This window comes from Silene latifolia, chromosome 2 (genome assembly GCF_048544455.1).
Source record: "Silene latifolia isolate original U9 population chromosome 2, ASM4854445v1, whole genome shotgun sequence".
In the NCBI taxonomy this organism is placed as follows: Eukaryota; Viridiplantae; Streptophyta; class Magnoliopsida; order Caryophyllales; family Caryophyllaceae; genus Silene; species Silene latifolia.
In genome coordinates, this window is record NC_133527.1 from 153,660,506 (window position 1) to 153,732,594 (window position 72,089).

At 35.6% G+C, this 72,089-nt stretch overlaps 2 protein-coding genes across 2 annotated transcripts; both read right to left on the reverse strand.

The window, feature by feature from the left end:
• Window positions 1-5,138: 5,138 nt before the first annotated feature.
• On the reverse strand, window positions 5,139-5,970 carry LOC141641481 (protein FAR1-RELATED SEQUENCE 9-like). The gene is made up of 2 exons (XM_074450140.1): window positions 5,538-5,970; window positions 5,139-5,461 (listed from the first exon to the last, which is right to left on the reverse strand). The coding sequence occupies exons 1-2, from the start codon at window positions 5,968-5,970 to the stop codon at window positions 5,139-5,141; spliced, it is 756 nt and encodes a 251-aa protein (XP_074306241.1).
• Window positions 5,971-33,514: 27,544 nt separating this feature from the next.
• On the reverse strand, window positions 33,515-44,243 carry LOC141641482 (protein FAR1-RELATED SEQUENCE 5-like). The gene is made up of 2 exons (XM_074450141.1): window positions 42,641-44,243; window positions 33,515-33,771 (listed from the first exon to the last, which is right to left on the reverse strand). The coding sequence occupies exons 1-2, from the start codon at window positions 44,241-44,243 to the stop codon at window positions 33,515-33,517; spliced, it is 1,860 nt and encodes a 619-aa protein (XP_074306242.1).
• Between the last annotated feature and the right edge of the window lie 27,846 nt (window positions 44,244-72,089).

Here is a 72,089-nt window from a genome sequence, read left to right on the forward strand (position 1 = left end):
TATGAGTTGTTGTCTTTTGCTGGTAATCAAGACTTCCAAAATCTAAGAAAGAATCCCGGAGGTGCCACCAAGGATACCCGTCAATGTCGGTTGTTAGACACGAAATATTGGCTCGGGTAATCAATGCCCGCAAGGATGACAAGTAATTTCTAAACTTTTATTACATATTTTTTTGATTTTTGTTTTAGAAGTTGTGCTAATTGTATTGGTTTGTAGGTATTTGGATGAAATTATCGTGGCCTTTGAATGGATGAATGTCGCATTAAAAGCAATGAAAAGTTTGCAAAATCGTCAATGGATAAGGGATACGGTTAGTATATAAACATTTTTCATTTAATCGACCAGATAGGTGATCAAAATTTTGTAACAATATTTACATTTGTAGGTGATTGACATGTTTGGTGTGATGTGTACATATAATCGACCGGATATTCGTACTTGCCTTCAACGGTGAGGGTATGTATCTAAGTAGTACATTTTGAATTTACTTTTTACTTTTCCCTTTTTTACTTCATTTTTGTGAGGAATAATATGTCATCTCAACTATGTTCCAAAAGAAAAAACAGATGTCATATATTTGTTAGTATAGTTTATTAACTTATTTTTTTAATTTGTCGGTATGCTAAGCCACAATTAAAGGTTAACGAGGTAAACTTTGTTTGGTGCCCTCATCTTAAGATGCACTACACGCCAAAAGATGGAGCTACTATTGAGAAGGTAAAGTTACTAATGTCCAAACTGTGATAATATATGCATAAAATACTAATTACCATGCATATCCTAGTTACTTACCTATGTAAATCATTTTGCTTTTATGTAGGTTTTTTTCACAATCGGCAAAGATGGTAACCATTGGTTAGCTTGTGTGTCTGATCTCAAGGAGGAGAAGAACTACATTTTGGACTCTCTCAAGAAATATAAGAAAAATGATAAGAAAGCTGTGGAGGAATATAATACTTATGTGGAGGATATTGTATGGTCGCCATTTTTTATTTTAATTCAGTCTAGAAGTCACAATCTAAGATATTCATACAAGTATTTTTGTTGATTGTTTGTTGTTCACAGATAGTCAATGTTGCAAATCAGATACCGAGCACCAATGGTTACAAGTGCGTCAAGGCCATCGTTTGTTTCCTCTTTGAAGTGAAGGATGTCCTCAAAGCAACCAAACATGTTAGTTTGTTATATATTTTTGTGTTATTTTTTTGCTTAATGTTAATTATTTTAATATCATTTTCAATATCATATGTTGCTTGAATAGTTTTGATCGGAGTATATGTCATGAAGTTTCGGAAGGTGCAATGTTCAATCTGATTTGTGGACGGACAAGAAACATTACAAAGTGAGTTTAATGGACTTGATAATTCATATATGTTTTATCTTAAATTTTTCTGCCATTTTATCTTAAAATTCTGTCATTTATGTCCCATGTTTTAAGAGATTCGACCAGCTTTACATTACCTGTTGTAGACGGACTGTAATGATACCCTAAATGCACCCATGCTAAACCGTTATGTGGGAAATGCACCCTGTCTTTAAGAAAAGCACATTAGCGTTAATACACTCAGGGAAGAATTATGGGAACAACTTGAATATCCCTAGTCCAGTCAACAGAATCACTAACAATGAAGACTGCTTGGACCCTGGTGGAGGATATGTACTTCTTTCGGGCTGCCATTTTATCTTAATTTTCTGCCTTTTTTTTTGTTTTGCAGGACTTGATTGCTTATCGTCGACAAATTATGTTGCGGTGATAAAATGGGAGAAAAACACTTCTCGGGTATCCTTTTTTCGTATTTTTATATGTTTGATTTGTCATCTTAGGAGTCGTTCAGGTTGGTACAGTTTTTTTAATTGCTAGATACACTCCTTCAGGTTGCTACATACACTTTTTTAAATTGTTAGATACACTTTTTAAACTAAAAAAAAAAAACAAAAACTTGAACAAGGGGTAGTTTAGTCATATTAGGTGCGAAAGAGAGAATTAGGATTTCGTAGTCAATATTTTTTCATTGTTCGGAGAGATGATCTCCCATGATAGTCTCTCGTTTCGCGTTATCTTTGCTTGTAAGTTATAAGTCTTAATTCCGTTAGTCTCTTGAAAGACGTATCACGTTTGAATTATTGTGTCGGAATGTCTGTAATTAATTTAATGGTCAATCGAAAGGAAGAAACAAGTAGGAAGGAAAAGACTAAAACTTCAATCATGAGGTGATGAGAAAAAGAGGGAAGAGTGTGAACCTTGCGGTTTTCTCGAGATGCCTGTCGGCCCAAAGAATTGCGATTACGTTTTTGAGTTGTAATCTTTATAAATTAAATATGAAGTTCCGTTAGTCTCCTGAAAGACGTATCACTTTTTTCAGGTTGGCTACATTATGTTTTTTGAACCGCTAGATACACTCGTTAATATGGTCGCATACACTATAGTCTGTCACTACATACACCTTACACTTCCATATGTTGCTTTAAAATAATTCAACCTCATGTCATTCTTTTTTTAATCTCCAGGCGATTTTTCACAATGGTTGATGATGAAGATTATTGGATTATTTTTTTTAATCAAGCCTCATTTCAAAGGATTCGGCATCAGTTCAAGTTTTTATTTTTCTTGCAAGAGTGGTTGTACTTTGAAGAGGTTGATTAAGTCGGGGTGACTTTTGTCTAGTATTTCACATTTTTTAGTTTCCTTGTCTTTGTTTGTATCCTTTCAAAGGAAATAACTTGGAACATCGTGGTCAACTAGATACACTTGTTTAGACCTAGCTAGCTACACTTGTTCGTCATCGCTAGATACACTCCTTCATTATTTTTAGAAAAGGATGTTCGATAGAAACGCCATCTTTGTAGGAGAATTCAGAACTTTTTGTCCATTTTTCCATCTAAGAATATGAAAAATTTAAGACTAAATTTATATAAAAGAGATGATGTGTTTTCCTAGTTTATATAAACAAGTATACAATGACGCATTGTGACCATACACTTTTTCGGACTGGTAGTTACATTCCACGAGTCCATAATAAAGAAAAAAAATGATTTGGTTGGAGTAATTTGATATTCAAGAGTTCATTGTGACCATACACTTTTCCGGCTAATTGAAATTCTGTTATTAGTATTAAATTATCATACTTGACACTTTTGATCAAGTTGTCTATAAAATCAGAGTAACAGAATGAGGAAAACTTACTATAATGCTTGACACTTAATAACAAATAAACAACACAAAAATTGAAGAAATTTGAAATGTAGTACTCCGTAATAGTTTTGCATAACATGCGACAAACAAAGGATAATTACTAATTACCGATCAAAATGTGGATTGTAGCCCATCTTTGAAGTTATAAAATATAACCAACATTATAAAAAGTGCAGTACAAATTAATAATCCGGAAAATAATTGCGGATTTCAAAACGAATATCACTGAAAACATCATTATCACCTTCAACCCAATCCACCGGGTCGTTTTCCCATGCAAGCGGAACTGTCCCGAACTCAAAGGAAGGCCCCTGAGCATACAAATATGCCACCAGTCCCAAATCATCTCTATTAACAACCCATAAATATGGTCCTGACGGAGGTTTAACGTTTTCAAACCACCACCTCGAAGCTTCATTATTAGAAAAAGCGCGCTCCAGTTTGCGTGCTTGACGGAAGCATTCGCGCTCATCTCCCGATCCAAACTCAATCATTGCATGCCCCTTGAACGACCCATTGGAAGAAATAGCCGGGTGGATAGCTTGAACTAAATTTAATCCAGCACCCCGAATAACTTCTACTAATCTGTCAAGATCATATGAGAGAGTTTCCTTTCCAAACCCATCTCTTGTGCTTGGCAAATTATAAAGAATACACATCACAGGTTTGACGTACAATATTTCGGAATGGCGTCCGAAACTTTCTATTTTATCATAGGATGCATCAGATTCATAGGATGCATCAGACATAATTAGGGGATGATTGAGTATGCAGTTATGGAAAGTTATTTGGTGTAGTTTCAGTATAGATTAAGTTTGAAGTTTTTTGAAACAAACACATGAAAACCTATTTATATAGAAATAATTAAAGTAGATGCAATGCATCCGATGAATCTGATGCATAGAAACGTTTGGTGCATTCTATGAATCTGATGCACAGAAATAATCTGATTCATAGGATGAATGTTTGGTGTGAACGAATTAAGTTTGAATTTTTTTGAACGAATGAATGTTTTTTTGAACGAATGAATGTTCTTTTATAAAGGTCAACCAAAAAGAATCCAAAAAGAATTGACACAAACTCTTACTTAAGACGGGCACTATCCGTCTTAAGTTGTAGACGGATACCATTTTGTGAGACAAAATGCCCAAATAGAGGATAGTGGGAGGCACATGGGGGTGCCCCCACTTGTCCCCCATATTCGTTTTGTGAGTGTAACTACCCGCCTTAAGATTCTACCCGTCTTAAGCAAGACCTACTCATTTTTAAAATAAAGAACTTAATCTTCAATTTGTATTTATATTTTATTTTTAATTATGTGTGTCACACCTCGACTTTTGAGGGTACACAATAAAAGTTTGTATAATAATAGAGAAGCAAAGTGTTTGAACAGTAAACGTGAAACATTAGACAACGAAATAACACTTCGCAACTTGGGCAATTTCTAATATCATGATGCGTTAATTAAACATACTTCTTAGAAGTCTTTACTTACTTTAATTTGATGTTCAAGAGTTCATTGAAATGATGTTGCATCTTAAATTTTTGCTTTTTCAATTTTTCGGAATCCTATTTTTTTTAACTGCTAGTTTCACTTGTTCAGTTGGCTACATACACTTTGTTTGCCTCCTAGTTACACTCCTTCCGCAGCTACAAACACTCTAGTCAGGCCACCTCCCCTATTTGAATACAATGTATACACTAACCCCCTCTATACTCCGTCAATCCATAGTCAGTATAAAAACAGTAAAAAAACAACAAGTAAAAAAACGTATAAAAAAAAAAGTTGGAAGTTAATACAAAACCAATCTTTCCAAAAACTACATAAACCAAAAACCCATTGAAATCGGTTTTTAAGTGAGTACATAACATTACAAAACATAACAGACTTTTTTGAGTGACATCTACAAATGCCACATATACCACAAACCCACTGAATTCAGTTTCAAGGCAGTCGACTCGGGCAATTTCTACTATCATGGTTACTCATTTCACCGCAAGCACGGCATTTTCTCAGAGGCTTTGCATTTTCCAAGACTGCCTTTTCCTTGTTTGATGTTATCCTCTTTCCCGATCCCTTATTCTTGCACTTCTCTGGTGGTAAAACAGTAACTTCAGTTGGAATTTTTGACCCAAGAAGCATCTCAATCTCAGCTTTCTTATCTTTTGACTTTCCCGACTTAATTGAAATAATCAACTTTTCATTGAAACTCCGGAGCAATTGAAATAGCGCATCAGAATGTTCCTCACTATCCTCAACAAGTGAGACTGCACTAAATACCTCTGACCATAATTCACTTATATTGTTCTGGCGACTTTCGATTGACACACAATCGCCTAGTACAGCTTTTTCCAACAACAGTAGAAAGAGGGTGGGAAGTTGCAGATTTGCTCCATCTCAGTGCTAAATACTCTTTAGGTATATGATCAAACCCCATATCTTTCAACACCCATAAAATGTGCCTACAGAGTATCCCAATTCTTTCAAACATCTTACAAGAACAAGAGAACTTATTATCACTTAAATCAACTTTGTATTCCTTGTCTTTCTCACGATCAATTATTGAAATATTATCATTCGCACCACTTGCATTTGGTGATGGTAAATGGCCACAAGTATAACATGCTGCTTGGACTTCTACTTGGAAAATATAAAATATAATGATTGTGTAAAACTCAGAAGCTTGCTTTTCTAAAAGGAGAGGGGTTGTCAATTTTGGATAACAATTCTTATCATCAGCCATTACCTTAGAATATTTCCATCTCTGAGCATCCATTGCTGTTTGGAAACGCATCCAAAACTCGACAAGTGTGACATGTGGGTTGGTGAAGTTTCCAAAGAAGCTATTTTCGACTCGATCTTGATGTTGTGCGCAAAATCCCACCCAAATATGTGTCTCTAATGTAAGCATGAATCCAAAGAGCACGGTGCTTAAACATTTTCTTCAACCACTTGTTATCACAAAGCTCATATGAGGAAATTATCGAATTCCATTTCGATTCAAAATCTTCTGGAGTGATTTCTACATCCCAAACAACTGAGTTAATTTCCTTCAAAAAAGTTGTGTCTTGGGAAATCGATGGACCAACCTTGTCAGGCAACTTCTTCATTATATGCCACATACACAATCGGTGGCGTGTTTTGTCACCAAACACACCCTTAACAGCTTTTTTGATGCCTCTACATTGATCAGTTATTATAGTAATAGGATAGCGATCACCTATAGCCGTTACAAAATTTTGAAACAACCACGAAAATGATTACGCATTTTCGTTTCGTATCAAACCCGCCGCAAAAGTAATGCAACCCTTATGGTTATCAACACTGTGAAAGGGACAAACACCATTTTATATTGGTTGAAGTTATAAGTGGCATCAACGAAACAAGATCACCAAAAAGGGCATAATTTTTAATTGATATTGGATCTCGCTTGAGGAAAAGCTTAGTTATTCGCTTTGATCGTCCACATCAAAGTCAAAATAGAAAGATGGAGACATAGCCTTTTTCTGCATGAAGTTCTCTATTAACATCTGGGCATCATATTCTTTGATGTATTTCTTTACATCCCTTGAAAAATTTTTGAAATCTTGTAAAGAAGCACCCACATTTTTGTATCCCTTCACATACTGTTTGAATATCCTAAATGTTTGCACAGGACCATGGTTTACATGAGCATTATCCATTATCATTTTTTTGTGAACCAAGTTTAAATCCCTACATGGTTTCAAATGTATCATAGTTGTTGGTGTATTCATAGCATGTGAGTGAACCTCAACAAAATCATAAATCTCGTATTCACCCGTTTGAATTCTTCTAAAACTAACCTTAGCCTGAAAACCAATTCGCGTAAGGGTCCTCTTTCTTTTTGTACCCTTGTGATTACTTTTGCCTTGTTTATTACACACGCACCACTTGTGTGTAACTATCCCGTCAACTAATTTTGTTGAGTCTAATCTAGTAAGGAACCCACAAACCTTGGCATATTCCTCATAAAAATGTATGCCTTCTTCCAAAGTTGCAAATTTCATCCACAATGCTGGTTTTAATTCTGCTGAGCATCTTGGCAATCCTACTATTTGATTATCGAAATCAACTTCTGGGGTGGCTACAACATAAAAAAAAAACAAAAGGAAATGATTTTAATTTTATCTGTTACCACCTACACAAGCTTCTTAGACAATACATTACTTAATTAGAAGCTACAATTTAATACCTGGTACATTAGTGACAAGCAATTGATTTTCTTTTGAATTACTTGAAGACGCTTGCACATTAGTAACTTCTACAATGTCTGCACAGAAAATCAAAGAAAAGAACTGAATTCTGGAATCAAACATAATCCCAAAATCCTAGGTAGTGGAACACGTAATTTTAATTTGTCAAGTTACATACAATCGTCTACGTAGTTATATACACTCATTTGTGAAGCTATATACACTTTGCTACCTTTTATTTATTGCACTATTTTCATCCCATTCCCTCTATTCTATCTAAGGGTAGCTAGATACAGTTTTAAGTCCTTCTACAAACACACCTTCAGGTGGCTGTATACACATTTTAGACCATAATTGATAGTCGTTGCTTACAAACGAAACCAGTGCACGAAATCAACTACGACAGTTTATCCAAACAGAATCTCTAAATCCAAACAGGGCCTTAATATCTAAGTCGATCAAAGTAATACTCCCTGCAAATTTACAATCATACATTTTTTAATATTGACAGAAACACATCCACAACTACCTAGATACACACAGCCAAGAAAGCAACTTATTTTGGGTCACAATTAGCAGCAATAATAAAATAATGTATCACAATAATTCCCTTCTTCAAATTATATGTAAACAACAAGATTTGAAGACACATTCATACATCTACATACATACACATCTTTAACTTGCTGGATACAAAGAACATGCAACAAAGAGTTACCTATGACTTCGCCATTACCGAATCTTCTTCTTCAATTATTACCATCTGAAATAAAAATTCGTTCTTGTTAGATTATTACCCAAATTAGATGGTTTTATCATCAAAGAAACTCTAATTTTTCGATCACAATAATTTTAATCAACTAATGAACCAACAAATCAAGAATCAAAACCACAAAATACCATCTTAAACCAAAAAACTAATCAAGTTAAATTTTTAAGCAAACCCTAAGTTTTTAAATTGGATTTGTTTCAAAATCTTAATTAAAACTTACCTTGAATTTGTATTCCGAGGTGCAATAATGGAGTTTGATTGATGCGCAGCAATGGTGTCGGAAAGAGAAACGAAGAAATCAAGTTGAGAATTTGTTATCGCATTAATGGAGTTTGAAAGAGGAACGAAGAACTGAGAATTTAAATGCATTATATAGGGGGTCGGTTAAATGCAGTTCGCACTGAACTTTAGTTCGCACGACCCGACCCTATATATATATATATATATATATATATATATATATATATATATATATATATATATATATGGGCGGGTTCAGTCGAACCGAGTTAACGTACGAACTAGCTTCAAACCAGATTTTTTTTTTTTTTTTTTTTTCAGATACACTTTTATTTTTACCACATACACCTCTTATGCAGAAACATTTTATAACATATGTAGATACACTTTTTCGACACTAAAATTCTAAATGCACTTTTACACTTTTTTAACACTAACTTTTCGGGGAGTTTTAAAATAACTCCGAGATACATTTTATACTATTTGCGGATACATTTTTTATTATTATCGGATACACTTTGTGGAAATTGTTACAACTTTTAACACTAACTCTCGGATACGTTTTATATTTTTTGCGGATACATTTTATATTTTTTGTGGACACATATGACATTAAAGCCAGATACACATTATAATACTTCTGGATACACAAGTTTATACTTCCGGATACACATGGTTATACTGCCGGATACACATATATCCCGTATTAGTACCATGTACTACTAGATACACATGTATCCCGTACTAATGCCATGTGTATCCGGGGAAGTAGTTTGTGTATCCACGGCCCCACCTCCACCACGACCCCCACCACCACCAGCGACACCGCCACCACCACTACCTCAACCACCACTAATCACTCCGGCGACCTTCTGATGACAGCACCAGCGACACCCTAGATACACAATACCTGCGAACAACACCGTCACCACTGCCCCACCGCCATTGCGGCCACCACTATCACTCACTGCCACATACACATACACATAACAGTACTGCGATGACACCGTGTAGATACCCGTATCCGTCGATATTGGAATTTATAGAGAACCCAACAAACACCCGATGATGATGGGACACATGTATTTATTAGTTATCATTGTCATTATTTGGGTTCGTTTTACGAGGTAGAATGAGCATTGTCGATGGAGTATTTTATTAATTTAAATGATATTTAAATTAAATTTTTTTTTAAGTGAATTCATTTTATTGCTTTATTTTGAATTTATTTTCTCAAGTTTATTTTATTGAAAATAAAATAAATATTTGATTTGAAAAATCCTTTTATGAGTATATTTGATTTGAAAAATCATTTATTTTAATGTGTTAATCGATTTGAAAAATCGATTTAAAAATCGAAAAAACACGTTTCAAACACGTGTTTTGGAGCTCGATTATAGCTCTGTTTTTGAGCCCGTTTTCTTTACGAATTGGCACGAATCTCGAGTACACTAACCAACCTAAGCCTCTACCCATCCAAACCCAGTTCGAACCCCATAACCACGGCCCAAATCCCATCCCAAACACCCCCCAACAGCCCGCAAAAACACGAGCAGCCCCCCTGTTTTGCGTGCCAAATCCCGAGCCCAAAACCCGCTCCAAACACCACCAAAACCCGTGCCCATTAACCCTAACCCATACCCTAGTATCCTACCCATATTAGCTTACCTTAACCACCAAGAAAAACCCTCAAAAACCCTCTCAAACCCTCACAAAAGCTGCTGGACAGCAGCTATGTGCAAACCGAGCCCGTCTGCCTCTCCCCCCTTTTAACCTACTTTAACTCCTTATAAATACCCCCCCTTCACCATACATTCATTCCTCTAAGTTCTCCATACATACAACCTTCATTCACAAGCTTTAAACTTCAGAAATAAACCCTATTAGCCTCTCAAAAACCCTCGACAAAACCGACTTACAAACTGAGAATCAGTTTGTGTGTCCTCTTTGAAACCCTTCGTTCTCCCTTCAAACCTCCATCAAAATTCGAGTTTCTTGTTCCAAATTGACCATACAACATCCATCTACACATTAGACAAAGATTTACGAGACAAATTGCCCTTGAGAGTACACGAATTCCCTCGAAAAACAGAGTGTTATACACTCTGTTTTCGCGGCTTTTCCTGTCTGTCCAGTTCTGTTTGTGCTCGTTTTTCGTGCCCAATAATTCAAAACGATTAGGGATTGTTTTAAGATCTATGTTCTCCTCTCTTTCTAGTTTTCAAAACATCTTTTAAATTGAATTTTCACCGTGAAACGAGAGAGAAATCGCAGTTTGAAAGTTGCTGTCCAGATTTGCAAAAAACGTGTTGTTTGCTTTGTTTCTTCGTCGACGACGGCCTCTCGAGATAAAATCTACCATCGATTACGACCTAAGACGGTGTCAACGATACATGTAGGTTGAGGGTGCATCAAATCCTCCTCTTTCTCCCTTTTATTTCGTTTTTTATGTTTGTTTTCTTATAGTTCGTTTTTGTTTGTTTATCGTTTTTGTTTATCGATTGTTGTCATTAACCATGAAACTAGTTTAGTCCGAGTATGAGTTAAAGTACCACCATGAACACCCGCGTTGACTTGAGATGGGAAAGAAACCGCTACATTAGTCGGTCGTACACCCCCGTCTCATTTACATATCCTCGTGTTCAAGGTAGGGCATTAATAAGACGATTTCTGACTTCGTTCTTCACTTTTGACCCCTCTCTTCTCTCGTGTGATTCGACCTACCCCTGGACCATTTACATGTTAATATGAACTCTGATTGTTAACATATAACTCGTTTAGATGATATTAGATCAGTTTAATAACCTAATTAGACACTTTAGGGTACATCGACATGGCTTTTAAAACCAATTAACAATTCTGTAACTTAATTGAATACATCTCTCTCTTTCACATAATTTCTCGCTAGTATAAGAGTGCGTGATTAGCACCGTCTTATTAAGACTCGATGAGTTAAATTAATTAGCGAACTTAACTTAATTTGACCCCTTTAGGCCGTGTAGAATACGCGTTTACAAGACATCTTTTCGATCGATCAACGTCGTTTCTAACTTGTTTTCTAGCCCGCTTTCGAACTTGTTTCGCAATCAATTGATCTAACTAATGAACCTGACCTAGGACCTAGGGTTGGACGTGGCTTTAGGCCGTGAGGCTTGGCCGTGTCCTTTGGTCTTTCTTGTTTCGTTTGTTTTACATCGTTTGTTCTTTATTGTTTTGTCGCTTGTAATTTATCGTTTGTTCATCGAGTTGTATTTTTTTCAAGTTAGCTTTCTTTTATCGAGTCAAAACCTCTTCCAAAAACCTTAGTCTTGTTTGGTTAGATGGTTGTGCCCCAATGCATGTAAGAGCGTAGTAAATCGCATGTTGTTTAAAGCAACATGACCCGATTTATGCTAATGCATGCTTTGGTGCGTAGCCCTATGTCTAATTCGATGAGATTAAGTGAAAGCACACATTACGAGGAGTGACCCAAGGCCGTGAGTCATGTAAGCCGTGGGCCACCCCCCTTGTGCACGTTTTCCTAGGCCGAATGGCCGTGTAATGCGTCGTGTATGGTTTTGTGTATAGCATTGTATTTTAGATCGAGTTGTATCTTTAATTTATCGTTGTCTCGGCATGAAATGCCTGGGTTGTAATAGGATAGATCCCAACGCCTCCCCCATTCCCCCTAAGCCTTGTTTGTTTCGTTTTATGTGTTGTTAGATCAATCAACCCACATGCTAAATTACAACTTTGACAAAGTTAGCTTAGTTGCATCTAAAACGACATAGAAATTGTTGTCACATGTTAGGGTTTTAAAAAGATGTTTGCATATCATATATCGCAGTAGCTACGACCTTGTTTGAAATCCGATACTTGACTTAGTAGAGGCCGTTATCGACGGGCGGGGTTAGGTGTCCTTATGGGCTTCCTAACACGTACCCTCACCCCTTACTCAAGATCTATGGTTTGTGGATCCGTCTAAATACCATTGGATTACGAGAGTCATTCAAATCGAGTGATATAGGGTACAAGTCTTTATCTTTAATCACTCGTAGTCGATTGGCTTTATGCTTTTCGATGAAAGGTGTAAAGTTGACTTGAACGGTTCCAAGTTCCCAAAAAACTTGGTGGCGACTCTAATTTGTCTTAATTCGATTCGAAAGAACCTCGAGTCGATTATGCCTAGTGTGGATCCCGGACGCAGATTCCCGAGGGCCTTGTCCTGATTTGGCGACTCACTGGGAAAAGAGGACTAGTTACACTTTGTTTCTAGGGTCTTTTCCTCCGAGGTGAAACTTGAAAAGAAAGTATTGGAAAGTAAAACATTACTCATAGTGCTACGATTCATGCATAAACCCTTAAGGACTTTCCCGGGCCGTCCCAGCGTTTCTTTGTGATGCGTGGGGGGCGACGTCCCACTATGCCAGGAACTTGCACATTGCTTGCTTCCGCTCCTCCTCGTCGTGGTTCTTGATGGTGGGGATGCTCTTCTAGGTACTCTACCTAAAGGCCCTTGCTCTATAAGACCCAAAAAGGATGGAGGGCATAGACCTTCCTGTAGAAGACTTGCCGAGACTTAGAGATGTCTAGGAGCATACATCCTTATAACATGTGAATGACAATGTGCGAAATGAATTTCCCGAGTCTTTTCAAAATTTTCCATATCAATTTCAAAACCGAATTTTTGAACAACTTACTTTCAAAATAGCATGGTTTTAAAAACGCGGAATGCTGCCCAAATAGGACTAGAATTTTCGGCCAAAAATAAGCTTTTATAGCCGGCATGCTGCCCATTTCAAATCTCATTTTCAAATCAATTATTCGTTTTTTTCAAATTCAATCCAAAATGTTTCTCGAACCTCAACCGAGCATGAAATGCATCAAGTCGTGTCCAGGTCCTGGCCGTGTTTCGTTCCAAGAGTCTAGAACACGACCTTGTTGGGTCACCCAAGCTCACCTCTTGGGATTCGAGTCATGTTGGTCCACCTTTTTGTCTAGGATAGTCCACAAAAACGTCCAAGCTAGGCCATTGTGGACGTTTCGTACGAACCTATGGGCTATGTTAGTCCAATCACGGGTTTAGTCAAACCGAGTCCGGTTTAGAACCGAATTATGATGATTCGGGTCGTGTCGTTTTGTCGAGTCCAAATGAATTGAGGTCTAAATCCAACCGTGAGTCGAACCTTTGGTTAGTCAGTCTCAAGTCGAGTCTTTGCTTGAGTCAAGTTGGTGTCGTGTCCTTAAGTGTGCAGGGGCTCTTACTTTAAATATTGACTCGGTTCGGGGTTTTCTTGTAGAAAGGCCGCCAAAAACCCGACGTCAAGCAATAGAAGATGCTGTTAACAAGCTCACCGAGGCCGTGAACCTCATGATGACCCGAATGGATGCGATCGAATCTAAGTTGGGTGAAGATTCCTCTTCATCTACCCCACCTCTGACTGATCTGGAGAAACGGTTCAAGTTCATTGAAGACCGTCTGAAGCTCTCCCAGGGGAAGAATATCCACTATGAAAATGCTAGGGCCTATGCCCCAGTTCAGGGATAAGTTGCCCACAAACATGGTACTCACTGATATCCCAAAGTTTAAGGGCACAGAAGATCCAGTCCACCATGTTAAGGCCTATAAGGGGTACTTAGCACTGAAGGAAGTACCTGCTGACATGCTCTCTGAAATTTTCGCCCAATCTTTGGGTGAACACCCGAAGGCGTGGTTCTACAATCTGGACCTTAAGAACTTCCCTACTTTCGAAGATATTACGGTGGAGTTCTGTAAGCACTATGCTGATAATGTCGAGATTCAAACCAACATAAGAACATTGGAGGTGATGACACAGAAAGAAAAAGAAGGCTTTACTGAATTCCTTGCAAGATGGCGCGCTGAAAGCGTGAAACTAGACAAGAAGCCTGACGAAGTTGAAATGGTAGATAAGTTCGTAAAGAGTCTACGACCTATTTACCGCAATGCTCTGAAATACCAGAATTTTGGCTCTTTCAAAGAATTGATAAGAATCGGTATAAAGGTAGAAGATGATGTCATAAGGGCAGAGGCTGAAAAGCCGAAAGGGTACCAAGGACCCTCATCGTCTAAGGGCAAGGCCCCAGCAACGACCCATATTGATGAAGCCATCAATCTCTTAGAAGGGCAATCAAAGAAGTCGCAGCGCCAAACACCTAGGGCATTCACCGATATCGGATGCACTTATACATACGCTCTCCAAAGGCTCATAGCCCAAGGAAAGTTGAAGCCTATTGGTCCAACTCCGGACCCTCCCGCTGATCAACAAGGTAAATGTTATAAACAATATGCCTACTGTGCCTTTCATCAAGGGAAAGGCCATGATACCGAAAGGTGCTGTCGACTGAAGCACGAAATCCAAGACATGATTGAGAATGGAACACTTTCGATCCCAACTGTTAAACCCAATAACATCACCAATCCATTTGGCGATCACGCCAACTCTGTTTCTGTCGAAGACAATGTCGATTATTCCCATCTTATCTGCCCATGTCACTTGAAAGGGGTGTTTAACGGGAAAATATTTGTGGATTGCTTTGAATTCTTGCCAAAACCGAAGAATGAAATTCAAGTCGGGAGTCTTGCTCTAGAATGTACTCCTCTCATTAACGAAGTTAATGAAAGACAATTCGATTCACCAACCTCCATCACTAGCGTAGATCCTCAGAGGACTACCTCGGGATTGAGGCAGACCATCAAAGGGATCAAGGACATGAGCCGAGCATCTAAGCTGAGAGCTGAACAAGGGAAAGCTCATGACCAGATTTGAAATTATGAGTCGGGATCTGTTTTCTTATCTTAGTCGAGTCGAGTCTAGGACTTTCTTTTCCTGAAGTTGAGTCGTTTGTTCCGCGATGACCTAGGGTGTGTCCTAGGAATCGTTCCTTCGAGTCTGTTAAGCATTTGCCTTCCCAATAAAAAGTTGCAGTTTCGTTTCCAAATATGTCTTGTTTCCAACCCTCAATCATTCCGAAACATGATAAAACGCACAACACGCTCAAAGGAATCCCTGGGGTAGAAATATGTCCTGTTTCAAAATGCAAGGTACACTAGGATCCCGTATTTGATTCCTTTACCTATTCCATGTCTGGTGGTAGAAAACCTCCATCTGAACCAATGTTTGTGACAAGCTTTTAGATGATTCTATGACAAACCCAGACTAGCTCCTTGTTTCCCCTATCGATGATGGAAGGCAAGCCTTTTCCCCAACAAAATCATCCCATCTCGAAGAGAGAAGATATCAACCTGTTCTAACAAGGAATTGTTAGTTCCTACCCAAATTAGTTGGCGAAGCCCAGTTTTCAAGGTGTATCCATTTATGACTAAGAGAATGAATAGAGGATCATTTTCAAAGACAGGAAAAAGAGAAAAATTGGAAAAATGAAAAAAAATGAAAAATGAAAAAAAGATGAAAGAAAAAGAAAAAAGGAAAAAAGATGTTGAAGTTATTGCGGAATGCTTTTTGGTTGAATGTCGAAGTTACGGCTTTAATTCAAGTCAAGTACCCATAGTTGAGGTTCAATGGGCGAAGACCAAAAGCTTAAGTAGTAACCTCTTTACCTTCTAAGTCCTTCCTGAGACAGTTACAAAGGGATAGTCGGGAATTTTGAGAATTATTCCGCTAGTGTTGTTACACCCAGCCTTTAGGGTCCAGACATGGAAATTTGAACCCACGTCATTTTTAAACCCATTTGCACTCGTGGTTCATCAAACCCGAGACACCCATTCCAGCCACATCAGCAGCCATAGTCCTTGGCCTTAGCACCAGAAAATGAACCTTCAGAATGACGGTCCACTATTCAAGCCTTTTTTTGCCAAGCTCCACATCCCAAAGAACCACGACCTTTTGTACCAACCCTAGACACGGGATTTAACGGTACCTTACATGCTAGAATGGGATACGACATGATACCTTAGGTGAAACCTTCGAGTGTGTACACACAATCAAAATGCCATGTTTATGCACCTTGATCGAACTACGTCGGATTTGATTTCGCTCCACGCGAATACGTAGGCAGTCCTTCAGAATAAGGGATTCAATCCACTCATCAACCAAGTTGTCATCTTGTCGGTTTCTTACGGGTCCTAACCAAGTCCAAATGAAGCCACCTTTGTTTGAGTCGGTCTTAGCACTCGATGTAGGCTAGGATGAGGATATAGGTTCGGATGAATAGTACCGAGTCTCAGAATGAGCTTTATCTAATGGTTTAGGCAAAGATGCTGAGTCACATAGATGTGGGTTTGTGTTGGGAACAGAAAATATGAAAAACCCGCTGAAAAGAAAGAAGGCGTGGAAGAAAAAATAGTAAAAGCCCGCTGAAAAGAAAGAAGGCGGTGGCAAGAAATGATGAAACTCGCTGAAAAGAAAGGAGGCGAGGAGAAGAGTGACAGAATGTTCCCAACAAAAGTCATGTGTGATGTCTAAGTGTTCTCATAAAATCAACCTGTGTTTAGTGTCTGGGCGAAGCCAACGTTGTTGCTCCGTGAGTTTAATCCTCCTTGTCAATGCCAAGTGATCTTGATTCCCATGTGCCCTCGGGAGCACGCCCATGCCATACGATATCTCCGTCCCAAGTTCGACGACCTTGTGATTCCCATTTGCCATCTTTTGGCGCCAGAATGGCCAATTTACATTTCTACCCCCAACAAGTCAATAATTGAATTAAAACCCGTGCACACTTACGGTTTTATTTTCCTTTTTTGTTTTACGGTAGCGGGCTACGCCCACGTTGTTTACGGGTCTTACGGAGTGTCTGAGTCGTATTTCGTGCTCACCCGTCAAGGTTCGATTTCAAAAAAAAATTCAAAATTTCAAAATTCAAAAAACCTTTTGCAAATTGTGGATAGATGATCCAAGTAGTGGAATCTTTGTGGGTCGATGATCCAATCCTTCGAAATTCAAAATTTCAAATTCAATTTTTGAAGGGTCGATGGCCTAACATACCAAGTGATGTCAAATTTAAACTTCGGGTCGATGGCCCAATTATTCAAAATTTTCAAATTCAATTTTCGGGTCGATGACCCAATATTTCAAATGATCCAATTTCAAGATCGATGATCCAAATGTGCTTAAGTGATGATTATTGCTCGTACATTTTTTGCGTTTCAAATGTAGCAGGATATGCTTCAACTGGGGGCTCTAAAGTCTTCGACTTTAGAGCCATTGCAAACTGGGGGCTCTGAAGCCGTTGGCTTCAGAGACCATTATCAAGATGTAAAGGATGACATCCATCAAGAATTCAATTCGATACAAGAGTATGAAATGGAAGAATTCTGTAGCTGAAAGCAAATGATGAAAGTGGCGGCAACCTCCTCGGAAAGTCCCGTCCCATTTTGGCACCTGCTAGCAGATGATAAATTTTGGGCAAATGTCAGCAGATGATGAATTTTGGACAAATGCCAGCAGATGATAAACTTTGGGCATGTGTCAGCAGTTGCCGAACTACGACGCGGGTTTGATTCCATCAGAAACGGATACGTAGGCGCCCGAGGATAAGGCTCAACCCACCATATATGCAATTTATGGGTCGATGACCAACGACGACAACTTGACACAACAGAAGCAAGAGTCAATCCCCAACGAAGTTTCAGGTATGATCTCTTCTTATGGCTGGCGAGCTTATATACGCAAGTCTAATGGACTATAAACGACCCGCAGAATCCTCAGGTCGAAAGGGACCTGGGTATACTTTGACTTTCGCCTTGTCCAAGCCTCAGTCAAAGTGGGGGCTCTGTAGATACCCGTATCCGTCGATATTGGAATTTATAGAGAACCCGACAAACACCCGATGATGATGGGACACATGTATTTATTAGTTGTCATTGTCATTATTTGGGTTCGTTTTACAAGGTAGAATGAGCATTGTCGACGGAGTATTTTATTAATTTAAATGATATTTAAATTAAATGTTTTTTTAAGTGAATTCATTTTATTGCTTTATTTTGAATTTATTTTCTCAAGTTTATTTTATTGAAAATAATATAAATATTTGATTTGAAAAATCATTTATGAGTATATTTGATTTGAAAAATCATTTATTTTAATGTGTTAATCGATTTGAAAAATCGATTTAAAAATCGAAAAAACTCGTTTCAAACACGTGTTTTGAAGCTCGATTATAGCTCGGTTTTTGAGCCCGTTTTCTTTACGAATTGGCACGAATCTCGAGTACACTAACCAACATAAACCATTACCCATCCAACCCCAGTTCGAACCCCATAACCACAGCCCAAATCCCATCCCAAACACCCCCCAACAGCCCGCAAAAACACGAGCAGCCCCCCTGTTTTGCGTGCCAAATCCCGAGCCCAAAACCCGCTCCAAACACCACCAAAACCCGTGCCCATTAACCCTAACCCATACCCTAGTATCCTACCCATATTACCTTACCTTAACCACCAAGAAAACCCCTCACAAACCCTCACAAAAGCTGCTGGACAGCAGCTATGTGCAAACCGAGCCCGTCTGCCTCTCCCCCCTTTTAACCTACTTTAACTCCTTATAAATACCCCCCCTTCACCATAAATTCATTCTTCTAAGTTCTCCATACATACAACCTTCATTCAAAAGCTTTAAACTCCAGAAACAAACCCTAATTGCCTCTCAAAAACCCTCGACAAAACCGACTTACAAACTGAGAATCAGTTTGTGTGTCCTCTTTGAAACCCTTCGTTCTCCCTTCAAACCTCCATTAAAATTCGCGTTTCTTGTTCCAAATTGACCATACAACATACATCTACATATTAGAGAAAGATTTACGAGCCAAATTGCCCTTGAGAGTACACGAATTCCCTCGAAAAACAGAGTGTTATACACTCTGTTTTCGCGGCTTTTCCTGTCTGTCCAGTTCTGTTTGTGCTCGTTTTTCGTGCCCAATAATTCAAAACGAGCAGGGATGTTCTCCTCTCTTTATAGTTTTCAAAACATCTTTTAAATCGAATTTTCACCGTGAAACGAGAGAGAAATCGCAGTTTGAAAGTTGCTGTCCAGATTTGCAAAAAACGTGTTGTTTGCTTTGTTTCTTCGTCGACGACGGCCTCTCGAGATAAAATCTACCATCGATTACGACCCAAGACGGTGTCAACGATACATGTAGGTTGAGGGTGCATCAAATCCTCCTCTTTCTCCCTTTTATTTCGTTTTTTATGTTTGTTTTCTTATAGTTCGTTTTTGTTTGTTTATCGTTTTTGTTTATCGATTGTTGTCATTAACCATGAAACTAGTTTAGTCCGAGTATGAGTTAAAGTACCACCATGAACACCCGCGTTGACTTAAGATGGGAAAGAAACCGCTACATCAGTCGGTCGTACACCCCCGTCTCATTTACATATCCTCGTGTTCAAGGTAGGGCATTAATAAGACGATTTCTGACTTCGTTCTTCGCTTTTGACCCCTCTCTTCTCTCGTGTGATTCGACCTACCCCTGGACCATTTACATGTTAATATGACCTCTGATTGTTAACATATAACTCGTTTAGATGATATTAGATCAGTTTAATAACCTAATTAGACACTTTAGGGTACATCGACATGGCTTTTAAAACCAATTAACAATTCTGTAACTTAATTGAATACATCTCTCTCTTTCACATAATTTCTCGCTAGTATAAGAGTGCGTGATTAGCACCGTCTTATTAACACTCGATGAGTTAAATTAATTAGCAAACTTGACCTAATTTGACCCCTTTAGGCCGTGTAGAATACGCGTTTACAAGACATCTTTTCGATCGATCAACGTCGTTTCTAACTTGTTTTCTAGCCCGCTTTCGAACTTGTTTCGCAATCAATTGATCTAACTAATGAACCTGACCTAGGACCTAGGGTTGGACGTGGCTTTAGGCCGTGAGGCTTGGCCGTGTCCTTTGGTCTTTCTTGTTTTGTTTGTTTTACATCGTTTGTTCTTTATTGTTTTGTCGCTTGTAATTTATCATTTGTTCATCGAGTTGTATTTTTTTCAAGTTAGGTTTCTTTTATCGAGTCAAAACCTCTTCCAAAAACCTTAGTCTTGTTTGGTTAGATGGTTGTGCCCCAATGCATGTAAGAGCGTAGTAAATCGCATGTTGTTTAAAGCAACATAGCCCGATTTATGCTAATGCATGCTTTGGTGCGTAGCCCTATGTCTAATTCGATGAGATTAAGTGAAAGCACACATTACGAGGAGTGACCCAAGGCCGTGAGTCATGTAAGCCCTATGTCTTCTCCTCCTTTTTTCGGATTTTCAGATATGTCCAATATTTTTTTTTTAAAAAATTAGTGGGCTGGGGTGGGGAATGGGGATGTATTGTTATGGTTTTGGTTTTTTTGTTTTGTTTTTCTCCTTCCTGTTCTTCATGTCACGTTTTGTTTTTTTTTTTTTTTAACTTCTCCTCCTTTTTCGGGGATGTATTGTTATGGTTTTGGTTTTTTGTTTTGTTTTTCTCCTTCCTGTTCTTCATGTCACGTTTAGTTTTGTTTTTTTTTTCTTTTTTAATTTATTTCGTTTGTTATATTTATATTATGTACAACTTTTCCGGTAATAAATGTTTTTTTTTTAGATTTTGTTTATGCTTTTTTGTCTTGTTACATGCATTTTTTTTATTTCCGGGTGTTAGTATGTCATTAGGTATATTTTTTAAATTTTAGATGTAAGTTTTTCAAAAGAAGTTGTGTTGGTGTTGTACTGTTGTTGTTGTTGTTGTGATGGTTGTTAAAGTTACACTTTTTTTAGTTAAAATTACACTTTTCTCCGTTAATATTACACTTTTTTCTATTAAAATTACACTTTTTTTCCGTTAAAATTACACTTTTTTCAGTTAAAATTACACTTTTCTCCATTAAAGTTACCCTTTTTTCTGTTAAAATTATATTTTTTTTCAGTTACAATTACACTTTTCTCCATTAAAATTACAATTTTTTTCAGTTAAAATTACACTTTTCTCCATTAAAATTATACTTTTTTCTGTTAAAATTACACTTTTTTCTGTTAAAATTACACTTTTTTTCAGTTAAAATTACACTTTTTTCTATTAAAATTACTCTTTTTTCTGTTAAAATTATACTTTTTTCTGCTAGAATAACTCTTTTTTCTGCTAAAATTACACTTTTTCTGATAGAATTACACTTACTTCTATTGGACTAATGTTATACTCTCAATGGACTTGGTCATATTCTCATTGGACTAATGTTACACTCTCAATGGACTAAAATTACATTCTCAGTGGACTGAAATTATACTTTTCTGGACTAAAATTACACTTTTCTGGACTAAAATTACATTCTCCTGGACTAAAATAACAATTTCATTGGACTGAAATTACACTTACATGGACTAAAATAACACTTTTTGTCGTTAAAATAACACTCGTAAAATGCTAAAATTACAATAACTTGTGATAAAATTACAAAAATACAAAATATTATTCGTCAAAATCACTCGAAAAAGATTGAAATTAAACTTGTAAAACGAAAAATTCTCGTAAATATTCCTTAAAATTACACTTTTTCCTGTTAGAATTACACTCGTAAAATCCTAAAATGTCGAAAACTTGTCTCGAAAAAGAAAATGAAAAACCGAACCAGGAAAAATGTTAACAAAATTTTCACAAACTTTGAAGTATAAGACAAAAGGTGGTGTTAATTGTGTATGATAATGAATTAGTGAATGTATTACTAAAACTAGAGAGAGAAGTAAATTAATTAGTGTTAAGTGTGTTTCTTGCTTTCAATCTCAACCTTCCACCATGCATGATCCAAGGGTTGTGGAAAGGACTTATGGACTCAAAGTATATGAAGGGACTCATTTGAACTTTACACTATATATATATATATATATATATATATATATATATATAGAGAGGCGGGATCCGGTGAGTCCACCTAAATATTTGAGTCCATGAGTCCATCCACAATATCACGCGTAAGGCAAAAGAATATCACGCTGAATATTGACAGAAAAATGGCGCTTAAACTTCTAAAACCAAACAAAACCGTTCACTTTTTTTAAAACTGTTTCTCTCTCTAAAAATCACACCAAAACAAATACTCCCTCAAAAATCTCACTAAAAATCCGCAAAAATCTAAAAATTCAAAGACGATATCAACTTGATATCAATAATATAGATTGATCTGTCAATCCTTTGCATAATATCGTTGAATTTGAAATTAGGTTGAAAAATCGTCGAGGTACGCTCTAATCAGTTTCTATTACATTTTTGCGATTTTTGTTCATCTTTTGCAATTTTAATTTGATTATACATATTGATTTTGTTCTTAATTACTGCAAATTGAGTTCAATTATATGATAAAAATAGCATTTAAGCACAAATTTTCGACTTGTTAATGAGTTTAAATGCTTACTTTCAAGTTGTTGTTGTATATTTATACAATGTCTTAGTTGTTAATGAGTTTAAAAAAGTATTCGTCGATAACATGGATGCATTGAACAAAAAACTATGATCGATTGTAGTTGTAGAGGATTATTAGTTGTTTTGTTTGTTTCAATCGCGAAAAATAGGGTTAGCTATTGTTCAATGTGAAATTTAGTGTTAACAAAGTAAATTTGGACTTGTTAATGAGGAATGTCTCGTTTTCTGTTGATACTATTAAGAGTAGGTAGTGATACTATTTAAATTGGATAGTTGTAGATGATTATTAGTTGTTTTGTTTGTTTCAATTGCGAAAAATAGGAATGTCTCGTTTTCTGTTGATACTATTAAGAGTAGGTAGTGATACTATTAAGAGTAGGTAGTGATACTATTGTTCAATGTGAAATCTAGTGTTGACCAGTAAATTTGGACTTGTTAATGAGGAAAGTCTCGTTCTCTGTTGATACTATTAAGTGTGATACTATTAAGAGTAGGTAGTGATACTATTTAGTTTTGATAGTTTAGGTCAACTGAGAAACATTTCTTTAACCAGTGATACTGTACAGCATGAGGTGTGACACTGTTAAGAATTGGTAGTGATACTATACTATAACTTGATACTGTTGTTTATATGATCTTATAGTATTAACCACAGAATGTGATACTAATAAAATTTTAAATGCAGATTGTTACTAGCAAGAAAATGGAACTGGCAGTTACAGATGAACCTAACATAACCATTAGCGAAAAGAGGCCAATAGCAGCAATTCAGAATGTTGAAGAAACAACATTAAAGCAGTATAAACGTAGGAAAACAAAGAATAACAAGGAAAACAATACTATGGAGCTGGTAGAACAAAGAACGAACAAAGAGCTCGCAATTCAAGAAGTTGAGAAGACTAAACTACACAAAAAGAAGGGAACAGAATTTCAGACTAAGTGTAGGCCAAAAAAATTGGTTGAGTTGATTAAGAACTTAAATGAAGAACAACAGAACGCTGTAAGGGATATTGGATTTGGAGGTTTGTTAATGTTAAAGGTAACTCAACTACCACATGGAATCCTGAATCGGGTCTTGAAAGCTTATGACTGTTCTAGCAATATGTTTAGAACAAAAAAGTTGGATTTTCTGCTTTCAAAGCATGATGTCCATGACATGTTTCTACTACCTAGGACAGGTGATAAAGTAACCACCACAAAAAGGGGGAATGCCACTACTCTGATTGACACCAAAATGAAAAATGATTGGAGGATGAAGTTTGGTGTGAAAGGTACTTCTGCTCCAATTAATGTGAAGGATGTGCATAATAGATTGATGGCGTGTCGAGGTGGTGATGAGTTTAAGAGAATGTTTGTTCTCTATAGCATGTCCATTTTCCTAGCGCCAAATACAAATAAAACCCTAGATTTAAAACTTGTTAAGTCTGTTGCGGATGTGAATAAAATTAGAGACTATGATTGGTGTGACTATATCTTTGAAGAGATGACTGCTAGTATTAAGGGGTGGAAAGAAAAAAAGAAGTCGAATATCACCGGTTGCCTACTAGTGATTATGCTAGCCTACTTCCATAGGTTCAATTTTAAGGGCAATGCTATGAAATACACTCTACCGCTAATCCAACATTGGGATGATCAGACTCTGGCATCAAGAGTTGAAGATGAGAGACAAACAACAATAATGGGGAATGCACCAATTTCGAAAATTGAGTACCCAATCTGTTTATCACATCAAGGTCAGGAGACAATACAACATTTCTATGTATATTTATGATTAAGTACTCAAGTCATTAAAGATGTTTCTTTGAGTCTTTGATGAAGATAAAATTTCAGTTGCTAACAAGAGATGATTAATTTTTCAGAAGAACCGGAAATGAGACTTACACAAACCTATGAGAAAGATGATGGTGAAGCTGAACCTGAAGCAAAAGAGGGCTACATCATGATTAAGCTGCCTAAAGGAGTTGAAACTGATAAAGAAATCAAAGCAAGAGTAATGGATGTAAGTACTAATGTCTTTTTGTTGTCCTTACAGTTACATCTATTCCTTTTCTTCTTACTTTGATATTGTTTTGAACACATTGTGATACTTTTGTTTACCCAAGTTGATATTGTTTTACCATAATCTAAAACGCCAGGGAGACTAAATTTTATTAATGATAATGATATTTTATCAAAGCGTGATATTGTTCATTTAATCGTGATATTTATGGTGGCTATTTGTGATATTTTTTCATAATAGCAAACAATTGTAATGCTTATGATATTGATTCACAGTAAGACAAATAGAGTGATATTGTGACACATAAAGTGTGATATTGTAAAACAATATCACATGGGACACGTGATATTGTTTTAAGGAGCCACTGAATTTGAATTCAGATATGGTGAGACATTTCTAATTTTATCATTGATATTGTTAAGTGTTATGTATGATATTGTTAGCAGTTACTATTGATATTGTTCTTAAAAACAATTCTTAAATTCAACTGTGATATTGTGCATACTATTGTCTGATATTGTTACTTCTTAATTGTGATATTGTCTCCCAAAAAATGAAATGAATCACTTTTTTCCCTAACATCTACAAGCAAGTGTAATGTTGTGATATTATTAAAGAATAATGGTGATATTTTTTCAATAAATTATGATATTCTTTGTGATTAAATATTTAATACTCTTGTTTAATATTTTTATTATGTCATTTGGCAGAGTGCTCATGAAGCTTATCTGCGTATAAAGAGGGACAACGAGTTGTTCTTTTCAAGATTTGTACATAACATGAATAAGTTCATCAAAACGAAACCCAGCAATTCAATAGATGAAAGAACTACTTCTACCCAAACTGCTCCCACAAAAGACTCGTAGTAAAGATGTTGAAACGAAAAAGAAGCTGCTGAAGACAACACTGATACTTGTGATACATCAGAGAAACAAGAACAAGATACTCCCAATACACAAACTTTGCCTTTCATGAAAGATATTGGATATCATGCCTTTATGGATGGGTTGGTAGCAAGGTCTTATGAAAGGGCGAAAGCAAGAGAAGGGCTTCCCTCGTTTGATGTACTCACTGACATGTTAAAAATTCAGTATGCGGAATTGAACAAAAAATATGGAGGATGTACAGATCAAGATCTTCAAATCAGCAGTGATCACGAGGAAGAAGGTGAAGAAACTATTGATATTACAAACTTGGATACTGCTGATGATGGAACAAAAGATGATGAGGATTATGAAATGTATTCAAATTTGAATGACATAGTAGACAATATTGTTTTTGGAGGAGGACGAGCTAGAGAGGATATGAATCGTGTTACAACTCCTAGAGCAAAGACAAAAACAGATAATGAAACCATTAATGAAGAGACAAATGTGTTGACTCAGTTGAATGAAAACATTAATTTGGAAACAAATGAAGGTTTGGGAGTTATGAAGACTGTCCAAGAGGCACACAATGAGGTGGGTAATAATGGTTCAACAAATCAGGAGGACATTGATAGAGAGGCTGGAAAAAATAACGAGAATGTTGAAGATGAGGTTATCAATGAGGAGGTTGATATTGCTACAGGGGAAAAAGCAGAGAAGGAGAAGGACAAACAGGTTACAAATGTTGTGACTCAAATGGAGGAGGTTCTTCCAAATGTTGATTTTGGAGTAACACAGCCTGTTGAAGACAAAACAAATGAAGACGTTCATCATGATACAACATATCAGCATTGTGTTGAAAAAGATGCCGAGAAAGAGAAGGCCAATGAGGTTCAAGAAGTGACGACTCAATTGCACGAGGTCGTTAATCAGTTCAATTGGGGAAGGGAGTTGAAAAAGATGTTGTGATTGATAAGGAGCCTGTTAAAACAGTTGTTGTGGTTGATAAAATGAATGAGGATAGTAATGTGGTGACTAAATTAAAGGAAACTGGAACAAATCTTTGGTTTAGATGCAAAGCAGGAAGGAAGTATCATTGAATATTTGTTGCACTCGATGCAGTACACGCTTCGGCCGATATGGTACCTCACAATTTGGGGTGTACTTTTCAGTGTGGTTTGCCAGTCAAAGATGATATCCTTGTATCGAATCGATGTTGAAGCGCAATTTATTTGAACTGTCTTGAAGAATCGGAAGGACGTCATGGATTATTGCTTCCTTACGGACCATACATTCAGCAATTTGTAAGTCACTCTTTAAACAATTTTTTAAATGTAAGACATGACTTAATTTGCACCATATTAGTACTTTAAAAAAATAACTAATATGCTAATATTTTTGCAAAATGGAATAGAGAAATTGTCTGCAACTTTGGAACTTTCCATTGTATACAAAGGGAAGATATTGAGTCCTTGTTGCCTAACTCGAAGATAGAAGCAGTGGTAATTGAAGCATGGGCAATATTGCTCAATGAGTTCCAAATTGCTCAAAAGGGAAACGACAAATTGACAAGAATTTTCTATGGCATTGCCCACTCGGTATGGAAACACACACACATTTATCATCTTTTAAATTAGGTATTGTAGAATGTGTTTTATGGAGACTAATAAGGTGCCCTTATGAACAACAGGGTGATATAGAAAAAATCTTAAAATTCGATGAAGATAATATTGATGAATTGGCAAAACTTAAGCAAACAGTATATGATACATGGGACACGTGGTCAGCTCTTTTTAAGGAGCCGCTGAATTTGAATTCAGATATGGTGAGACTTTCTACTCTTATCAGTGATATTGTTATGTTTTATGTATGATATTGTTAGCAGTTACTAATGATATTGTTCTTAAAAACAATTCTTAAATTGAACTGTGATATTGTGCATACTATTGTGTGATATTGTTACTTCTTAATTGTGATATTGTCTTCCAAAAAATGAAAATGAATCACTTTTTTTTCCCTAATATTTAACAGTGTGATACTATTATGTACAATGGTTGACATTGTTTTATAGCTTCTTAAAAATAACAACAATCGATAGGGATTTAAAAGTCTGTTAACATTGATATTGTTTTAGTAGAGACTCAGATATTGTTGGATACACTGGTTGATATTATTTTACAACATACAAAAAAACTTCAGAGGGACAAAAAATATTATTAAGAATGATATTGTCTAGTATGTACTGTGATATTTTTATTCAGATTTTTGTTAAATTGTTTCCTAATATTATTTTCAACTAAAGGTGTTCATACCTTTGGTCTACGAAGAGCACTACGTCTGTATCTGTGTTGATTTGAAGAGGCAGAAAATGTTCTATTTGGACAACAGAGAGTATGATGAATTCCAAGACGAGGAGCACGTACACATGGCTCATATGGCTGTAAGTACAATATTGAAAACAAAGAACTAATGGTATAATGGTTTTGTTCGATAAGCTTGAAATTGACAAGTTGTTTACATTAATCATATACAGGCGACTCTTTATGGTGACTACCTCAACATGAAAGGTATTGAAAGTGGGCTAAAGGTGAAGGACTACGAAATGAATAATGTGAAGTTTAATTGGCAATCGAAAGAGTTGAACCTGGACTGTGGACTATTCATGATGTTTCACATGATGTTCTTTGTTGGGGAGCCTTTCGATTGTGAACTAAGCGATGCAAACATGAGACAGTTATACAGGGGAGAGGTGGCGACAACGCTCGTATTGAGTGATTTGAATAAAGATAGGAGTCGGTCCGGAAGAGAGTTACGACCTTTCGCCACAAAAGGTATCTTTGTTAACTAAGTTCTTTGGCAAAAAGACAAAGAGGGAAAAAACAAAGCAAGAGAGAAAAAGGTGGGAAAAACAAGGTTGGACCCGCTATCAAAGATAAAAGGTTATATTTTTAAACACCGACTTCTACATTGAATTTTTTTTTTTATTATTATAAATACAAAATATATATTAAATATCGTAATATTAAACGTTTCTAGCTCTTTGGAGAAGATGGTTCGCCAGTGTCGTTGGTAGCGGTAAAAGGGGGAAATCCGATGGCCTTGGATGCACGTTGAACTGTGGTGTGGCTGATCCTAAATTTGAGTTTGTCTCAAGATTTATGAAGTTAAACAAGTCGCTGTGTGCAAACATGTTGACTACGAGGAAAGAAGTGATTGACTACTGCCTATTGGAGGACCCCGCTATCAAAAATAAAAGGTACTTTAAAACATATATTTTTTCGCAATTTTTTTTATTAATGGTCGATAATATTTGTAATGATATCTAAGTTTGACAAAAGAATTACAAAAGGTGATATTGTTGCTAGTGTCATGTGATATTGTACGTTAATGGGTTTGATATTGTTTTAGAGTAGAAACTGGTATAAAAGCATGATATTGTATATAATCAACTGTCACATAAAAGAAAGATGTTGTTCTGATTTTTGTACACTTTTTTTTGATATTGTTGTGGTACATCTTTGTGATATTGTTACATACACGGTATGATATTGTTAAATTGATTCTGAAAAATAAGTAGGGCTTTTAAATTTATAAATGTTGCCAGTGACATGTGATATTTTTTTTAAATGATTGTGATATTGTTTCAAATTAGACACCTTTTAAATAAGTGATATTTTCTAGTATTGGGGTGATATTGTCTACAATCAAGTATGATCTTCTGATAGTGGTTCAGAAGGGCACTGATATTATTTAGCGTGGACTGTGATATTATTTAGACTGGACTGTGATATTTTTTATCAGGGTCACCTTTTAAATATGTGATATTGTTTAATTTTGATATTGGTTATCAATGTCACAGTTCATCTGACAATTTTTGAACATTGGTGTTAATGTTTTGAGCAGTGAGGTTGTTGCCAAGTTCAGTGATGATCAATACCTTGCAAGACAAGATATATTGTCGTTGCTTCCAACTGTACATGTCAACAACAATGTGATTGAATGTTGGTCACTAATTCTGAATCACATTGAGCACACAGAACCCTGTGAAACAAGTTTATTGTTTTTTGGAATTCGACACATGGTAAGCTGACATTCTGTTTTGATTTATAAATATTCACGCTTTGATTAAAAATATCAGTTATTTAAAATGTGATATTGTTGGGGTACATAGTGTGATATTATTGCATACACAAATTGATATTGTTTAATTGATCTTTGAAATTAGATAGGGATTTAAAATTGATAAATGTTGCCAGCGACAAGTGATATTGTTTTTAAATGATTGTGATATTGTATCAAAGTACACACCTTTTAAATAAGTGATATTTTTTAGTATTAGGATGATATTGTCTACAATCAAGTATAATGTTCTGATATTCCTTCACATCCTTACTGATATTATTTACCATGGACTGTGATATTTTTTTAGTATGCACTGTGATATTTTTTATCAGGGTCACACTTCAGGAACTGTGATATAGCAAACGTAAAAAGTGATATTGTTTATACATATTCACGTTTTGATTAGAATGTAGTAAATCTTAAATGTAAACGATTTCTTAACTTATATATATACATATATATACACTACAGGAATCAATAGTAGATGTTACTAAAGGCAAAGAAGCGAAGAGGGAAAAGATATTCGAAGAATGGGACAAATTCATAAGTAGAAACACAGTTCCATGTAACATGGAAGCAGATTTGGTTTTTATTCCGATGGTGTTGCAAGAACACTACTTCTGTGTTTGTGTAAATTTCAAAACCGAGACGATTGAAGTGTTAGACAATACAGAGTACGACAACTGGGAGCAGACTGAAATATACAAGGCTGCAGATTCGGTGGTATGGTTTATTGATATTCTTGCTAGTGACATGTCATACAATTGTGCGATATTGTGGCTAGGATAGGTTGAGTGTATACAAAGTAAATGAATATGATTCTTTGACAAAATAATGCCTAATAGTATAACTAATTATTGTAGGCCTATCACATGAGTGATTTCCTAGCAGGGAAAAATGTTGACAGAGCGCATAACGTAATAGATTTTGATGTTGTCAACACGAGTTTCAATTGGCAAAAGAAAGAAGCAAACAATACTGAATCGGGAAACTTCTTAATGATGCACATGATTCGCTATGAGGGGCAGTTGTTTGAAGGCGATTTGCGATCAAAAGTGCAGAGGCGCTACTACTGGTTAGAAATAGCAGCGGCATTACTTTTAGCTGACATAAATAACATGAGGACAGCGCTGATTGGGAAAGTTAAAGAATTTACAGCGGGAAAGGGAGAGCTTTTAAATAGATTGAAGGAAATGAGGAAGAATAACGAAGATGCAAAAGGCAAGGGCAATAAGATAAAAGCCAAGAATAATGTTGTTGAGAAGGACAATCTTTGTGGAACAAGAAATAACAAAGGCGGAGAAGGTCCGCCAAAAGAGAAGCCCAATGTTCAAACAAAAGCCAAGGAGGATGCTACTAGAATGCAAACAATTAACACAGAAATACCCATTCTTCGCAAATCTCCAATCAAAAGGTAAAAACCAAAAACCCGACTTGTACATTTCTGATATACAATCATAGCATTACGTTGCTGCTTTTATTTGAAACAGACGCAAAGGTAAAAATTTCACATAGAACCATAACATGGCATTTGTTTTTTTAAAGGCTACGAATCCAAACAAGATGGTGAAGATGATGCGGGAAAAACCCCAATCCAAGTACAAACGATCAAGACAAGCGCAAACCCTAATAATAGAGGAAGAGGGAGAGGTAGAGGTAGAGGAAGAGGATAAAAGTAGGGCTAGGAATGTATTCTTTGGAAGGACAGAAATGTGATATTGTTCGAAGTTGTGTGATATTGTTGTAGGTACAATGGTAGGAAATAGAATTTTTTTTTTATCAACTCTTAGTAAACTGTGATATTGTTTCAGGAGTTGGGTGATACTTTGCTTAAGTTGTTGTGATATTAGTTCTCGGTAATAATAAAAGCGATCAAGGTTCTTAAAATCTTTTTCTCTTTGATATTGTTTTGGTACCCAGTGTGATCTTGTTGTTCAAAGCAAACATGTTGATATTGTTGTATTTATTCTCTAAAATAAATCAGGGGGTAGGGTTTGAAAATTCTGTTTAGTTGGATAAGTTGTGATATTATTGCACTCACTGGTTGATATTATTGCACTCACTGGTTGATATTGTCTAGTATGTCTTGTGATATTTCAAGGGTTTGACAAAGTATAACTTCTTTTTGTTCAACACGAAAAGCGTGATATTCTTTCAAGTGTTGTATGATATTATGTTTTAGTTCTTGTGATATTAATCCTAAGGAACAACAACAGTGGCTAAGGATATAAAAATCCTTTTGTTGTTTGATATTGTTGGGGTACATATTGTCATATTTTTGAGTACACGTGTTGACATTGTTTGAAAATTGTGATATTATTGCACTCAGTGGTTGATATTGTCTAGTATATACTGTGATATTTCAATCATATTTTTGTAATATTGTTTCCTAAAAACATCCAATTGTAGTGGTGATATTGTTTCACTTGAAATGTGATATTCCTTAGAAGTATTGTACAATATAATACAATATAATAAAATACGTATACAAGCAAGTGTAATGTTGTGATATTGTTTAACTATTATGATGATATTGTTTTTGTATCAACTGATAAACCTTCAAATGAGGTGGGATAGTATTTAATAATGGAAACAAAACGACATTAGTAATTATGCGGTTTTTATAACGTTGATACCCAAAATGGAAAGAATACAAAATTGTTGCCATTTGGAATGACATACAAGAAAAAATTGAATAGTATAAACAATGAAAATTCGATTACGAAAGTTGATGATGTTAAATAAACTTCCTCAAAGATACGAAGCCCTTAATCACTATCAACAAGTGAAGAAATCGCAAAACAAACGGACAAAAAAAGTGACATAACGTTAGTAAGAAGTTTGACAAAGTATAACTTCTTTTTATCAACTTCAGTAAGCGTGATATTGTTTCAAGGGTTGAATGATATTATGTTTTAGTTGTTGTGATATTAATACTCGGGAACAACAACGGTGGCTAAGGATATAAAAAACCTTTTGTTGTTTGATATTGTTGGGGTACATCTTTGTGATATTTTTGAATACACGTGTTGATATTGTTTGGTTGATTCTGAAAATAGATAAGGATTTAAAATTGATAAATGTTGCCAGTGACAAGTGATATTGTTATTAAATTATTGTGATATTGTTTCAAAGTAGACACCTGTTAATATTGGGATGATATTGGTTAACAAGGTACTGATATTATTTACCATGGAATGTGATATTTTTTAGCATGGACTCTGATATTGTTTATCAGGGTCACACTTCAGCAACTGTGGTATAGCAAACGTAAAACTGGTATAATAAAAGGTGTAAGACAAATTACTTACATCGGATTCATGATCAAACGAGTGTTGTGATGTATCAACAGCTGGATTAGGGCAATTCCACTTATCATGATGTGCCATTTGTTTACAATTATTGCAAAATCTTTTCGGCTTTTGTGCCTTTGCAACAGACTGATCTTTCTTGGACATCAACCTCTTGCCAGTACCCTTGTTTTTTGATTGAACAGGAGGTAGTATACGGACCTCAGATGAAGACTTAACCCCAAGGAGCATCTCCAACTCTTGGTGTTTAGTCAATTTTTCAAAGATCGACTTGAAATTTTGTCGAAATGTCTTGATAATGAAGTCGGTTCATTTATGTGATTTTCAGGCAGAGATTTGAGCAGTGTTAATGTTGAGTAGAATTCGGACAGATAAAGTCGAAATCAAGTTTAGTGACATCCGACGAAGTAAAATCATCCAACAATTGACCGTGAGCATCATACAAGGGCATTTTTTTAGTGTTCTTTGTCCACCTCATCGAGAACATACTTATCAGGTATCTTTTTGATCCCTTTACCTGATAAAATCCAGATGATGTGTTTACATATGTAGCCCTTCCTCTCAAACAGCTTGCAGGAACATGTTGCATCAAATGTTGAAGGATTAAATGCGACAGTGTAACTCTTATTGAAGATAGAATCTTCAACTTCTAGGAACCTTGTACTGCCCTCCCTTGAAGAATCACCAGCACTACATGAGTTTAGAGAATCAACTGTAGGTTATTATCCGTATAATACCCTTTAATTGTAGGATTATAACGCAAAATTCATATGTAGTTTATAGTCATAAAACGAAAAACATGATGAAAACGATAAAGATGTAGAAGTAACCTTCGGTCCTAGTGCAAAAGGCAATGAGAGATTAAAGCAAATCTCCTCCTAAACGATGCACCCAAGATGTCCGAGTAATGCCCTTGTGCTAGAGACAATCCCCTAATTGACTTGCAATATCGAGGGGATTAGTTTTTGTGAATTTGTGTTGGATGAGAGATCCGGAATTCAGGAGGCACAATTCCCAAAAACCCTAATTATTTTTGCAAAATGAATTAGGTTAGACAAAGAGGAGAAGCTCTCCTTTTGTCCTTGTGTGTCTCGGCCAAACCGAGTGAGAGGAGCCCATTTGGGCTTTTCATTTTCTCTTCACTTAAACTTGCGGTCCGGTCCATAGCTTACTAAATGTATACGACGCGGTTTCATTATAAACTGTTATCGGTTATCGGAAATTAAGGCATCAACTAATAATACGGGTTAGTTGAATTATTAATACATGTCCGACAAAACAGTATTGTATAATTACATTCAATACACATTTAATTTAAATATAAAACGCTTATATTTAAATTTATTTAATTAATCTTAGTTAATTCGCCTTTAGCTCATGATATTTAATCCGTATTAAACATAATATCTCACCATCACATTTTGACTAATTATTAGTCAAATAACTCGGACTAACTGGTTAGTCAAATTTGGCATCTACATGACTGTATTTTCATACCGTCACGTCACTCAAGACGTATCCTATAGGTGTGACTTTTAGGGACCAGTTGATCACCGCCATCTGTATGACAATAACGTCAAACTTATCTAGCAAGCCAACCGTTATTGATAAACGTGGATCAACTGATTATGATACAAAGTATACCCTTTGATCCTTTTAGAGATTTATAAGTCCTTGCACTAACTGTTAAGGACACTAACCCCAACAAGCTCCCACTTGTCCGTACAAGTGTATGTGCAATGACGTTATCCGCACTAACTGGAGGACACTACCTCCAACAAACTCCCACTTGTCCGAACAAGTGTATGTGCGATAACCGATTCTCATATTCATTTAAAATTTCTCCCACTCAATGTAAAACAATTTGCAGATCTGGATCCACAAAGGTCGTATTTTACAATCGATCTGTATCTAGAGTGGTTTCCCCGACTAGAGAGTAACTCAACTGATAAAACGAATCCGTATCCGAGCATGGCCATGCATTTCGATTCTGACTCCTCGAGTGGCCCCGAGAAATATCGAGTACCTGATAAAGGCTGAATATTTCCTTCAACTCGAACTCCTTCCGATCTAAGCACAGCATGAAATGACCCAGAAAAAATCTACTTGGCCCCCTGTTACGGATGACCGTGAGAAAGAAACCAAAGTCACCCAAAATCTGCCTTAGTCTCAAGAGACAGTCGATAGTCAAAGAATCGACTCTTAGGATCACCATGGAAGTCCTATCCACGACCGGGCAACGAATGTTATAAAACATTTAGGACTCCACGTCGATGTCACAATTGTGTCCTACGAAATATCCGTATAAATCGCCTCTGTGATTGGTCAGTCAACCGGTTGACTTATGGCTTGTTGAACCCACCATCAACCAACGTCACGAATAATTGCCGAGTTATCAGCTCATGTGGGCAATTAAGGACTAACAAGATATGATGTTTGTTCAGTTCACTTTGTGGTGTTCAAAATTGTCGTACAATTCCACATGAAAAACAAAATATATATATAATATCAAAACGATGATGTCGTATAGAGTACAAACGAGAATGAATCTAATCCATAAAAAGTACTACAACTCAGGAACACGTTTGATTCCCATGGAATTAACGTGCCCTTCATGCTTATCTTGTCGTAATGCTTTAGTGAGAGGATCTGCTATGTTATCATCTGTAGCAATCTTTTCTATCACTACTGTCTTTTGCTCCACGTAATCCCGGATTAGATGAGCTTTCCGTTGTACATGTCTAGACTTGTTGCTAGACTTTGGCTCCTTAGCTTGGAAGATGGCACCACTATTGTCGCAATAGATGGTGATCGGGTCATTCGAACTAGGCACTACAGAGAGCCCATGTAAGAATTGACGCATCCATATCGCTTCCTTTGTTGCTTCAGACGCGGCATAGTACTCGGACTCAGTCGTAGAATCTGCTTTATGTAATGAGTTTGTTTCGAACTCTTCCGGTGATCGCTGCAGCGCCATTAAGAGTAAAAACGAATCCAGACCGAGATTTCGAGTCATCTCGATCCGTTTGGAAGCTAGCATCTGCAGAATAACTTAGGTTGCGCATAGCTTTTGATCGCCTCCATAAGTCAATGCCCAATCTTTAGTCCTCCGGAGGTACTTAAGAATGTTCTTGATGACCAACCAGTGTGGTTCCCCGGTTCTTTGTTGGAATCGACTTGTCATACTCAATGCATATGCCACGTCCGGACGTGTGCATATCATGGCATACATGATAGATCCTATTGCCGAGGCATAAGGTATCCGTGCCATGCGCTCTTTCTCTTCCGGTGTCTCTGGTGCCCGAGACTTGCTCAAATGCACCCCTGGAGCCATAGGAAGGAACCCCTTCTTGGAGTTAGTCATCTTTGAATCTCTCTAGGACTTTGTCTATGTAAGACTCCCGATCGAGAGATAGCATCCGTCGTGATCTATCTCGATAGATACGGATGCCTAGAATTCTCTGTGCCTCTCCCAGATCTTTCATCTGGAAATGGTTTTTCAACCATACTTTTACCGAAGTTAAGAGAGGTATGTCATTCCCAATCGGGAGTATGTCGTCAACATACAATATTAGGAAGACAATCTTGCTCCCACTCGACTTGATATATAGACATGGTTCCTCGACGGATCGAGTAAATCCATTTTCTTTTATCACTTGGTCGAAGCGATGATTCCAACTCCTTGATGCTTGCTTAAGTCCATAAATGGAACGCTTAAGCTTGCACACTTTCTTAGGATGTGATGGATCGATGAAACCTTCGGGTTGTACCATGTACAACTCTTCCTCCAAAAAGCCGTTTAAGAAGGCGGTTTTCACGTCCATTTGCCAAATTTCATAGTCATGAAAAGCGGCAATCGCTAAGATAATCCGAATGGAACGCAGCATGACTACGGGTGCAAAAATCTCATCGTAGTGCAAACCTGGCACTTGGGTGAAACCTTTAGCAACTAGTCGTGCTTTGTAGATATCTTGTTGACCTTCCACGGAATGCTTTATCTTGTAAAGCCATTTGCATTGAAGGGGACGAACCTTAGCAGGTAAGTCAACAAGATCCCACACGTTGTTCTCATACATGGAGTCCATCTCGGATTGCATGGCCTCAAGCCATAGCTTTGAGTCGAAACTAGTCATGGCACCTTTATAGGTTGCGGGTTCACTACTCGTTAAGAGTAGAACGTCATCTATATCATGTTCCTCGACCATACCAATGTATCTGTCAGGAGGAATAGAGACTCTTCCCGACCTCCTAGGTTCCTCGGGAATATTCACGCGGTAGGGATTGAAGGAATAGGCTCCTCCAATGGTTGCTCGGTGTTTGGTTCAGGAATCTCCGACAGGTCGAAGGTTCTATCACTCTTTGCATTCTCGAGAAATTCCTTCTCTAAGAATGTCGCACTAGCCGCAACAAAAACACGTTGTTCGGTTGGCGAATAGAAGTAATGACCACGTGATCCTTTAGGATAACCTATAAAGTATGTCTTGACCGATCGCGGGCCGAGCTTATCTTCAGTTCTCCACTTGACATAAGCCTCGCAGCCCCAAACCCGTATAAAGGACAAGTTAGGGACCGTTCCCTTCCATAGTTCATATGGAGTCTTGTCAACATCTTTAGACGGACTTCGGTTAAGTATTAGAGCGGCCGACAAAAGAGCATAACCCCATAATGAATCGGGTAAAACCGTGTGACTCATCATGGATCGAACCATATCAAGTAAAGTTCGATTTCTCCGTTCGGACACACCATTCAATTGAGGTGTTCCGGTGGAGTTAAGCGTAGGGCAATTCCACGTCTTTGAGGTGATGATCAAACTCGTGAGAAAGATACTCGCCACCACGATCCGAACGTAGTGTTTTAATCTTTCTACCCAATAGGTTCGCACCCTATTCTCGGTATTCTTTGAATTTCTTAAAGGATTCACTTTTGTGCTTCATTAAGTAGACATAGCCATATCTACTTAAATCATCCGTGAAAGTGATGAAATACCTATAGCCTTCTCGTGCGGTGATTGACATAGGACCACATACATCCGTGTGTATGAGCCCTAATAGGACAGCAGCGCGCATTCCAACACCTTTGAAGGAAATACGAGTCATCTTACCGATGAGACATGATTCACACGTGCCAAATGATTGAAAATCAAAGGCCGAGATCGCTCCATGTTTGATGAGCTGTTTTACGCGTTTCTCATTAATGTGTCCCATACGGCAGTGCCATAGATATGTTTGATCTTTATCACCTACCTTTGACTTTTTATTCATTACGTGTAATATTTCGGTCGTCTGATCTAAAACATAAATTCCGTTCAAGGAGACTGCCTTGCCATAAATCATATTGTGTAAAGAGAAAATGCAAGCATTATTTTCTATTACAAATGAAAAACCAAGTTTGTCAAGTGCGTAAACCGAAATAATGTTTTTCGAAAGACTAGGAACATAATAGCAATCATATAATGATAACTCAAATCCGCTAGGAAGCTGGATCACATATGTCCCCTTTGAGATGGCAGCCACTCTTGCTCCATTCCCAACACGCAGTCAACCTCACCCTTTACGAGAGGTTCGAGATTTCGGAGGCCCCGCACATGATTACTGAGATGAGAACCACAACCAGTATCTAGTACCCAAGTTCCGTAACTTGCATGGTTAATCTCAATCATATGAATAAAAGTAGAAGGAGAAGACATACCAACAGGTTTAACGCGACCCGCTTTTATGTCCTCATGATAAACAGGACATGTACGCCTCCAATGCCCGGACTTGTGGCGGTGATGGCATTCCATGTTATCCATTTTGCTCTTTGTCGCGCCTGATGAGGTGCTCGACTCACCAGGCCCACTCTTACCCGAACCCGACTTTTTGAACTTCGGTTTGCCTCTCGCTAGGTTTGCCGGAGCTTTGCCCTTACCCTTCCCTTTATTTGACACAACGAGAACATCCTGTTTCATGCTCCCACTGAACTTCATGTCCTTCTCGGTCTGTACGAGAAGGGAGTGCGGTTCATGTGGAGTTTTCTTCAGATCATTCATATAGTAATTCGCTCTAAATTGCGAATAACCATCGTGGAGTGAATGAAGAATACGGTCGATAACAATATTCTCGCTGATGTTACAGTTAAAGGTCTCCAGTTTCTCGACATTCTCAATCATGCTGAGAATGTGTGGGCTAACCGGTTGGCCCTTCTGGAGTCTCGCATCAAAGAAACGAGTGGTATGCTCATAGGTCACGATTCTCGGTGCTTTCGAGAATTCCTTGGTGAGCGTGGTGAAAATCTTGTTTGCACCTTGGGCTATGAAGCGTTTCTGCAAATTGGATTCCATTGCAAAAATGAGCACGTTTTTAATCGCACCCGCTTCCATGACGAAATCGTTATAAGTAGCGATCTCGTTAGCTCCGGCCGTGGGACTGGGTGTGGCGGCATGGGCTCAAGTAGATATTTGAGCTTTCCGTCGGCAGCGGCAGCATTCCGTAATCTTTGCCTCCCGATCTCGGTTGGATCCATCATTCTTGATCGAGTAGACCGATTCATCCGATTCATGAAGATCCGAAGCCAGGACTCACGGTCCAATGTGGCACTTGGCATTGGGTTATCACTTGAACCGACCATTTGTTTTTAGCGATTTAAAATCGTGATCTACACTGAAAAAGAAAGAAAAACAAAACGAAATAAGCAACTCATCGAGGTGATTTAAGTCTATTTTAAAATTCATTTTAAAACATGTAGACTATCGCACTTGCATAATTGATCTCCCTCAAGAAAGATACAAGTGATCCCAAGACTCAATTTCTGTAAATTGATAAGCCAACTGTTTAGCTAATTCTTCCGGAAGAACTCTTGGTCGATAGATTTCTGTAAATCCTATCTATTAGTCCACCATAGTCACAGGATCGTACGAGTGACCATAGTGTTGAGATAAAATAAGTCAATCGGTTCCAATTTACCCGACGTAGAAGGGGTCATAGTATGCCTACCGACGAAGAAGGGAGTCCTTGGAGTTTGACCTATAAAGACCGTTCTCAATTTTGGTTTATACGAGGAAGATCCCATCAACTTAATCATAATTCATTTTAAGTGAACGAAAAACTAGCGTCTGCGTGAATGAATCAATCTAGGTGATGGCTTAGCATGATCGTGTGACATACGAATGTCAATGAAAACTAACTCGTGACCTCTATATGTGTCAGTTTTCATGCAATAAATAGGTGGTTTGGTTTTTAGGCGGAATATGATGCATACTATCGTTACATAAAAATAAATATATGAATGCGATACGTAAATAAAAATCCTAGTGTGGCCTATCCTAGTAAAAAGAACAAAATACAACTTTGGAATCCACCGTTGGACCCGAAAAGCTTGTCTTGATGTTCCATCTTCATCCAAGTAGCGGGAGTGAGCATCCGGTCTCCATCTTTAGTCTTCTCAAGAATTACAATTTAAAATTTACAAATATAAACCTATTTACATTCTAAATAAAACTGTAATTAAAAGAAATAAAATGGAGATACGAGATCTCAAAATACAACCAAGACCGTGTTCCATCATTACGGTAACACGTTCTACTAAGGCCACACTAAGTTACAACCGTTTGCAAAATAATTAAATACGTAATTAAATGGCATTCAAAACATTCAAAAAAAATATATAATAAAACGATAAATATAATGCATCAACTAAATTAAATTAATTCGTGACATAATTCCGTAATTATGTTTAATTTATCCAAACCACCAAAGATAATTAAAATTATGTGACAAAACTGCTTCATCAACTTAATTTTAATTCGATATAATCCGTTACTTTAAATTTTTAAAGTAACTTTAAGTTACGTGGGTGAACCGTTTCACTAACAAGCGAGAGCATAAAAAAACGTTTTATGCATAAAAGGGGCCGAAAAAGAAAAAAACAGAAAAAATATTTTTTTTTTTTTCTCTTCTGTACTGTTGACGTGAACAGTACCAGGGCCAAAAAAAAAATTTTTTTTTTTTTAAATGGCAGAAATGCCGAGAGCTTCTAAAAGCAAAAAAAATTTTACGCGGCTCAAAACGTGAGCAAAAAGGATCAAAACAAAACGGTTTGATTAAAACACAATTGCAATTTACTCTAATCCGGATTAAAATAAGAATACAATTGACATGTTCTTCACATTTTGTTGTAATTATCGATTAAAACAACAAATCGCTAAGAACAACACGAAAACAAGAGATCGAACGATCTAATAAAATTGTGTGGCACGCAAATCAATGCAAAATATAAGAAAAACAGGCCGTGACACTTGAAGCACGGTTTTCCAGAATTTTCGAGATAAAAAAAATTTGCCACACGAATATTTGATGCAATCATTTTGACGGATCTTCTTTATATCGCAATGAATATCGATTACAATGCAATATGCAAAGATTAAAATGAAAAACAAGACAAAATCACAACCGTGTAAACTAGACACGGATCCCAACACAAAGAAAAACGCAGCAATAAAAATTATTGCCGGAAAAAAATTTGTGCCGTGACAAAACAAGAACAGCCGAGACAAAATTTAAGACAAAATTCATCGATTTCAAAATCGTTCAATGAAAAACACATATAAAAATTTGCGTGGCCTCGCTCTGATACCACTTGTAGGTTATTATCCGTATAATACCCTTTAATTGTAGGATTATAACGCAAAATTCATATGTAGTTTATAGTCATAAAACGAAAAACATGATGAAAACGATAAAGATGTAGAAGTAACCTTCGGTCCTAGTGCAAAAGGCAATGAGAGATTAAAGCAAATCTCCTCCTAAACGATGCACCCAAGATGTCCGAGTAATGCCCTTGTGCTAGAGACAATCCCCTAATTGACTTGCAATATCGAGGGGATTAGTTTTTGTGAATTTGTGTTGGATGAGAGATCCGGAATTCAGGAGGCACAATTCCCAAAAACCCTAATTATTTTTGCAAAATGAATTAGGTTAGACAAAGAGGAGAAGCTCTCCTTTTGTCCTTGTGTGTCTCGGCCAAACCGAGTGAGAGGAGCCCATTTGGGCTTTTCATTTTCTCTTCACTTAAACTTGCGGTCCGGTCCATAGCTTACTAAATGTATACGACGCGGTTTCATTATAAACTGTTATCGGTTATCGGAAATTAAGGCATCAACTAATAATACGGGTTAGTTGAATTATTAATACATGTCCGACAAAACAGTATTGTATAATTACATTCAATACACATTTAATTTAAATATAAAACGCTTATATTTAAATTTACGAATTAACTGGTTAATTCGCCTTTAGCTCATGATATTTAATCCGTATTAAACATAATATCTCACCATCACATTTTGACTAATTATTAGTCAAATAACTCAGACTAACTGGTTAGTCAAATTTGGCATCTACATGACTGTATTTTCATACCGTCACGTCACTCAAGACGTATCCTATAGGTGTGACTTTTAGGGACGATTGATCACCGCCATCCGTATGACAATAACGTCAAACTTATCTAGCAAGCCAACCGTTATTGATAAACGTGGATCAACTGATTATGATACAAAGTATACCCTTTGATCCTTTTAGAGATTTATAAGTCCTTGCACTAACTGTTAAGGACACTAACCCCAACATCAACGCACTGCTGTTGGAATTCATAAAAGAGAGCATGCGTATAAACAGTCGATGCATGAAGCTCAAGGCTAAGAAGGGTTTTGGTTTGAGGTAGGGAGTGATCACTATCTCTGTCAAGAGATTTTTGGGTGTAGCGTTGCTGATCCATAGCACTTTGAAAGCGCATCCAAAACTCAACAAGTGTGCCATGAGGATTCTCAAAACGCTTAAAGAAGCTGTTTGCGCTCTCAGAGCGTTGCGTTGTTCTTAAAAGACAACCAAGAGGAATATCACGATAATACGCCGGAATCCAACGTTGCCGCCTGGAAAACAGATATTGCAACCATGTATTATCTTCCAATTGAAACTCACTGATCAACGAACACCACCTCTCTTCGAAGTCAGAAGGCTCTAACTCTGAATCCCAAACAACAGAACTCAGACGAGTGACGAAGTCAGTCTCTTTGGTCAATGTCGTGCCTACCTTTTCAGGTAATTTCTTCATAATATGCCACATGCAATAGCGATGGGCAGCAGTCGTAAAAGCAGCAGGGACTGCAATTTTCATAGCAGGACATTGATCGGTAAAAAAGCAATGGGGTTCCTTCCCACCCATACAATCTAAAAATTTTGTGAAAATCCATTTAAAATTCTGGTCATTCTCCCTAGACATAAGCGAAGCGCCAAAAGTGACGGACTTCTTGTGATGATCAACACCAGTAAAGGGAGCAAAGATCATGTCGTACTTATTAGTTGAATAGGTTGGGTCAAAAGTCACCGCCTCACCGTATAGAGCGTAATTACGACGTGCTGCTGCATCAGCCCAAAATACACGAAACAAACACTTATTCTGATCAATATCATAGGCAAAATAAAAACCTTCCTGGGTTTCTTGAAGGTGTTCCAACTGGTCTACAAACATTTGAGCATCCTTTAGACCTATAAAACACTTGATTTCCCTTCCAAAATTCTTAAACTCAGTCAAAGAAGCTCCAATATTTTCATAGCCGTCAACATATTCCTTGATAGACCTGAAAGTAGAGGTTGGGCCAATATTGACCTTGCAATTATCAACGATGGTTTGTTTATGTTGCAAAGCAAGGTTCCTACATTTTTTCTGAAATTCTCTATACTTGAGTGGAGAAAGACGGTGGTTATGGGCAGCATGAAACTGATCAACAACAAAGAATGGCACTTGAACTTGGTCAATTTCTTTAATAACAAATCTAAAGAAAATCCTAGCTTTACAACCAATCCTAGTAACCTTAGTCTTCTTCGGATTAGAGGCCTTGACCATTGGCTCCTCCTCCTCACCAGTAATGGGTAATACTGTCGGCTTAGAATCCCTAAATCCTTCCCGGTGACACACAATCAATTTTGTCCTAATATCTCCACTACTACGAAACCTTTTCGTTGAAGATTTCCTTGGTTCAAAACCACATGCTATTGCATAAGTCTCATAAAACTGTATACCCTCGTCTAACGTAGCAAAAGTTTGTCCTATTTTAGGTGTAAATTCAGTTGCAATATTTCGACCCACTCTTCGAGAACCTCCGGGCGTCACCATCAAAGAAAGACGATTCCCAAAGATGCACCTCATCAACGTCTATGCATTGTGGAGAAGGAACATGTACTACAGGGACAACAAGAGTATTTTCTACAGCAAGAGAAGTTGAGTAAACAAATTATAACAAATATAACTAGATTATAACTGTGACTATGATATTGTGAAGGAATGCATGTGATATTGTGCAACATAAAACGTGATCCGATGAATATAAAATAAATACGCAGCCGTATTGCGACCTATAATCTTTGATATCGGAATACATGTGATATTCGGAGCATAACATGTGATACAAATATAACAAATATAACTAGATCATAACAAACTATGATATTGTCAAAGAATACATGTGATATTGTGCAACATAAAATGTGATCTTGATGAATATAAAACAAATACGCAACCGTATTGCGACCTATGATACTTTGAAGGAATACATATGATATTCGGAGCATAACATGTGATACAAATGCACATAAACCGATTACAAGTCATGTCTTCGCAACATATGATATTGTAAAGGACTCAATCTGATATTGTGAAGCATAACACGTGATACTAATGCACAGAGAGTAATGACCGAAGAATGTCGCTGACCTTTGATACTGTAAAGAGTTCAATGTGATATTCTAAAGCATAACATGTGATACTAATGCACAAAAAAGTAGTTGTGAGTCATGTTCTAAAGCCTATGATACTGTGAAGGACTCAATGTGATATTGTGAAGCATAACACGTGATACTAATGCACAGAGAGTAATGACCGAGAATGTCTATGACCTTTGATACTTGTAAAGAGTTCAATGTGATATTCTAAAGCATAACATGTGATACTAATGCACAAAAAGTAGTTGCGAGTCATGTACTAAAGCCTTTGATCTCGTAAAGGACTCAATGTGATATTGTATAAGGAAAGCGATTCTAATGAGCAAGAATCAGGCTAACAAAAACTACAAAAATGTGATACTTTTCGTGAATTAGTTAGTTATGATCTTGTCTTGAATTAAAAGTGATACAAAAGGAAGCGATAAATAACGATTTAAACTTGAAGTAAACACAAGCAAGAAATGCAAAAGAAACTTGATGATTTACAAAAAGCAGGACAATGAGTACATTATTTGTTATACGTCAATTAGAAGATGAAAAAAAAACAGAGATTAAATTTGAACGCAACAAAAATAGCAAAAACTACATGTTGAAAAAAGTATATAACCAGTACATGATTTTAATACATAAAATAGCACGAATTGATGAATACGTGACTGATGTTGATGAATTATAACATCAATTATAACAAAAAACCAGTAATTATACAACGAATTGATCGAATATACAATAACAATTAAACATCGTGCAATAAAACAGAAAACGAATGAAAAAAATTAAAACATAAAAATAAAGAAGCATAAAACGATGAATTACCTGACATTGAATATATTAAAACTGAGGAAAAAATAGATGAAGACGAATGATGACGAAAAAGTGAAGGACAATAAGCAACTGAGACGAATTTAGAAGAAAGCGCTGGAAATCAACCACAAATGATGATGAACACGGTGAAGATGAGAGCGGCAATGAAAGAAGACAACTACGCGAAAAAATTGACGGCGTGAGAATGAAATTTGTGATTGCGGAAGAGAGAGATAAGAGAGAGAAAGTAAATGAATTCAAATGGTGAATTTGAGCTGATAATAAGGTTTATATAAGAACTTTAGGAAATTACGAAACTACCCTTACTAATAGCTTGATATAAAACAGTATTGTTATGACTCATGTGTGATATTTTTGATGGACTCATGGACTCAAATAATTAGGTAGGACTCATGTGATCCTAATTATATATATATATATATATATATATATATATATATATATATATATATATATATATATATATATATATATATATATATATATATAGTAATAAGATCAAATGAGTCCTCCTCTTACATTTGAGTCCATAAGTCCCATTATGGGCCATTGGATCTTGGAAATGGAGGGCTAAGATGAGAACCCAAAAATTAAGGTTAATGCTCTAATTTTGCCATCTTCCTCTAATTTTCTCATTAACTACATTAATCATCCTCATCTTTCATTCATCAACTCATTATCACATCTCCTTATTCTCTCTCTATATCTCACTTCTCCATATTCTCTCCAAAAAAACCAAGAAAAAAAAACCAAAAAACCAAACAAATAAAAAACCCAAAAAATCCAAATAAATCATTTACTCATCTTTTCCTCATTCACCATCCACCTACCACCACCCACCGGAAACCACCACAGTCGCCAACCGCCGCCGCCGCCACCACCACCGCCGTCGCCGCCGCCTCCCCGTCGTCATTTTTTAAACTTTTTTTTTTTTAACTTGATGTTTGGGTGTTCTTTTTATTTTTTATTTTTTTTTCTCCTTATATCGTCTTGCTATATAATATTGTTTCAAATTTGTGAGTTTTTTTTATTTTAATCTTAGATCTACTAAAATAGATCAATTTTCATGACCCTTTTTTTGTTTCATTTCCGGTTTTTTTTTTTTTTTTTTTCAATTTTGATGTTTTGGTCTTTTTTTTTTTTCCGGTAATTGACATTCTTACAAATTATAGTTTGATTTTAGTACTAAATCTATTAGTTATGAAATCTCATTTTTTACTTTTTTCTTGTTGATAACACTTTGTTAATATTCGTCTTGTTATATATATTTGCCAAATTTCGTATTTAAAATTTTCTTTTGGTATTGTGTGATTTAGTATCTATTAAAATTACTTTATCGATTAAAATTACACTTTTTTTCGTTAAAATTACACTTTTTTCCGTTAAAATTACACTTTTTTCCGTTAAAATTACACTTTTTTTGGGTTAAAATCACAGTTTTTTCCTTGTTAAAAATACACTTTTTTCCGTTAAAATTACACTTTTTTGTGTTAAAATTACACTTTTTTTCCGGTTAAAATTATAGTACTAAATCTATTAGTTATGAAATCTCATTTTTTACTTTTTTCTTGTTGATATCACTTTGTTAATATCCGTCTTGTTATATATATTTGCCAAATTTCGTATTTAAAATTTTCTTTTGGTATTGTGTGATTTAGGATCTATTAAAATTACTTTATCGGTTAAAATTACACTTTTTTCCGTTAAAATTATACTTTTTTCCGTTGAAATTACACTTTTTTTTTGTTAAAATCACAGTTTTTTCCTTGTTAAAAGTACACTTTTTTCCGTTAAAATTACACTTTTTTCTGTTAAAATTACACTTTTTTTCCGGGTTAAAATTACATTTTTTTCTGTTAAAATTACACTTTTTTCCTTTAAAATTACACTTGTCTTCATTAAAGTTACATTTATCTCTACTAAGGTTATCTTCTCAATGACTAAAGTTACGCTTTTGGACTAAAGTTAGAACAATTTTGAAGTTCTGAGAAATTTGGACTAAAATTACACAATTTGGACTAAAATTACACAATTTGGACTAAAGATACACAAATTTGGACTATAGTTATACATTTGGATTAAAATTACACTTTTATGGACTAAAATTACACTTCCGTTGACTAAAATTACACTTTTGTAGACTAAATTTATAAATTTGTGGATTAAAGTTACACATTTGTAGACTAAAATTAGACTTTTTTGGACTAAAATTACACTTTTGTGGACTAAAATTACACTCATAAAATGATAAAAGATACACACACTATCAATTTAATAAGTTACACTTTAGTGGACAATGATTGGAATTGCACAATCTAAATGACTCAAAATAAATGAATTGTGTAACTTTAGTTCTAATTGTGTAATTTTACTCTAAATTTAGTCGTAAATAGTGTATTATTAGTTCAAAATTATTCGTAAATAGTGTATTTCTAGTCCAAAAATGTATTTTTAGTCCAAAATTGTATAATTTTAGTCCAAATTTAGTTGTAAATATTGTATTCAATTTAGTCGTAAACTCCATTAGTTCGTCCAAATAGTCCAAATAGTCCAAATTAGTTAGTCCATATTGTCCAAATTGTCCAAATTAGTTAGTCCAAATTGTCCAAATAGTCAAAATTAGTCTGTCTAACTTTAGTCCAAGAGTGTAACTTTAGTCATTAATAGAGATAAGTGTAATTTTAACAGGAAAAAGTGTAATTTTAACCGAAAAAAGTGTAATTTTAAAGTAGAAAGGTGTATTTTTAAAGGAAAAAAATGTAATTCCAACAAGAAAAAGTGTAATTTTAACAGGAAAAAGTGTAATTGTAACAGAATTGAGAGTAATTTTAACATAAAAAGTGTAATTGTAACAAAAAAAGTGTAATTGTAAGAAGAAAAAGTGTAATTGTAAGAAGAAAAAGTGTAATTGTGACAGAAAAAGTGTAATTGTAACAAGAAAAAGTGTAATTTTAACAGGAAAAAGTGTAATTGTAACAGAATTGATTGTAATTTTAACATAAAAAGTGTAATTGTAACAAAAAAAAGTGTAATTGTAACAAGAAAAAGTGTAATTGTAACAAGAAATTGTAATTTTAACATAAAAAGTGTAATTGTAACAAAAAAAAGTGTAATTGTAACAAAAAAAAGTGTAATTGTAACAAGAAAAAGTGTAATTCCAACAAAAAAAAGTGTAATTTTAACAGGAAAAAGTATAATTGTAACAAGAAAAAGTGTAATTCCAACAAGAAAAAGTGTAATTGTAATAGAAAAAAGTGTAATTTTAACAGGAAAAAGTGTAATTATAACAGAAATAAGGGTAATTTTAACCAAAAAAAGTATAATTTTAACCAAAAAAAGTGAAATTTTAACCAAAAAAAGTGTAATTGTAACAAAAAAAAGTGTAATTGTAACTTTAATAGGAAAAAGTGTAATTGTAACTTTAATACTAAAAAGTGTAACTTTAATGACGATAAGTGTAATTTTAACAAAAAAAAAGTGTAATTTTAACAAAAAAAAAGTGTAATTTTAACAAGATCTATAATTTTAGCACAAAATAATATGTAATTACAAAAATAAAAAACCAAAATAAATACCAACCATACTAGATCTAAAATAATAAAAAACCGAAATTAAAAAAAAAAACAAAAAGAAAAAAACCGAAATAAACAAGATTTCAATGGTGGATGAGGTTTTAATAATAACAATGAAATAAACAAGATCTAAACGGTTTTAATAATAACAATTAAAAAAACCGAAATAATATGCAATGAGATTTTAATAATAACAATGAAATAAACGAAATCAAAAAACGAAATAAACAAATGAAATCAAAAAAACAAAATCAAAAAATGAACAAATGAACAAATGAAATTAAAAGAAACGAGATTCAAAATTAAAAAAAAAAAACGAGATCCAAAATTAAAAGAAACGAGATTCATATTTCGGTCAACTCAATCAAAACGAATGTATGGCATTTTGGCATTTTCTTCTTTTGCTGGGTAAGAGTATTGGCATTTTCTGGGTAAGAGTATTTTCTTCTTTTGGCATTTTCTTCTTTTGGCATTTTCAAAATGAGATTTTCTTTTGGCATTTTCTTCTTTCCGGTCAACTCAATCAAAACGAGATTCAAAATGAGATTTTCTTCTTTTGGCATTTTCTTCTTTTGCTGGGTAAGAGTATTGCACCATAAGAGTACCATAAGAGTACTGCACAAAAATGGAAATATCACTTTATTGGCGATATCTTGCTTTTGGCCAGATCTGAAAAAATGTCGGAGGTGGTGGTGACTGGTGGGAGGTCGTGAATGGTGCGGTGGTGGAGGAGGCGAGTAGGGTGATGGTATGTTAGTGCGGTGCTGGGAAAGGTGACGATGGTCGGGTGCGGGGTGGTTGTTTGAGGGTACGGGAGGGAGGGAGGGAAGGAGGGATGATGAATTTGTTTTTCTGATATTTTTGTTTTGGTTTTTTTGGTTTTGGGTTTTTTTTTGGGTTTTTTTATTGTTGTTTGGTGATGAGAGGAAGAGAGAAAAAGGAGAGATTGTGAGATTTAGAGAGAGGGAAGGAGTTTGTGATAATGAGGGATGAATGGATTAGTGGGTAACTTAATTGCAATGAGGAGCTAATTAGACTAGATTGATTTGTGGCCATCCATTGAGATGTAATCTCATCCCTTCATTCCCTTCATCCAAGAGCCCTTATAAGGACTTAAGGACTCAATAGATGTAAGGGACTTAGGAGAACTTCACACTATATATATATATAGAGAGAGAAGGGTTCTTATAAGGCCTTGATACCATATAAGGCCCTAAGTCCTTATAAGAACCCTTGGATGGAAGGGATGGAGGGATGAGATTGTATCTAAATGAAAGGCTACAATTTAATCTCCTCTAATTACCTCCCTTAATCATTCCAACTCCTTAAACTTTACCCTCTCCTAATCTATCCTCTCATTATCCCACCCTTCCACTCTCTCACTAAATCCCATCTTCTCTCAAATTCCCAACAAAAAAAACCCAAAACAAAAAACCCATTTCCCCTAAAATTTCCAACAAATAAAAAACCAAAAAACCACCCTCCTCCCCTCATCCCGTCACTGCCTCCCATTACCTCCTTCCTTCTCGGCCGCCATACACCACCCTGCCGCCACCTCTACCTCACCAGACCACCAGCCCACCACCTCCTCATCCGCACAGATCCGGAACCCACCACCATACCACCACACACGACACACCACACCCGACCCACAATAACCCGCCCACCACAAATTAAACCACCAGATCCACCAGACCCACCACCACCACCGAGAAACCCACCCGACAAACCCACCCGACAAACCGACACCCGACTACCCACGGCTTCCTCGACGTTCTCCTGACCACCACAACACCCACCGCCACCTCCTAAAGCCACGACACCGCCGCCTGCCTCCCTTTCTTCTTTCTCTCTTTTATTTTTTCAGATTTACATTTGTTGCATTTTGTTTTATGTTTTATAATTTTTTTAGATCTCGTATTTGATGTATCGGTTTTTGATATTGGTTTTGATATCTCGTTTTTGATAATTTCTGAGATCAATTCTTAACTTTGTTTTTCATTGTTTGAAGTTTGAACGACCACCACCACGTTTTTTTTTGGGTATTTTTAGATCTCGTTTTTGGTTTTCTCGTTTTTTTTTGGCATTTTTAGATCTCGTTTTTTTTGTTTATTTGGGTGTTGGTTAATTAATTTTTAGTATTTCAGTTTTTTTTTGTTTTTTTTTTTCAGATTTGCGTGGCTAAGGGTGGGTTTTTTTGTGTTTTTGTGTTCTCTGTTTTGTGTTTTCCAATCAGTATTTGGTTTATTTATTTTTCTTTGTTTTTTGTTTTATTTTTGTTTTTGTTCTTTGTTTTTTGTTTTGTTTTTGTTTTTTGTTTTTGTTTTTATTTTTTATTTTTTTATTTGGTTGTTATTGTTATTTGATTTTTTGGACTAAAGTTATACATCTTGTCTATTAAAGTTATACACTGCGTGCATTAGAGTTATACACACGATATTTAAATTTGGTTTTTTTTATTGTTATTTGGTTTATTTCAGATTTCGGGTTTGGTTGGGTTGTTGATTTTTTGGTTTTATTATTGTTATTTGGTTTTTTGTTTTTGTTATTATGAGTTTTTTTGGTTTTTGTTATTATTTAATTTTTTTTTCAGATTTAATATTTGTTGATTAATTACGATTTTTCATATTTATTTGGTTTTTATAAAAGTTATACTATTTACGACTAAAGTTATACACTTAAAACATTAAAGTTATACACTGGGTGCATTAAAGTTATACATCTTGTCTATTAAAGTTATACACTGCGTGCATTAAAGTTATACAATTTTGGACTAAAGTTATACAATTTTGGACTGAAGTTGTACTCTTATGAAATAAAGTTATACAATTTTGGACTAAAATTACACAAATTTGGACTGAAGTTATACAAATAAGGACTAAAGTTATACAAATAAGGACTAAAGTTATACAATTTTGGACTAAAGTTATACAAATTTGGACTACAATTATACAAAAAATGATTGAATTTATACAAATAAGGACTAAAGTTATACAAAAATGGACTAAAGTTATACAAAAAAGGACTGAAGTTATACAAAAATAGACCAAAGATATACAAAAAAAGACTAAAGTTATACAAAAATTGGACTAAAGTCATACAACAATGGACTAAAGTTATACAAAAATGAGCCAAAGTTATACAAAAATAGACCAGAGTTATACAAAAATGCACCAAAGTTATACAAAAATGAACCAAAGTTATACAAAAATAGACCAGAGTTATACAAAAATGCACCAAAGTTATACAAAAAATGGACTAAAGTTATACAAAAAATTGGACTAAAGTTATACAAAAATTGGACTAAAGTTATACAAAAATGAACCAAAGTTATAAAAAAATGAGCCAAAGTTATACAAAAATTGACTAAAGTTAGTCCATATTTGTATAACTTTAATCCATATTTGTATAACATTATTCCATTTTTGTATAACTTTGGTTCATTTTTGTATAACTTTGGTTCATTTTTGTATAACTTTAGTCCAATTTTTTATATAACTTTAGTCCAATTTTTGTATAACTTTAGTCTTTTTTTGTATAACTTTGGTCCATTTTTGTATAACTTTAGTCCTTATTTGTATAACTTTAGCCCATATTTGTATAACTTTAATCCATATTTGTATAACTTTAGTCCATTTCTGTATAACTTTGGTTCATTTTTGTATAACTTTGGTTCATTTTTGTATAACTTTGGTTCATTTTTGTATAACTTTAGTCCTTATTTGTATAACTTTAGCCCATATTTGTATAACTTTAATCCATATTTGTATAACTTTAGTCCATTTTTGTATAATATTGGTTCATTTTTGTATAACTTTGGTTCATTTTTGTATAACTTTAGTCCTTATTTGTATAACTTTAGCCCATATTTGTATAACTTTAATCCATATTTGTATAACTTTAGTCCATTTTTGTATAAGTTTGGTTCATTTTTGTATAACTTTGGTTCATTTTTGTATAACTTTAGTCCAATTTTTTGTATAACTTTAGTCCAATTTTTGTATAACTTTAGTCTTTTTTTGTATAACTTTGGTCTATTTTTGTATAACTTTGGTTCATTTTTGAATAACTTTAGTCCATTTTTGTCTTAGATGAAAAAAAAGTATCTCACAAAAAAAAACGAGATTTAAAACACGAAATCTTAAAAAAACGTATAACAAGAAGAGATTTAAGAAAATGAATAAAAAATGAGAACTAACAAAATAAAAGACAACTAAAATAAAATAAAAGACAAAAAAAATAATGAATGGAAAAAACAACTCAAAACATACAAATTAACACAAAACGAAAAAAAAAAAAAAAAAAAAAAGTCAGCGGCGGCGGGGGTGGTGGGTGGTTAGTTGGTGTCGGGTGGGGTGGTGGTGGGTGGTGGTGAATGAGGAAGAGAGGAATGAATGATTTATTTGAGTTTTTTGATTTATTTGGATTTTTTGGGTTTTTTATTTATTTGGATTTTTGGGTTTTTTTTTATTTATTTGGGTTTTTTTTTAGAGTTTGAGAGAAGAGAGAAATGAAATGTGTAACATGAAAGAGAAATGGATGAGTGGAAAACAAATATATAGTAAATTAGTGATTAATTAGAGTGGATTAGTGAAGGAGGAGAGAGATGGTGAGATTAGCTTATAAACACACTTTTTTGGGTTGATCTCATCCCTCCATCTCCCTCCATCCAATGGCTCATAATAGAACTTATGGACTCAATATATATGTTGGCCTTAGTTGATCTCTTCTATATATATATATATATATATATATATATATATATATATATATATATATATATATAGATAGATAGATAGATAGATAGATAGATATATATATATTTCAAACTAGAATAAGTTTAGCCGTGTTGCTTTCGTTAGGCTATCTTTTTGTCGGCTCTAGCTAGAGTTGAAGGTTTAAAGACTGCTTCTCAAGCAATGTTGGAAACTCAATAGGACAAGGGTCATCTATGTATAACCTCGTGCAAGTCGATCTCTGGTGCATAGGGTATACCTGGTGTCGAACTTGGCTCTTCCTCGTATATGACTATATGCAGCCCCTCTTTAGTTGTTGCTGGTGAATTACCCATTCGTTATCCCCAAAATAATGGAGAGGAAAATCTTAATTAAGATTAGTTACTTTGGCCCATGAGTAGTCGTCTTCGGTTCGATTGTGCATTCATACACCACGGATTCGAAAGTTGTTGGAGATACAAGCTATTAGCAGAGAATGACCCAACTGACAGATATTGTAAATCGTGTAGTCAAAGATGTCTTGTCGGAAGTCAATTGTTATTATCCCAACATAAACTTTGATTATTCCATGAAATAACTCATTTCCAAACGCCCAAAAAAATTGCACCCCCACCCCAACTCACCTTGACCCGTCATTTGACCATCGTTGACCGCCCAAAAAGGGGTTCAACCGTGGCTTTTACAAGGATTAATATGTTGTTATAGTTGTTATGTGCGACGAACTTAAGACGGTATTTGACCCACCATTCGCGGTTGTTTTGGGTGGACCATGGGTGGGTTGTGTCAAGGGTAGTGAGGGGAAGCTAGTGGTGGTCTTGGGTGGTGGGTTAGGTGGCTGTGGTGGTCGGGATCTGAGGTAGAAAATGGGCTGTACGGACGCGGGTTAGGGCTTGTAGCGGGGTGTTGTGATCGTGGTTGGTGGTTGTTGCCACCGTCCTTGCTGCTGTTGGGCTCGCCGTGGCTGGGGGTAAGGTGGGCGTGGTCGTCGTCGACCGGCATGGCCAGTGGTGGCCGTGGTGGAGCCGAATATGGTTGTGTGTGTGTTGTTTGTTGCAGTTTGTTGTTGTTGGTTGTTCGTGGGTGGTGTCGTGGTGACTGTCGACCGTGGTCCACCGTGGTGGTGGCGGCCACGGTGGCGGCAGTGGATGGTGGTGGCGTTTAGGCCTGAGTCGGGTTTTGGGTAATTATATAAGACGGGTTTTCTTTAATTAATAAATTCGTATTTATTTAGTCGTATACGTATTTGTATACGTATATTAGTATATTTATACGTATTGGTATAAATAGATTAATATATTTATACATATTTGTTTACGTGTTTGTATGATTGGATGAGTATATTTATACGTATTCGTATTATTATCGTATTTTAAGAAATGGGTTTTGTGAGACAGTTTTACGAGACGGGCCTAGCTTGTGTGACGGTTTGCTTATGCGGATTTGTTGCGAGGTAGGTTTATCCTACTCAGTTTCATTGTTGTCTTTATTTATTAAATGAGTCTTTTATCTTTAATTGCATTAAGTGAGCCGTATTGCATGTGGTTGGTCATGACGACTCGAGGAGTCGGGATAATTGAGGAACTGGTATTTGTGACGTATTTGGCATATATTGTCCGTTGTATGTTGTGATTTTACATGTGTTGGAGGATTGTTGTTGTTGATTGTTTTAGAGACGGATGGCGGTTGGGAGACCGTCTTCCGCTTGGGTCGCCTCTTGGAGCTTTTCCACTCCACGAGGGATGTGCACATTAATGACTTGAGTTTGGAGGGACTCCTGTGGTTGAGACACGACGTCTGGCAGGGGATCCGGTTGGCTTCCGGACCCCGTACGTCTGGGCGTGTCCCGGTACCTGTTTGTGGTTATCGGTATGTCTGGGCGTGTCCCGGTACCAGTGTGGTAATCGGTATGTCTGGGCGTGACCCGGTACCAGTGTGGTTGTCGGTATGTCTGGGCGTGTCCAGGTACCGTGGTTGTTGTTGATGGTGGTTCATTCATATCATAGTCATGTAGCATGTTCACACTCGAGTCGAGTCACACTTTATTTATTTAATGAAACTGACGTTTGTTGTGTCCGTGTATTTGTAATACTACGGATTTTATAGGCCGGTACTCGACCGAGTATGGCCTACTCGGTCGAGTAAAGTGTGTTGGTATTCTGTTTGGCTTCTGCCTAGGAATACTCGGCCGAGTAAGAGTAATACTCGACCGAGTAGAGGGTACTCGGCCGAGTATACTCGACACTCGACCGAGTATCCGGTCTGACGGGTAATATTTCAGCGGTTTGATTTGGAGATGATTAGGGTTATATTAAAACGTAAATCAGTTTCTAATTACATTGTTCCACAACATATCACTCAACGACGCTCTAATCTTCTCCAAATCTCTCCCTATGGTGTGGATCATTCGTGAGTCTAGTTCATCTTTCCTTGTGTCGATTGTGTCGGTAAGCCTCTAATTTCGTAAGTTTCATTAATTGGTCTTTTTGGGTTTTGCCTTAATTTGTGATTTGGGGGAAAGGGATTTTGTGCGATGTGGTAATTGGAATTATATGTGATTATTGTATGTAAGTGACGGTGTCATGAGGAACTGCTATTGATTGCTTATGTGTGCTTGGATTGCGAAAAGGTAGGGTTTCCCTACTCAATTACTGTTAATTGATTTAAGACTGTGCTTGTGTTGTAATTATTGTTATCTGCTGATCATCGGAGTATGGGTGATGTGATGACAGTGGTGATGTGGTTGTGTTGTGACGGTAGTGGTGTTGTGACAGCTGTGATGTTGTGGTGTTGTGTGATTGAAGTGGAGTCACTTGCGGGAGTGGCTTCACACCCTAGTTCGCCCTCCGTGGAACCCGTCACGGGAGGGGATGTGCACATTAAGGGACAGGGATTGTTAGTCGCTCGTTGATGAGCTGGACTAGGTGGGGTTGGGCTGCGGTCACCCACTGGCGGCGAGGATTACCTTTTGCGATGGGTAATCTGGCAGGGCTACACGCTTCGGTGTGTAGTCGGTTACTGTGTGCGATCGGGGAGACCGGGGATGGAGGATCATCAGCTGGTTATATTGTTTGTTGTCTTATATCGATTGAGTGGTACTGACCCCGTGTTGTTGTTTGTAAAACCTGCGGTGATCCATTCGGGGATGGTGAGCAGATTGTGACAGGTAATGCGGATGTTAGCTATGGGACAGTCATGGGGAGTTACCACGTCAAGTCTAGCTCCCGCTGTTATGAGTTTAGATGTCTTAGATTTCGTTTGTTTTGAGACCTTGTACTTTTATTTCGAGTTGGTCTGAGATAATGTAATAGCTAACTCTTTATATTTTAATAAAGGTTGTTTGGAATTGGTAACTTTGAGATACTAACCTCGGGAAACCGAGATGGTAACACACTTTCATGGCAGGGTAGTCCTGGTAAGGCACCTTGGTATGAGAGGGTGTTACAAAGTGGTATTAGAGCCGAAGATTATGGCACCTAAAACTAATCAATTCATTGAACTTAGGGAGTCTAAATAAAATGAACCCGGGGAGAGTTTTTTGGAGCTACCGCAAAGACTTGGGAGACGTCCCGGAGTCGCACTAAAGCCCTTACGATCTCAAGCCGGTCACATGGGGGGGAAATTGTTGTATGTTGAGTCATGTATGTTGATACCTATAGTTTGGATCTTGTGCATGGTTGGATGAAATGATTGAAGAAGTGGAATGTGATGGTTGTTGAAAGATGTATCGAGGTTTATTTGATGTTAAACTTTGAGCAATGAATATGTGGGCATGTTAAGTGTTGAAACATGGTAAAATATGAAGGTTGAATTGTGAATTCGTACCTGATTGATATTGAGCATGAAGAATGTGATCATGTTACCTTTTTAATGCAATGTTGAGCATGAAGAATGGTAGGGGTACATGTGCATATGAACATAATGATGTCAATGCTTGATTGTTGGTAGAAGCATGTGATTAGGGTCATACGTCTACATATGTGAATGTCGTGTTTAATTCTAATGTGAGTATGATGAAAGTTCACCTATGTACTGGTTTTTAGAAGTATTGAGTTGTTATTGTTTGCTTTATGCATGTTTAAGTTGTTTTGTTAAGAAAATTCGATTTGTATACAAACCGATTTTGGTGGGGTTGTCTTAAAACTGTCATAAGTCTATTTCTATAAATGATATTGCTGTAATTCCAAGTTGAGGTAATAGCTTGTCCTCTTACGATTCTAACGATAGGTCACACGCCCAAAATGACCAAGTAACGAGTGAGATATGGCTATTTTACGAAAACTGGACGGTGCTGAGAACTACGCCGATACTCGACCGATTAGTCCCTACTCGGCCGAGTATTCCATATTCGGCCGAGTAATATCTCTGTGATAATACTGTTTAGCGTCTGGAGTCGTGAACTCGGCCGAGTAGTCTCATACTCGACCGAGTAAGGTCTACTCGGCCGAGTATTCCCAATACTCGACCGAGTAATTCTTCTGCGACAATTGAGTTCGCTTCTGGAGTCGAAAACTCGACCGAGTAATATCGTTACTCGACCGAGTACCTTGTACTCGACCTAGTATGTTATGTACTCGACCGAGTACCTCATTGGGCGGCCACTTTGAGTCGGTGGTTATGTTCTTACTTTTGTTTGAGTCGGTGGCTATGTTCTTACATTGTTTTGAGTCGTAGGGTATATATACATGTATGTTTTGAGTCTTAACGCATTATTTTATACGTGTGTCGGTCTTGATACGTAAGTTACCAGAAGATATGACATGGAGAATGCCGGCTTATGGGGGACATGTGTTGGGTAAGGAAGACATGTGTTAATGGGGTTGTGAAGGATAGTGGAAAAAGAAAAGGGAAGAATGATGAGCTAATCGAGGTAAAGAGCATGTTTTGTGAGGTATGGTGAGTGATATAGTCATGTGTTGAGTAATATAAAAGTAGGTGTTTATGGGCAAGAGTGATATAAGTGTAAAGAAATGGGAGAATGAAACATTAAGATGAAGGATGAGATAACCATGGTAACTTAGTATATATAGTGGTTTCTGGAGAAAGATGATTATGACGATGTTGGGTAAGGAGATGAAGATGGTGTCTAGAGAGCTTAGATCGAGTGATGCCGCAATAAGGATTTGTAGATAATAGTTGTTATAGAGATTTATATTACTAGAAGGTGAGCCTAGTGTATAATCATCTGGGAGGTCACGGGATGAAGTGGAGCTTGGTTATCAAGGATTATTAGAAAAATATATAATGGAGTAAGGAGAAATTATTGAGTGGGTGTATCTATCAGTGGAGAGTATGAGTGAAAAGTGTGAGGAGAAGGTTTGTTGATAAAAAAAAATGAATGAAAAATAATGCCATGGGCTAATAGAATTTTATATTTGGAAGTAATAGAAAGAGAAGGATGATGGTAAGTTGGTTGAACGTTAACAAGGATTAGGGGACATGAAGGTCAGGTATCACGGAATTGTGTGATGCTACCATGAGGGCGTGAGTAAGAGGAGTATATATGTATAAATTGCAGGACGACTTGTCAGACTTGAGTTTGAGGGTTTAAAAGAGTCGGAAGTTGGTAGGGTGTTTGTACGGTAAGAGACTAGGGTGGTGATGTAGGTGAGTATATAACCAGGGAAAAAGGTTGGATAGTTGTTGAGGTAATTTTGTGATGGATTTGATGTTCTTCATTTGGGATGATAACCAAAGAGAGGGGATAGATTGTTATATTGAGAAGTGGTAGGAAGAGAGTAGTCGCATGAAGGATGGTAGTGTCGTAGTATTGTCTAGTGGTTAAGGATGATATTACATTAAGGAAGTTAGTTGTTCTGATGAGGTTGATTTTTGGAGGTGGTTAGTATGTTTGGTTGTGAGGAAGTATAAGATGTGGATATACGAGGTGTTCGCTGGAAGTTAGGTATTGATGTTATGGCTACATTTGCCGGAGGGGTGATAATTGTGTGTAAGAGAAGATATGTTATGAAGGGCACCTGAGTTAAGTCCGGATAAGAGATATTCATTGTCAAGTGGTAACTTACGTGCTCAGGATTGGCTAGCTAGATTCGATTATGGGTTCATGAGGTGTGTAAAACTTGGTGTGAGGTCCTGACCTCACGAGTAACGATATGGTGTGATAGTTATGAGTCGTTATATAGGTGTGTTCCGCGTGATAAGTTATAATTATATGTGTATGTATGATATCTGTAAGTAATGGTGTGAGGTTTTGGCCTCAAAAGTCATAGTATGGATGGTATTCATAAGGTTATTATCTGTTATTCCGTGTAATATGCTGCGTTGTGATCTAATATAGCGGTTTTGATAAAGCCTTCTGGTCGAGGAAGTGGTACTCAGTCAGTGGTATGAGATTTTAAAAGGTTGTGATGCCTATCGATATGGTCGTTGTGCCTCAAGTGGCGATCTGATCACGGTAATCCGTGTGGTGATACGAGTATTTTCGTGGTGACATAGATTATTGTTTATTTACTGCTATTTCTTGTCAGTGTCGGTCGGGGCATATAGACCGTTGTTTTGTTTCCCTATGTTTCTTACCAGTGTCGATATGGGTATGGTTCTGTTGGTCTTTATAGAGTATGATATGAAAGAGAGTTGGGTATGGTTCTGTTGTTGTCATGATATAGTAATAATCTGTTAATAGGACACAGTTGTGAGAGGTTGTGGAGTACTTTTGATCTTGTTTTAGATGAGGCATTGGTGAACATAGTTGTGGTAAGAGAATTGTGGAGCATGTGTGGTATGGAACTGGAACTACAGGTTGTTTAACACCTTTTCTTGGGACAGTGAGTACGGAGTTTTGGGACAGTGAGTACAGAGTTTTGGGACTTAGCATCATGTCAAGTTAAGGGTGAGTTTTGTGGTAATAAAAGAGATGAACTTGAGAAGTTAAGGTGAATATGTGTAACAATTGTGGATTGTGAGCTAAGATCGTGGAAATGAGTGTATATGTATATAGAAGTATGTCTTTTTGCCGTAATATAGAAGATATGGAGTAGTTGATATACTGAGGATTTTATGATGTATGTTATGGGAGTACAGAATAATTGGAGGCACGAGAACTGTTAAAAAAAAACGGAGAGTCATGGATCTAGGAATGGTTGTAGATGTTGAGGTTATAGTGGGTTATCGTTGTCATGCGGTAGTAATGAGGATTATGGGAGGTATAGCAAAGGACCTAGTATTTGTGAGTTACGAGGACGTAACATTTACCTTAAGAGGAGTAGGATGCGACAAGAGAGTTTGATGGTCATATAGGTTGAAATTGGAAGTTTGAGTGTTGATGTAGAATAAGGATGGATTTGTGTGATGGTCGATGTTATTAAGGGTGGTAGAATGTAATGGCAGTGCTCGTAGTAGTATGATGTTTAGGAAGTGTGAGTAACGGATTGTGTGAGGATGTTTATGTGTGTGTGTACACTTCGAGGACGAAGTTCGTTTTAAGGGTGGTAGAATGTAACATTCTGTTTTGATGGTTGATCTTATTTTGTGGATTATCTTGGTATTGAGTTGCTAGTGAGTGTTATGGAAGTGAGATAAGGTTGGCAACATTATTTTGTGGTTATTCGATAATATTATGGAGTCTATATCGAGAGGATATGTTATCTAGTAAGCGTGGTTGGCGGAGTTAGTGTTAGGTGTTCATGTTTTATAGGTTGGGTTGGAACTTCGGGGACGAAGTTCTTTTTAAGGGGGGAAGACTGTAATACTACGGATTTTATAGGCCGGTACTCGACCGAGTATGGCCTACTCGGTCGAGTAAAGTGTGTTGGTATTCTGTTTGGCTTCTGCCTAGGAATACTCGGCCGAGTAAGAGTAATACTCGACCGAGTAGAGGGTACTCGGCCGAGTATACTCGACACTCGACCGAGTATCCGGTCTGACGGGTAATATTTCAGCGGTTTGATTTGGAGATGATTAGGGTTATATTAAAACGTAAATCAGTTTCTAATTACATTGTTCCACAACATATCACTCAACGACGCTCTAATCTTCTCCAAATCTCTCCCTATGGTGTGGATCGTTCGTGAGTCTAGTTCATCTTTCCTTGTGTCGATTGTGTCGGTAAGCCTCTAATTTCGTAAGTTTCATTAATTGGTCTTTTAGGGTTTTGCCCTAATTTGTGATTTGGGGGAAAGGGATTTTGTGCGATGTGGTAATTGGAATTATATGTGATTATTTTATGTAGGTGACGGTGTCATGAGGAACTGCTATTGATTGCTTATGTGTGCTTGGATTGCGAAAAGGTAAGGTTTCCCTACTCAGTTACTGTTAATTGATTTAAGAATGTGCTTGTGTTGTAATTATTGTTATTTGCTGATCATCGGAGTATGGGTGATGTGATGACGGTGGTGATGTGGTTGTGTTGTGACGGTAGTGGTGTTGTGACAGTTGTGATGCTGTGGTGTTGTGTGATTGTGGTGGAGTCACTTGCGGGAGTGGCTTCACATCCTAGTTCGCCCTCCGTGGAACCCGTCACGGGAGGGGATGTGCACATTAAGGGACAGGTATTGTTAGCGGCTCGTTGATGAGCTCGACTAGGTGGGGTTGGGCTGCGGTCACCCACTGGCGGCGAGGATTACCTGTTGCGATGGGTAATCTGGCAGGGCTACACGCTTCGGTGTGTAGTCGGTTACTGTGTGCGATCGGGGAGACCGGGGATGGAGGATGATCAGCTGGTTATATTGTTTGTTGTCTTATATCGATTGAGTGGTACTGACCCCGTGTTGTTGTTTGTAAAACCTGCGGTGATCCATTCGGGGATGGTGAGCAGATTGTGACAGGTAATGCGGATGTTAGCTATGGGACAGTCATGGGGAGTTACCACGTCAAGTCTAGCTCCCGCTGTTATGAGTTTAGATGTCTTAGATTTCGTTTGTTTTGAGACCTTGTACTTTTATTTCGAGTTGGTCTGAGATAATGTAATAGCTAACTCTTTATATTTTAATAAAGGTTGTTTGGAATTGGTAACTTTGAGATACTAACCTCGGGAAACCGAGATGGTAACACACTTTCATGGCAGGGTAGTCCTGGTAAGGCACCTTGGTATGAGGGGGTGTTACAGTATTTGTCACCTATCTTTTTTAGGGTGGCCTGTGTATATCCATATGATATCCTTTGGTCATATGGGGAGCAGGTTATGTTCAGGTTGTTTGGATAGTACGCGGTGTTGGAATATGTGTCCTCCGACAATAATGCGATCACAACTGTTGATCATAATGATCACATGTTTAAGTCTCATTTTAAAGAATACAATTGGGAAGTATTTTTACTGTCAACTGGTCCACACATATCGTAATGATTGGCGACTAGAGTTTGACATTATCGTCGTGCGACGGTGGTGATCAGTTGATCCCCTAGGTCATACCTAAAGGATAATACTCTTAATTGATCATTTAATTAATCGTATAACGTTACGAGTTAATTATATTACTTGAAAATTGACGGACGATTTTGGAAGTAAAATTTACGTATCTCATTGTAATCTGATTAAATAAGATACGGTCTGAGTAATCGAATTGTTCTATTACTTGGATGAAATAATTGTTTAAGGAAACAATTGAAATTGAATGAATAAATTATTTTGGTACAAGTAATTGTGAATTACTAAGTCAATTTTGTATATGACGTATTTTTTATTAATACGTTGATTTTTAATACGTTGATTTTTAATATGTTAAAAATACATAACAAATTTATGTGACATGTGACATGTGACATATGACAAATTGACATTTTGACAAAGATAAAATGGAGTCCATTTTATCCTCATGACCGAAATATTGAAGAGGATTAGGAAATATTAGGTTAATTGTATTACTGGTAAACATAATCATGTTTGCCTAATACTAGACTTGCATGCCTACTTGTTCTTGTGAAGGCAACCTTGATCATGCATTGGCTCCCTCTTTTTCCTCCTCTTCCACCCGGTTTTGAGAAGAAAACCACTTTGGTTTTTCTTCTTATTTTTGCCTAATATTCACTATGATACTTGCTAGTGAACATTCATTCATTCATCCATCTAAAAACAAGAGTTTTAGAAAGATAAAATCTTCCTCTATTCTTCCTCTCTCTTAACCGGTTTTGATAGAGAAACCAAATAATTTTTGGGTCAATTTTTATACAAAATTTGTATTATTCTAGTAATAATATTAGTTTTATTAAGAGTTTATCTTGGGTATAAATCCTTGGGAGGGATTCTCATCTTGAATCCTTGTTCATCCATTAAGGAAAGCTCAAGAACAAGAGAGTAGGAGAACTCTCTTGTGCCCTTTGATCCGAAAAACCAAATGTAAGGATGAATATTTCTTCTTTAATTTGTTTATTGTTTGCATGCATAAGATCACTATTTAATTTTATGACTAAATTAACAAAAACATATATGAATATGTTAGTAAAGAGATCTAGATTTCTAACACGCGGGAGACGGGACGAACTTGATGATATCACGAGACGAGTCTAGTTAGCTAGAAGAGTATAGACGTCACGAGTTGTATTTTATTTATTCATTTGTTTACGTTTATGTAAATCATTAAATATTACATTAATAAAATGTTCTATGATTGGAGTTTTGAAACCTTACCTCAGGAAACCGAGATGGTAACGCTCCAATTATCTTGGCCGGATAGTTGGGGTATTACAGTGTTCATCTATGAAATCTTGATTGTCCTCTTCCAAATTCTTGTTAATTATTACCATCATTTCTTTAGGGCCTTGATAATGCCACAAACATTCTGACTAATGCCACGACATTACTAAGGCATAATGAAAAGATTGTAAACGTGGTATTAAAGATTCTACACGTGGCATTAAAGATTCTGCTAGTGGAGTTATGCACTCCCTTTCTTTATGGGAGAGAAACAGAAAACAAAGTGTGGAATCTTGGACTGTGAATAAATTTTTATTTTTAGATAACGGCAAAAAGTTCTTTGTATTAAAATTTACGCGTAGTTTTTTTTGGCTTGATCATTCTTTTTCATATAGCTTCTACCTTAAGTACCGCCTAAAGATCATGTGTTAGGGAACCTTCTTGAACTACCAAAATAAATAGTCTAGATCGTGTGTTTGAGAAATGACACGAATTGCTTAATAATCAACAACTGAGAAAGCTCATCACAAAAAAGACACGGATTGTTCTCTCTCTCTATATATATATATATATATGGTCAGGATCCAGTGAGAACCCTGACTAAATCATCATCAAATCTTGTTCCGAAAGTTTTGATGGATCATTTACCCTTAGTTTAGTTTATTACAATACATTTTTAGTACAACTGAAGAAAAAGTTTTGATTTTATTAACAATATATAAACTTAAAGTACAAAAAAACAATTAGGTATATTAAAATGGCACTAGATGCACGAAAACGAATACTAGGTGCATGAAAATTGTTACATGCATAAAAATGATTACTAGGTACATGGAAATATCAGGTTCTATGTGCACGAAAACTAGTTCTGGATGCATGAAAATGGTTAGATACATGAAAATGAGTAGTAGGTGCATGAAAATCAACAAAATATTTCTCGTCTCAATTTTCGTCAATACTTTATACTTTTTGGACCAAGAAATATGTTATCTAGACATAGAATTCTATGCGGAATCCAATTATGTTGTTATTTTTTAGAAAAACATTATGTAAGGTGGAGTTCTCATGGTTCTCACTATATAGGTCACTGTAGGTGGTTCTCACCGGATCTCAAATGAGTCCACCTAAAAAAACAAGTCCTTAAGTCCTATTCTAAGCCACTAGATCTTATAAGATTGATGGTCTAGATTTAAAGCAAAATCACACTCACCCACTAGTAATTAATGCTAAATTAAATCATTTTTTTTCATACATTCAATTCCCAATTCATTTATTAATTTTATTTTCTCTCACATTAACTCACTTTATTATACCATTTTCAATTCAAATATAAAAATAATGGTTTCAAAATCTGAATTTTTATTCCCGCGTAAAATAAAAGCAGTTTCTTAAAAAGCTTCGTAAATTTTCATTCAGACTCTGATTAAGGCGAAACAAAAGCCTGGGTTTATTATTTTTTCGAGACCTTCACAACAGTAATATTTTCGTATACCATTGCTTTCTCGAAAATTTCAGTACTGCTCGATAAATTGGAAGTTACACCATATTCGATTGAAGTTACAAAATAACCGCTTGAAGTTACACCCAATTTACACTATATCTACTTGAAGTTAATTAATTATTTTGCATTTACATTATATCTGCTTGAAGTTAATTAATTAATTTGCTTATATACTTAAATTTACACATTATCAATTGAAGTTGCACCATAGATAATTAAAGTAACAAAATATCCGCTTAAAGTTACACCCAATTTATGTCACAACTACTTGAAATTAATTATTTGATCTACTCATATACTTGATTTTACATATTATCAATTGAAATTACACTATATTTATTTGAAGTTACACTATATCAATTAAAATTAACCCATATTTACTTAAACTTACATCATATTGATTAAAATTACAACATGTCTACTTGAAATTATATCATCTTGAATTTACACCATATTAGATTAAAGTTACATCATATCTAATTCAAATTAAAAAATATGATTAAAGTTACACCATATATACTTAAATTTACAATATTTCTGATTAAAGCTACACTATTTCTGATTAATATTACATCATATTTACTTAAAGTTACACTATTTCTGATTAAAGTTACATCATACTCCTATATGATTAAAGTTACACTATTTCTGATTAAAGTTACACTAATTTTGATTAAAGTTACACCATATCTACTTAAAGTTACACTAATTTTGATTAAAGTTACATTAATTCTGATTAAAGTTACATCATGTCTACTCAAAGTTACACTATTTCTGTTTAAAGTTACACTAATTTTGATTAAAGTTATACCATATATGATTAAAGTTACATTAATTTTTATTAAAGTTACACTATTTTTTTATTAAAGTTACACCACATTTGATTAAAGTTACACTATTTTTTTTATTAAAATTACACAATATTTATTTAAAGTTAAAGTTACACAATACTAATTTAAAGTTACATAATATTTATCTACAATTTCACAACTAACGATTCGAAATTACATAATATTTACTTAAAGTTACACAATACTACTTTCTAAATCCTAATGCTACAATTAGCGTTCTTCATAGCTGCGACCACCGTAGAACACCAGCACCATGCACCATGTTCACACCTGGTAACAAAAAAAAATCAATGATATAATATAATCACTAGGTAGTAGCACGCGCTTCGCGCGACCTGTTTTAAAATTTTATTATTATAATTGAAGAAAAATAACATAATTTATATATGACCTTTAATATTTTTAATTATAAATAAAAATAAATCATTTTTTCTCAAATTTAATTTTTTACGTTTAACTTCAATGTTTTAAAATAAAAAACATACCATTTTAATTAAAACTAATAAGTGATAATTAATTATGCATGATCAATATTTATAAATTATTTGTGGCTGATCAAAGATCATATTAATTAAAATAAAATTTATTCGTATAATGCAACAATCGACATTAAGTTCTCAAATTATATCATTTCACTATACGTTATGTTCCAAATCAATTAATATTTGTTCAAAATAATGTGAATATAATTTTATGTATAACGTGTGATATTTATGTATCAAACATATAGAGTTCAAACTCAACTTATTCAAATGTTTTAATTGTGTCTTACATGTGTTATGTGTCAAACATATCTATAACAATTGCACCTTTTGTATTTTTAAACAACTATATATAAATGATGTTTAAGAGTTTACTTTTTTGAGGTTTAATTCAAAGTATTTAGAAGATGACATATAAAATATTTAACTAAAAGTAATATTTAGAAAGTCATAATCAATATTTATACTTGACGTATACATATTTTAATTGAAGATATTAAAGAAAAATATAACGACTTTTCCACTTTTTCATGTCGTTTATAATACTATATTATTTTATAATCATTACTTTTGTTTTGATTATTTAAATGCACTCGCGATCACCGTGTACATACATACTCGTTATCACACTACTTAAACCTATCAAAATCTCACATATATTCAGTTTTTCGCAATATATTTTTTTTGTCATTCCCACATAAAAACTTATCTTTTAGTAGTTTTTTTTAAAGTTATGTTTTTAAGAAATACAATGACTCTTCCTAATATATTTTTCTTAGGATTTAATGGTTTAAGTTTATAACATTCTCTTTTACGTAAACATAAAATTACACTCACTTTAATCATGTCTACAAATAAAAATATTTCAATATATATAATGAAAATTATACTCAATTTGAAGCATTTTTCGCAATGAACGTAATAATTTACGTTTTAGAATTTATATCAAAATAATTTTTTAATAAATTTAGTATCAAATCGCCATAATTATTTAATTTAATTTTATAACAAAATTTATTAAATTATAATTAATATTTTGCTGAGATTTATACAACATTTATTATGTTTATATTTAATGTTCAACTGTAATTAATACTTGTATTTAATGCTGGGTTGACACGTGGCGCATCCACAACGCCTCAACCTAGTTTTATATATAAGACTAGGTAGTATCCCGCGCTTCGCAAGGTTTGTTTTAAAATTTTATTATTATAATTGAAGAAAAATAATATAATTCATATATAACCTTTAATATTCTACTTATAAGTAAAAATAAATTAATTTGTTTTTTCTTAAATTCTATTTTTTTAGATTTGAGTTCAGTCAAAAATAAAATACATACTTCGTATAATTTTAATTAAAAATAATAAGTTATAGTTAATTACGCATCATCAATGTTTACAAAAAAAAATGTAACTGAACAAATATCATATTAATTAAAATAAAATATATTCGAATTATGCAACAATTAACATTAAGTTACCAAATTATATCATTTCACGATACGTTATGTTCCAAATCAGTTAAAATATTTGTTCAAAATGATGTGAATATAATTTTATGCAATTTTTAATTTTGAATGTATAACGTTTGTTATTTATGTATCAAACATATATGGTCAAAATTGCTCTAATTCGCCTCTTTAAAATGTTTAATTTATACATTTTTTTTATTGGTTTTTGGCAATAATTTGTCATGTCATTAACATAAACATCGTCTACTCAATTGTAAAAATATTTTTTTTATTTGGGTATTTTTAGAACATTTTACTAAATTTTGGGATACCACTTATATTTTCAAAAATATAGGGGTACCACGTAGAATGCGAAGAAACACGGGGTACCACGAATAAAAATCTTATATAATATTATATTACTTAATAATCATTACTTTTCTTTTAATTATCCAAACTCATTTGTGATCAATATGTACATACATACTCGTTATCACAGTATTTAAACCTATCAAATCTCATCCATATTTAATTTAAAAGTAATATAATTTTTTCGTTTTCCCACACTATAAAAACTTATCTTAGTAGCTTTTTTTTAAGTTTTGTTTTTAATAAATACAATGACTCTTCCAAATATATTTTTCTTAATAAAGTTAATAGTCTAAGTTTTATAACTTTCTCAAAATATTTTTTTACGTAAATGTAAAACATTGTGAGATACTGACTTTAATCATCTCTACATATCAAAATATGTTAATAAATATAATCAAAATTATACTCGATTGAAAGCATTTTTCGCAATGAACGCTTTTATTTACAATTTAGAATTTTTACCAAAATATTTTTTTTAATAAATTTAGAATCAAATCAATGTAATTATTTAATGTAATTTTATAATAAAATTTATTAAATCATAATTAATATTTACAGAGATTTATGTTGCATTTATTATATTCATATTAAATGATTAGCTGTAATTAATGCTTGTCATTAAGGCTGTATGAGACACGTGACGCATCCACAACTTTTTAACCCAGTTATATATATATATATATATATATATATATATATATATATTAGAGAGAGAGAGAGAAGGGTTCTAGTAAGGCCCTCATATCATATGAGTCCCTAAGTCCTTATAAGGGCCTTTGGATGGAAGGGATGGAGGGATGAGATTACATCTCATTCAAGGGTCACAAATGAACCTCCCTAATCTACAACTCCACCTAATTTTGTACAACTCTTCCACCATTCTAATCTCCCAACTCACTTCCTCATAATTCACCCTCTCACTTCTCTCTCATTCACTCATTCTCTTCCATTCTCTCAAAAAAAAAAAACCAAACCAAAATAAAAAAAAACCAAAAAAAAAACAACTTCAACGACACCACCACGAACCACCAAACCCGCCTGCCATGCCCCGCGACCTCCTCACCACCTCCTCCTCCAAACACCACCCCACAACCACCAAACCCGTCTGCCACCACAAACCAACGAACCACCCCTCATCTCCACCACCCGCCTTCCTCCTCCCTCCATCACCGCAACAACTCCACGACAACAACAACAACAACACCAACAACCCTCCTTACCACCACCACACCAGCCCACACCTGCCACGAACCACAACCGCCACACCTGCCAACCGCCACCCCTTCACGCCATCACCACCGGACCCACCAAGACCCGCAGCAGACCCCCCGCACTTCCTCTGCCAACTTCGTCCTTTTTTTTCTTCAGATCTAAACAAAAAAAAGCCGGCCACCACTCCTACCGCCGTCTCCCCACGTCGCCATCCTCTCTTTGTCACTCGTCTTGCGCCCGCCTATTTTCAAAATTCAAATTTTGAAAATCCCGCCTTTCCTCAATTGCTCGTCGGCCGTTGTCATTACTGGTTGTTGCTCGTGGTGGTGGCGGTTGCTGCGGTTTGGGGAGAAAGGCGAGGTGAGTGGGTCAGTCATGGTGGTTATGGTGGGGGTGGCGGTGGTTGTGCGAGAAAGAAAAAAGGAAGAAGGTGGGTTTGATGTTGTCGGCGGTTGGTGATGTTTGCAGTGGTTATGTTGTCGGCGGCTGGTGTTGTTGGCAGTGGTGTTGGTGGTTGGAGGAGGTGTTGGTGGTGTGGCTGGTGTGGTGGTATGTTGGTGGGTCGTTGGTGTTGTCCTTGTTTTTTGTTTTTGCTTTTTTCCTTTCTCCCTTTCTCCATCCCTGTTCTTCCTTTCTCCTTTTTTCGTTCTTGTTTTCATTTTTTTTTTAATTTTCGTTTGGTTTTATGTTATTTTTCTGTGGGTGTTGTTTTTTTTATTGTTATTTGGTTTTTTGTTTTGTTATTGTTATTATTGTTATTTGGTTTTTATTATTGGTATTTGGATTTTGGTTATTGTTATTTTTTTTTTTTCAGATCTACTTTTTTCAGTCCACTATATTTTTTTGTTAGATTATTTATTATTGTATTGTATTTTCTAATTTTTGATCTTTGTTGTTTTAAATTTCTAATTTATTATTTTTCAAGTTTCATATTTTGGACTGAAGTTATACAATAATCAAAATAAAGTTATACTATTCACTACTAAAGTTATACATTGTATAAATTGAAGTTACACAAATTTTGGACTAAAGTTCTACATCTTGTCTATTAAAGTTATACACTGCGTGCATTAAAGTTATACATCTTGTCTATTAAAGTTATACTTCTTTTCTTTTTTTAAAGTTATACACACGATATACATCTTGTTTATTTTTTCAGATTTGTTGATTTTTCTTTTTTAGATCTAGATGGTTTTTATTTTTTATATCTATTTGGTTTTTATTTTTTCAGTTTTGTTGGTTTTTTATTTTTGGACTAAAGTTATACAATTTTGGACTAAAGTTATACAATTTTGAACTAAAGTTATACATATGAAGGACAAAAGTTATAAGTTTGATGGATTAAAGTTATAGGATTTTGGACTAAAGTTACACGCTTTTGGACTAAAGTTATACATATGAAGGACTAAAGTTATACAAATAAGGACTAGAGTTATACAAAAATTGACTAAAGTTATACAAATATGGACAAAAGTTATACAAAAATGGACTAAAGTTATACATATAAGGACTAAAGTTATACAAAAATGGACTAAAGTTATACAAATAAGGACTAAAGTTATACAAATATGGACTAAAGTTATACAAAAATAGGTTAAAGTTATACAAAAAATGGGTTAAAGTTATACAAATAATGACTAAAGTTATACAAATAAGGACTAAAGTTATACAAAAATGGACTAAAG

Coding starts and splice junctions, on each gene's coding strand:
- LOC141641481 (XM_074450140.1), bottom strand. CDS start 5,970: ATGGATGCTCAGAGATGGAAATATTCTAAGGTAATGGCTGATGATAAG. Junction 5,462..5,537: donor TACTGTTGTTGGAAAAAGCT/GTACTAGGCGAT, acceptor TATTTAGTGCAG/TCTCACTTGTTGAGGATAGT.
- LOC141641482 (XM_074450141.1), bottom strand. CDS start 44,243: ATGAGGTGCATCTTTGGGAATCGTCTTTCTTTGATGGTGACGCCCGGA. Junction 33,772..42,640: donor TGGGGTTAGTGTCCTTAACA/GTTAGTGCAAGG, acceptor AATAACCTACAG/TTGATTCTCTAAACTCATGT.